The sequence below is a fragment of the Equus caballus genome, chromosome 6 (genome assembly GCF_041296265.1).
Source record: "Equus caballus isolate H_3958 breed thoroughbred chromosome 6, TB-T2T, whole genome shotgun sequence".
NCBI lineage: Eukaryota > Metazoa > Chordata > Mammalia > Perissodactyla > Equidae > Equus > Equus caballus.
In genome coordinates this window covers 79,760,521-79,822,998 of record NC_091689.1, presented here as the reverse complement: position 1 = coordinate 79,822,998, position 62,478 = coordinate 79,760,521, and the positions used below count along the sequence as shown (strand labels likewise).

Sequence of the window (62,478 nt, the reverse complement as noted above, 5' to 3'; positions counted from 1 at the left end):
CGGCCCTCCATCCTTTCCAGCTTGGTGATTGGATATGCCTGAAAACGTGGAAAACTGGGAACCCACAGGACCAGCTCACTCCTAAGTGGAATGGGCCTTATCTGGTGATTCTAACTACTCACACTGCCCTAAAATTACAGGAAGTCACCCCCCGGGTGAACCATACTGAAGTCAAGAGAGGCCCTGAACTGGAAGACTTGGAAACTCCAAGCCATCTTGACTTCTCCTACGAGCCCCTCTCAGACATGAAGCTCTTATTCTGGAGACATAAAGATAAGTCCTTGGTGAGCTGACATCCCCCTCCTGTGGAGGTGCTGGGACTCCTTCTGTCATCTCTCGTAGCTATACTTATCCTCACCCTGACCTGTGCTCCCCCTGGAGTGCCTATGCCTACAGCACCACTAGGCTGCAAAAAAAGGCTAGTTGGTTAAATGAAAAAGGCCTACCAGACCTCATAAAACAGATCGGGAATGGGGTTGTACACGCTTTTCCCAGCCTGACTTGGTTTCTACCACTTTTTTTAGGCCTCTGGTGGTGGCTATTCTGCTTCTTCTACTCTTTGGACCTTGCATTCTAAACTGTCTTATTTCCTTTGTTAACAAAAGACTAATTAGATTCCAAATGGTATTAACCAGGGATACAAGAGGTTGGGAGTCCAACCCGGTGACAACTAAACATATCTAAAAGTTGTTAGGGATAAGTTCTGCTCCTCTATGGGCCCCTATATCGATGCCCCTGGTCAGCTGGAAGTAGTTACAGAAGACAGACCTTCATCCATTGCCCCTCAGGAATGAGGAGCAGGAAATAGTTAGAAAAGGGATTTTTGTCACCCAGAGAAGTCCCTAAAAACTCTTTCCACGTGTAATGCTTTGTTTTTAAGTTGTGCTTGCTTATAGGAACAAGGCAGAACAATGGCAGGTGGAAAAACGGCAGAACCAGCCCAAACCAGAAAGGTCCAAGATGGCGATGGGGTGCCATGCACGAAAGGAAATGTGTGCAAAAGGTGCCATGTGCAAGAAGTGAAGATCTGCACATGCCCCAAATGCCCCCGCCCTGAGTGAGTATGCAGGGACCCCTCCCCTTTCACAACCCAAAAGAACCCAGCTCACCTTCTCTTCGAGGAGAAGGTGTTTTAGAGCATGAGCTCTGCCTCCTCCATTCATTGATCAATAAATAATGTTTCTGCTCTGCTATTCTGAACCTGGTCTCCTTCTATTGGCATGGGAGGCTCCAGGCAAAAGGGCCCACTTGTGGGTCACCAGTCCCTTGGGGCTCGGTAACAACCGCTCCTGCATCTTTCAAGTCCTTGATGATGGCACTAATTTCTGAAATCCCTCTAAGAATGTGATACTGCTTTTGGCTTACTATTTTTCTAGATAGAGGCAGTTCTAGTGGCTTCTCAGTTGGCCTTTCCCACCATAATAGCCCTTGCTCTACAGGTCAGGGAACCAATATGGGGATTCTGGCAGCTGCTGAATATATCTATTCCAATTATGCATTCCAGAAATAGGAAAATAACCACGGGATGGGTTCGGGGACTCACTGGCTCACTGGGAGACAGACCTGAGCTGAAACTCCATTGATCATCTGATCCCCATGAACCCCTACTGTGACTGGTGGGCTACAGTGGTATTTTGGGTATCTTGGAATTTGTGTCAGTTCAGAGCTGGTATCCAGTAGTCCCTGAAAAGTCTGCTTATTTCCTTTTCCCCAATGCATAGTTACCCTGGTAAAGGTATAGGTCCTCTTGGGGAAGGCTAGGAGAAAGACTAATAGTATAAATTTTGGGTAGTGTACTGGGGTCCTTCCTCAAGAGTACCCAACCTTCCCTTCATTCAAGGGGTTCTGGTCCATAAAGTGGCTCGAATCTGAGAATTCCTGGAGGGGCCACGACTATCTCTCTTTTTATGATTCAGGTTAGAATTTTGTTCACTTGACCTAGAACTTTCCTGCTTATACAAATCAAGTAAGAATTTAGCAGGCTACCTATCTATTTTACTTCTAGGAACACCCTGATCAACTAGCCAATGCCATAGGTCTATGTGAGTCAGACTATTCTGAATTCTGCTTTAACGGTCCATTATGGTAACCACTCCCACCCTGCCTTTGGTTCCCTCATTACTTGGCCCCTGCCACTCTGGGATCCAATTACTCCTATTGCACTTGGGTTTACCAATTCAGTGACTGCAGTTCCTACTAAAAGGTCTGGCCTACAGAGGAGAGCAATCCAGAGCTCTTCAAGGAAGCTGAGGCTCCTCTGACAAATTTATTTCTCACAGTCATGGTGGAAGATATGTCTTCTGGACCTTTCCAGTGTGTGTGAATAGATCTTAAATGATAAATACACTCTAATATTCCAATCTCTCTAAGCCTTTGAATTCTTCCCTGTACATTAAACCAAGGCAGGTCTGGCATTTCCAGCTTGATCACTGTGGATCACCTTTTGGTCCATGTTTTAGCCAACCAACCAAATGGTTAGAACTCTTTCTAACTTTCTGAGCTGCAACATTAAATGCAGAATCTGCTTAATGAACCCATGTCAATAAATTCAGCCTGACCCAACTTTATGTTCTTTCCACCATTATCCCACATTCTTTTTGTTTTGTTTTGTTTTGTTTTTTGCAGAGGAAGATTTCCCCTGAGCTAAAATCTCTGCCAATCTCCCTCTATTTTTCATGTGGGTTGCCACCGCAGCATGCCCGCTGATGAGTGGTTAGGTCCATGCCTGGGAACTGAACCCAGGCTGCCGAAGTGGAGTGCGCTGGACTTAACCACTAGGCCACGGGGTGGACCTATCCTACATTCTTAATATCTATTCCCAGACATGTTCTCTAGATTTCTGTCTGTATAAATTAGAAAACTCAAGTACTTCTTTTGCAGTGTAATGCACCTCGTCAAGGTCACACTTAGGGGTAGCTCACCTTTAGGTGTCTGCTGGGACTTGAATCTAGTTATAGGTCTAAAGCAGAGAGGGGTAGCGAGGGTGGGTCCTGAGGAGACTCAGCATTGTCTTGTACGGCAACTGCCGTGGGGGTGGCCATTACTGTTTCTTCAGGCAACACAAGACTAATCCCCTCAGATGAGGGTGGGAAGGCCTTTTCTGCTGGCAAAGAAGACTCATCAGAATTTAGGGGCTCAATGTCCTCAGCTTCAGGGTCTTCCCACACATTCCCCATTCCAACTTTCAAGATCTCATTCCTTCCAAGCCAATGCCCTCATTTTAACGGTAGACACCCTATGAGGCTGGGAGTTCAATTTGCTTTGTAATTCAGCCAGTCAGCAGGATGAGATTCTGCCTTCTGATTTTCAGCAATCTCAGCCCTGAAGCTACAGGTGATCAGGGTCTCCTTGAAGGCACACATAGAAGCTTTCAGGTCATTTATGTGGCACTTGGGCTGGGAATTTGAATCTCTAAGCTCTTTCTTTTCTTTCCTTATTTTGTCTAGTAACAATAGGAGGAACCAGGTAATCTCAATGTCTTTGTTAGTTCGCCAAAAATGTTAGAAGTATCACATACATAGTCACCCAGATCCTTGCTTCTCATAAGTGGTTGATTAAGAGTATCCAATGGTGATATGTTGCATTTCTCTATGGCCAGATCAGTGTTGTCTTTACCACTGGAAATAGAGTTATTAGCATCTTTAAATCTAATCAGAATTAGAGAGCCAATTCCAAAACCCCAGCACCAATTCAGAAGACTCGTTTTTAAAATTCTGTTCATCTAGAACCACTCCCAGTACCAACCAAAATCTGTATTACTCGAGGTTCTCCAGAGAACAGAGCCAATAGGAGATATGTACATATGCATATATACACACACACACACACACGCTCATATGATTATGGAGGCTGAGAAATCCCAATATCTGCAGTCAACAAACTGTAGTTTGCTGTGGCCTTTTTTTTGAACTATATAAAAATGAAATCATAAGCATGTATTACTTGTATATTACTTCTACTGTCAGTGGACATGTGGGTTGTTTCTGGTTTAGAGCTTTTATGAATAATGAGGCGGTGAATATTCTTGCATATGCTCCTTGGGGGCACCTATGCATGCATTTCTCTGGATGTGTACAGGTACTGGTTCACAGGGTTTGTAGATAATTAAACTTTATCTGAATAGACTGAGCTGTTTTCCAAAGTGATTGTGTCAAGTTACACTCCCACCAACAGTGTATGAGAGTTCTTGTTGCTCCACTCCTCCTCAACACTTGGTATTTTCAGTCTTTTCAGTTTGAGTGTGTATTTTCTTGATGACTAATGAAGTCAAAAACCCTTGCCAGTGTTTAATTCCCATTTGGACATCCTCTTTTGTGGTGCATCTATTCAAATTTCTTGCCCACTTTGATACTAAGTTGTGTATCTCTCTTTTATTGATTTGTGGTAGTTCATTTTATATTCTAGACATAAGTCCTTTATCAGTATATACGTTCTAAATTCATTCTCCTAGTTTGTGGCTTACCTTTTCACTTTTAAAAAATTTAATTCACATACCATAATATTCATCCTTTTCCATTTCATCTTTTTACAGAATATTTAAAAAATTTAACATGATCAAATGTATCAGTCTTTTTCTTTAGGCTTACTATTTCTTTTTTGTATACTGTTTAAGAAGTCTTTCCCTACCCTAAAGTCATGAAGAGAGGGTCCTACCTTATTTTCTAGAGGTTTTATTGTTCTGCCTTTTACGTTTATGTCTATAATTCACCTGGAATTGATTTTTTTTCCTTTTTCTCCCCAAAGCTCCCCAGTACATAGTTGTATATTTTTAGTTCTGGGTCCTTCTAGTTGTGGTATGTAGGATGCCTCCTCAGCATGGCCTGATGAGCGGTGCCATGTCCGTGCCCAGGATCCAAACGGGCAAAACCCTGGGCCGCCGAAGCAGAGTGTGGTGCCATGTCCGGGCCCAGGATCTGAACAGGCGAAACCGTGGGCCACTGAAGTGGAGCGAGCGAGCGAACCTAACCACTCAGCCACGGGGCAGCCCCTTGTTCTTCTTGAAGAGTGTCATGGTTATTCTTGGCCCATTGAATTTCTATATAAATTTGTAAGTCAGCTTGTCAGTTGCCATCAAAAAACTCTACTGGGGGCCCACCCGGTGGCGTGGCATACTGGTTAAGTTTGTGCTCCACTTCGGCAGCCCAGGATACGCAGGTTCAGATTCCAGGTGCAGACCTACTCACTGCTCATCAAGCCACACTGTGGTGGCATCCCAGATGCAAAATAGAGGAAGATTGGCACAGATGTTAGCTCAGGGCCAATCTTCCTCACCAAAAAAATAAAACCTCTATTGGGATTGCATGGGGGATTGCAGGGAATCTCTGGATGAGTTTGCAGAGAATTGCCAACCTTACAATATTGAGTCTTCTAATTCATGGACATGATATATCCCTCTATTTATTTACATCTTCTTTAATTTCTTTTAATATTGTTATATAGTTTTCCTTTTAGGGGTCTTGAACATATTTTGTTAGAATTACTCATAGATATTTGATATTTTTTACTCAAATATAAATGCTATCTTTTAAAACTTACTTTTTCTGTTGCTGATATATTGATTTATATGAAATATTGATTTTTGAAAATTGATCATGTATTCAGCAATATTGCTAAACTCACTTCTTAATTTTTATAATTTATTTGTAAACTTCTGTATATTTTGTGTATCACAAATATGTCATTTGTGAATAATGACAAATTTTTCTCTTTTCCTCAAATCTTTTTCCCCCAAAGCCCCCCAGTACATAGTTGTATATTCTTCATTGTGGGTCCTTCTAGTTGTGGCATGTGGGACACTACCTCAGCATGGTTTGATGAGCAGTGCCATGTCCGTGCCCAGGATTCGAACCAACGAAACACTGGGCCGCCTGCAGCGGAGCGCGCAAACTTAACCACTCGGCCACGGGGCCAGCCCCTCCTCAAATCTTTTATTCCTTTTTCTTACCTTCCTGTACTGGTTAAGACTTCTGGGACAATATTAAACAATATTGAATAGAAAAATTATAGGAGGCATTTTGTCGTTGGAAAACTTTCAACATTTCACTGCTAAGGGTGGTATTTGATTATGGGGATTTTGAAGTTATTCTTTATCAAATTAAGAAAGTTTTTGTTTATTCCTTACCTTATTAGATTTGATTGTTTTGAATCATGAATGGATGTTGAATTTTACCAAGTACTTTTCTGCATCTATTGCTCTGTACTACCCCCTTTGTCATAAATCAAGCGCCCATATATGTGGACAAAATCATCTGATTTTTCTTGCATGTTTGGTTCGTATAGTAAATTACATTGATTTTCAAATGTTCGAACAACTTTTCATTTCTAGACTAAGGAGAACATAATCATGATATCCTTTTATGTATGGCTAGATACTATTTGCTTATAGTAAAGCAAATGACTTTGCTTATAGGACTTTGCATTTGTGATCACGAGCATAATTTTCCTTTCTCGTAATATCTTTTTTTTTAAAGGAAGATTTCTAATTTATTTATTTATTTATTTATTTATTTATTTATTTTGAGGAAGATTAACCCTGAGCTAACTGCTGCCAATCCTCCTCTTTTTGCTGAGGAAGACTGGCCTTGAGCTAACATCCGTGCCCATCTTCCTCCACTTTATATGTGAGACGCCTACCACAGCATGGCATGCCAAGCGGTGCTATGTCCACACCCGGGATCTGAACCGGCGAACCCTGGGCTGCTGAAGCGGAGAGTGCGCACTTAGCCGCTGTGCCACTGGGCCGGCCCCAGATTTCTAATTTTTAAAAAACTTTTCCTTCTTCTCCCCAAAGCCCCCTAATACATAGTTGTATATTTTAGTTGTGGGTCCTTCTAGCTGTGACATGTGGGTCGCTGCCTCAGCATGGCTTGATGAGCGGTACTAGGACCTTGCCCAGGATCCAAACCGGCGAAATCCTGGGCCCCCGAAGCAGAGCGTGCGAACTTAACCACTCGGCCATGGGGCCGGCCCCTCTTGTATTATCTTTATCAGGTTTGGATCAAAGTTATGCTTGCCTAATAAAATGAGTTGAGGAGAGTAGACTTTCTTTCCATTATTTGGAAGAATCTGTGTCCAACTGGCATTATGTCTTCCTTAAATGTTTGGTAGAATTCAGGTGACACATCTGGGCCTGGTATTTGATCAGTCGGAATTTTTTAAATAAGAGATTTATTGAGATAAAATCCACATCCCATATAATTCACCCACTTAAAATGTACAATTCATTGTTTTTTAGTATATTCACAGAGTTGAGCAACCATCCCCACAATCAATTTTAAAACATTTCCACCACCCCCAAAAGAAACCCTAAACCATTACCTGTCACTTTCCTTTTATGGGAATATTTTTAATTATAAATTGAATTGAGAGCTTTCAGCTTCCTTCACAGTCAAACCCAATACCCACACTTCAGGATGAGCTCTTCCCCAAGACTCCCTCTCCAGGATCAACGGCAACAAACAATGAGGCACTGACAGTCTGTGGCACCATGCTGGGCACAGGGACACACAGAAAGGAGTGACTGAATGGAGCAATGAACCCAGGCTCTACAGAACACTGAATTTTAGCACCAGGTTAGAGCTGAGCCTTTGAACAAGCTTAAACTCTGAATCTGCATCTTTGTCTGCCAAGTGGGAAGAGTAATCCCTTCTCTATTTTTCAGGATTGGGGTGAGACAAATGAGAGAATGTGTGTAAAAGCACTTTGAAAATTGTAAAGTATTAAGGTGTTATTGAAGGGCTGGCAATTTGGCTAAGGAGATGCAAATAATAAATATAGACACATAAGCATGTGTAACAATAACTACATTTTTGAACATTCAGTGTGTGCTACGCACTATATTAAGTGCTGTATATGCATTACTTCATTGGACTCTTGTGAAGTAAGTGCTGCTATTATTTTTATTTTACAGATGAGAAAAGTGATGCTAGAGGGGTTAACTCACTCAAGGTTATACAGCTACAAAACAGCCGGTGGGGAGGGGGTGGTCAGTTTGGACCAACCTGTGGCCCAGGAGAGGTCTGTCAAGGGAGTTGCCTCTCTTCACCCCCCGCCCCCCCCATCTTCCATAGTTTCGGTGAATGTTTTCTCTTTTGCCCTTCCTATGCACCCACCCTGAAGTCCGGACTCTTCTCGTAGGTTCACAAATCAGCTCTGGAAGGGATGCAGAGACTCTTGTTTCCATGGTGATGAGGGGAGGCTGGTACACCACACGCCAAGTGTAGGCGATGCAGAGAATTGGCTCAGGATCCAAAGGTGTCGGCAGTGGCCAGGCCCCGGGAAAAAAGATCGATGAGAAAGCCAAGTCTGAGTGACTGAACCTCCCTTGAGCTCCAGAAGGACCTCCACCCCCACCACGCCCCGCGCCCTCCCCAAACTCCTAATTCGGGAGTAGAAGATAGGAAGGGAAGGGAAGTGGTGGAGGCGCCAAAGCAGAAGCTACCGCGCCTGACTTGTTTGAAGACAAAGCTTAACCTTGATGGGAAAGACTGCCAAGTCGGGGGCAGCCCCTTCCCCTGGCCCCCTACCTTGCCTCGCTCTCCGGTTCCGGCTCTGACCTCCTTTGAGCCGCCTGGCTCTCGGCCGCGGCGCTGAAGGGGAGCAGGGCAGCCAGCAGGGGGCAGAGTCTCCCTCCTTCAAGCCGCTGTGGGGCTCCTTCCCCTGCTCCCGCCACCCCTGCTCGCACCAGGATTATTTTCAGCTGACAGGCTGCAAAGGCGCAGTGGGTGGATTTCAGGACAGGAGGTAGGGTTCTGGCAGGGGCTGTGAGCCTCTGAAGCTTTCGTCTTAAGCCCACTCGGGTATTGAGCGTCCGGGAGTCAGGGGTGAAGCAAGGGACGCTTTAACTTTTACTGGCAAAGGTACCCTCAGATGTTTTTCTTGATCCGTTGAAAACATTAAAATCACCCTAACCCTGAGGAGGAGGCTTAGTCATCCATTCAATAACTGTTTATCGACTATCAGCGATTATATTCACGGATGGATGCATCCAATCAAAAGCAAGTGTTTGCCGAATACCTACACAGTCGTTCTGACCCTGTTTTGCAGGGGAGGGGTGTTACATATCCTTTGAGATTACGATAAAAAAAAAAACAGACTCTCTCCCATAAAGAATGCACTACAAATCTACAAACATTTTCGTATGATTTTTGGGAACCTCCTTGAAGCCCTGGAAGCTCGTCCATGGGCCCCAGGGCATAAATCCTGGTCTATTATGGGCCCTGTGCTGGGCACCGGGGATATGATAACAAATAAGATCAACATGATCTCTGCCCTACCTGAGCTTGACAGGCTCGTGCGAGACACAGATGAGTAGACAGATGCTTGAGATACAGTGGGGAAATCCAGGCACTGGGAGACCCACCTCCCTAGACCAGGGCCTTACAGAAGGCTTCCTGGAGGAAGTGACGGTAAGCTGCGACCTGAAGAAGAAGTAGGAGCTGGCCTGGCAAAGACCTGAAGAAGAACACTCCTGGCAAGGAGAAAAGCACATGTAAGGACCCCGAGGAGAGAGGAACAGCAAACCTGAGCAGCTGACAGCCAGCCTGTGTGGCTGGCTCAGAGATGCCAGGAGGAGGACTGGTGAGAAATGAGGCTGGAGGGATAAGTGCCATATGTAGGCCCTGGGATGCAACAGAGAACAGGGAGACAGCTGCTGCCCTCAAGGACAAAGACAAGAAAGCCGGCGGTTATAATAAGAAGCGTAAGCTCGACATTGAGAAGGAGCACAGGGTGGTAGGGGAATATGTGGGAGGAGCTTCAAACTCAGTCTTGAGGATGAGGCCCGGGGCTCAGGAAGTGGGGCTCGATGATACATTCAGTGTGTCCAGAATACCCTTAGCCTCTGAAACAGCTGGAGTGGGAGAAGGGAGGGTGTACCTTGATCTGACTGCAGCCTACCATTAGGAAGATCTTTTATTCTGGGGATGAAGAGGTTTGGTCTGGAGTGTGCTCAGCTCTGCCTACTTTCTTAAGTACTAGAGTTGCGGCCAGAGGCAGCCTTGGCTAGAAAAGTGGGTGAGGAAAGAGCAGTAAGCTTGGCTCCTGGCTCCTTGCTGTAGGCCTAGGGGTAGACCTGGGAAAGCGTAGGATGAGACAGGGAAGTAGGAGATGTCACAATGATTTATCACCAGTGATTTATTTGACTTACCAAACACTCATATAGCACTTACTATATGCCAGGTGCTGTCTTAAAGACTTAACAGACGTTAACTCATAACACTCCTAGGAGATAGGCATGATCATTATCGTTTTACACATGGAGAAACTAAGGCACAGAGCAGTTAAGTAACTTGGCAAGGTCAAACAGCAAGTAAGTGACAGAACCAGCATCTGAACCCAGGCAGGCTGGCTCCAGAGTCTGTGTTCTTCGTTCAACTATGCTGCCTCTTGGGAGGAGAGGCAGGTGCAAGGGTTAAGAATTGAACCTGGGTGTCCCACAGAAGGTAGATGAGAATTCTACCATTCCACCTCCTAGGACGCTGATAGAGTACCAGCAGCAGCTGCTCTGTGGGAGTCCCGGGGAAGTGGGAGGAGCCACAGGGAATGGCGAGGCATTGCAAAACGATGGGGGGAATTGGGGTGCGGGGGGCTGCCAGAGACCAAGGCCTAGGGATCCAGGACTGGAGAGGGCCAACTAGTTAAGAGATAAGGTCAGGGGATGGGGTGAAATGGAAACTCCCACTGTGGCCTCTGAGACCCAGCCCCTTCCTCCCTTGTCAGAGTCATCTCTTGCCATTCTCCCCTCACTCACAATTTCTAGTTACGCCGTTTCTTCCTGCCCCAGGGACTTCTTACTTGCTGTTGCCTCTGCCCTGAACACCCTCCCCCACCCCAGCCTGCACATACACACACACCCTTACCTTTTCCTAGGCTGACCTCCACTCATCTTTTAGATCTCAGCCTCACTGTGGGTTCTTTAGAGAGACCCTCTTGGCTCCAATCTCTGAATTAGATCCCTTCTGTTATTCTCTCACAGGAGTACCCTATATTATAATTAGAAATTATATATTCAGTTGTGGTTATTTATATAATGCCTGACTCTCCCATTAGACTCTAAGCTTCCAGAGGGCAAGGACCCCATCTTACTCCCCACCGTAAATCCTGTCTTTGGCATAGTGCTGGGCACACAGAGATACTCCATAACATTTTGCTAAGTGAGTATATGAATTTAGAGGGATCTCAGAGGTCTAGTTGTCCAATGTTTCTTGCCCAACAGGCAGTCATCTACCTCCTCCTTGACTATTCCCCCTGGCAGAGAGCTCACTACTTCTCCAAGAGGCCCATTTCACTTTTGAAGAGATTTAATAGTTAGAAAGTTCTTCCTTATTTTCCTTAGAAAAATCTGACTTCCTGTTGCTTGTTGGTCCTAGTTTGGCCCTCTGGAGCTGTATGCGATCAAGATAACCCTTTAAACAGTTGCGCACAGCCATCATGCTCGCCCCCTCCACCCTCAAGGCTTCTCTGTGCCACCTAAACATTTTAGCTTTGAAAGGCTTGGTTTCTTAACTCTTCTCTACCCTGGTCCCCTTTCTCAAGGAATACTCCCTTTGGTCAGCACCCAGAGTGTAGTCTGATTTATGAATTGTTCTCATCCCCTCCAGCCGCTCCAGCTACTGGAATACAGGTCCAGCAGGGTGAGGGAGGAGAGAGAGGAGAAAGCGGGAAAATAAAAGGCTGTTTCTTTCTCACCAATGTAACTCGGGATGTATTTCTCCAGGAAACAATGTTATTAACGATGGTTAGGGCCCCGGGCTAGTCCTGAACCAGATGTACCATTGTCATTGTCAGCTGCATTATGGGTCAAGTGGCCTTTATGGACCCATTTAATGCCTTTTCTCTGGGAAAAATGTCTTTGGTTTCCAAATAACCAAGTTATATATAAACCCTTTAGATAACCAGCTTACAAATTGGGAACTGCTCCTATAGAAGTATTTAGGTAACACCGAGTGGGAGAGTAAAGGGACGAGAACAGAGTGGGCTTGCTCAGAAAAGTTTCCAAGAGGTTTGTGAAGCAAAGGTGGGGAATGAGGAAAGGCACACAGGTTTTAGAGTCAGACAAACCTGGGTTCAAATCCCAGCTCTGCCTCTTACTGGCTGTGACACCTGCTGGCTTTACCTAACTTCCCCTCATTTCCTCTCTCCAGGAAACAAAGACAATCATTTTTGCCTCGAGAGTTAGAGGGGGCCTTAAAGAAAGATTGTTTGTATTGCCTTCAGCACAGTGCCCGGCACAGAAGTGGCAATGAATGGTAGGTGTTGTAATGTTGTCAAAATGGGGTCTTTCCCCTCCACGTGAGGTAACAGGATCTGTGACCTGCTGAGGTCTCTGAACCCGATATGCAGCTCTCCCACATGCAGGAGGGAGCCCAAGCTGGTCACAGAGAGGACTGCCTTCTGCCTTCCCTAAAGAGACGGTTCCAAAGGATGCGGATGGAAAGGGGACTCCAGAGGAGGGTTGGGGGGGGAGGGGGAGGACAAAGGAGTAGGGGGTCTGAGTGCCCCAAAGACAGGGTGCTTCAGTGCACATTGTTTCTGTGGAGGTGTGTGTCTGTGGGGTCCTGTGCGGCTCTGGTGACTGCGTGTGTGAGCGTGACAATGTGTGCAAATGTTCTGCCTGTCAGCTGGACTCAGGAGATCCCCCTTCTTCTCTCAGGCCCCATTACTCAGCTCTTTGCGGTCCTAAGCCTTATCGCTTAGCTGTCTGCCCTCTGGCCTCTTCCCTTTGTTTACCAGCTTGGCTGGCTTTCTCCTCTGGGAACAAAGGAGGTGTTCAGTTCTGGGCAGTGCCTGGCTCCCGCTGCCCCACCCCCACTCCCTTCCCCTTTCTGGAGCATTGCCCCTCCTGGCTCAGGCAGACCCCTTGGTTCTGAGAGGTCCTTTTCCACAGTTCCAGGGAGAGGGGAGGCTGAGCTCCTCAGTTGGCACCCCGTTTTTCTCATCCTCTGGCTCCCATTCCTGTCCCCATCGAGGCCCCTGAAGCTTCACTTGTCTGGGCCAGAGGCAGCTCCTCTCCCCATTGTCTGGCCAGGATTTGGAAGCTCTGGTTTCCATAGCAACCCCTGGGCATTTAATTAAGGGAGGAGGCCTTCATCTCTTCTAGTCTGGGCAGTTCCAAATCTCTACCCGAAAAGGATACCCTGAGGGGGTGAGGGAAAAGCATTGTCCTCCAATATAGCACAATTCTGGCTTCTCCACAGAGCCCATTATAGCCTTCCCAGCCCACCCCCCTCCCACCTGCCACCCCTACACCCACCTCCCACCAGAGCAGCTGGGGGTGGGAGCCTCCAGACCACATAGGGCCAACCTCAGGTCCCAGGATAGCAGGGGTTTCCAGGGGGGGCAGGCAATTGTAAGCCCCTTCCTCCCCCAAGTACACTGTCACTTTGTTTACTGGACTCTGGGGCTGGGGGTGGGGTGGGAGGGAATTCAACACTGGCCCTACTATCCAATTGCTTTACCATGGAATGGGTTTATGGGTGCTTTGAACCCCCTGTAGTTAAATGTAAAATGTTGTATATACGTTCATTATAAGCTTTTCCTGGGTAGTGGGTACACAGCTTTCATCAGATCCTCAAAAGAGATCTGTTTTCTCAAAAAGGTCCCTATCTCTGCCATTTGTCAGCTGTGGGACCTTAGACAATTTACTTAACCTCTCTGTGCTTCTGAGTCCTCATATGTGAAGTGGGGATAATGATACTTACTTCACGAGATGGTTGGTATCGGGTGAGCACTTGGTCAGGGGTTGCTGTTAAAGGTATTATGACTATGAGACAGGGCTAAATGGAGGACCCCACACCTTATCCGTTCCACACTCCCTCAAGACAACAGGTCTGCCCTCTCAGTGGGAGGCACTCACCTCCTCCCCGCTCATTCCTTTCCCTCTCTGCCCCACCCCAGCCTGCTGGAAAGTGCTCCAAACTCTGATCGGAAGCCAGCCGCTTTCAAGAACCTCGTCATGGAATGGAATTTCCGAGTTATCCCAGTTCCTGAAATTCCTGTCTCTGATTTTTCAGCTGTTGCCATGACCACTTTTCCCCACTTCTGGTTAGGTTACTTTGTGTGTGTTTCCTTTTCATTGTATTTTTAGACTTTGGAAAAAGTAAACATAGTTCACACAGTAGCACCTTCCTGATCTTTTGGTTCTCCACGGGCGCAGGGGCAGGGGCACTCCTTTCCCCTGACCATTCTTCAACCCTGCCTGCCTGCCCCCAAACATCCTTACCTTCTTTTAAAAATTCCCAGACTTACACCACCCATCTCTCATCACTCTGCCTATCCCATCCTCTCCGCACTGAAACATGCAGATTGTAACACAATTCTGAACTGCATGTAACTCTGGGTCTTTTATCATTTTTATATTTTTATCATGTTTCCCTCCTGGAAACATCCCCCACTGTGGTATTTTTTCCTCCCTTCAGAAGACACAACTCTGTCCCTGTAGGTCTTTGCTTGTCACACTGTGATCGCACCCTGATTCAAAGGAGGAGCTGGGAAGTCAGATGAACCCAGGACCCTGCACCCCATCAATTATGTTTAGGCTTCATCATCAATAAAATAGTATTTAACTAGTAGAGTTGTAAGAGGTTTAAGTGAAATAATGCAAGGAGAGCACTGAGCGCAGGGCCCTGCAGGTGGCCAAGGCCTCAATAACAGAGCTGTCATTCTACGGACCTGAGGCTTTCCAGGATGCAGCGTTATTTCTCAGCCTTCTTTCAACTCAGTTCACACCCCAGCCAGAGTCATGGAGCTGGACTGGGCGCTGCCAGTGTCAGAAGACACGGGTGCTACAGGGAGGTGGCGAAGGAGAGAGGTGGGAAGGACTGAGCATTAGACATGTGAGGGCAAGAGAATGGGATCTGGATTATTCAGTCTGGAGAAAACCAGAAGAGGGAAGGACTCAATAATAACAGAGTTCAGGGCTCTCTCTGGCAATTATATTTTCTCTCCCTCGGAGAAGAGGAAGCGTTGGGGTTGAAGAGACCGAGGGTGGTCGTCAGAAGAATGTCCCCGCTGTGGATAAAACCCTGGCTCAGGAAATCTATGATCCTTGCTGAGGAAACTGAGGCTCACAGAGGTCATGGCTTATCTAAGGTCACAAGTCAGTAAGTGCTGGGCCCTGGGCTCAGACCTCAATCTGCTGAGTGCAGAGCCAAGGCTTTCTAGTGGCATCTGTTCCCCAGAGGCCAGGAGCCCTGTGGGGTCAGGTGGGATGACAGGCCGAGTGGAGACTCCTAGTTTGCTTCAGATTCCCACTCCCCAGGAAGCGCTGGAAAGAACATGAGGTGATGCAATTAATGCCATCCCCATTTGAGACATAAGAAAGCTCAGTGAGAGGTTGAGTAATTTGCCCAAGGTCACACAACTGGTAACTGCTGAGCCAGGAGTCAAAGCCAGGCCGTGTGGCTTGAGTCTGCGCTCTCCACCTGTGCTGCCTCTGGAAGCTTCAGGAGTCAGGTTTTGAGTCTCTTCCGGCTGACTCCTGAGCCAGAATGCTAATGCTGTTCTGTACCACCTCTCTCACCCTCAGAGGCCAGAGGACTGAGTGAGAGAGTGCGGGGAGAGCTGTCTTCCTTATGCGTGGCTGGCTCTGGTTCTGCCTTTTTTTTCCAGTGTTTGCTCTGTGCCTGGGTTTATACCTGGGCCATCACCAGCCTGGAAGCCAGGCCCTCCCTCAGCATTTTCCTCAGTCTGTACCCAGGATTGCGGGTAAACAGGTGACTGCCTGACCCTCTCTGTCCCACTCGCCGCAGGACTCCTGTTGTGTGGAGCACATCCTCTAGTGTGTCCTGGAAAACCTGGCTGTAGGTAGAGCAGGAAGTGAGTCCAGGCTTGCATTTTGTAGCTGAGAATGCAGAGGCCCAAAGAGAGAAAGAGTTGATTAGGGTCATTCCCTCGGTCTAGACATTTACCGAGTGCCTGCTGTGCTCCAGGCTCTGTCGGGTGTTGGGGACATGGCAGGAACAACACTGATAAGGCCCTGCCCCCTGGAGTCCACCTTATCAGAGTGGAGGAGAAAGACAATCAACAAAAGAATAGGTAAATGAATAACATAAACCAGAACACTATCATATACCAGAGAACATGAAAGAGGACGATCAGGTGGCTACTTTAGTCCAGGTGACCTCTCTGGGCAGATGACATTAAACCTGAGATCTAAGGGATGGAAAAGTGCCAATTGGGACAGTCAAGGAGAAAGACATTCCTGGCAGAGGGAAGGCAGTGAAAAGGCCCTGAGCACAATCAGAGTATATTATCCTTAGCCAAGATACGTGTTTCGGGAAACTTTAATTTCAGTATAAATATATGCGTGTGTGTGTATATACTGTACATACGTATATATACGTGTGTAAAGCATGAGTATGTACAGGCGTTGAGTTGTGATATAACATGTATTTCTAACAGGTATTTCTGAGATGTAATATGTATTTCTGACACAAATCTGCATGACTTGTGGACAGAAAAGTTTGAAAGCCATCATTGGAGGGATCAAAACAAGTTCAAAGTGGCTGGAGCACAGTGTGGGAGAGGAAGAAGGTAGGCGATGAGGTCAACCAGGGGGAAAGGGCAGATCATGTAGGATGCTATGAGCCAGGATAAGAAATTGGATTCCGGGGGCTGGTCCTGTGGCTGAGTGGTTAAGTTCCTGCGCTCTGCTTTGGTGGCCCAGGGTTTCGTTGGTTCGGATCCTGGGCATTGACCTAACACCGCTCATCAAGCCACGCTGAATTGGCATCCCACATAGCAGAACTAGGACTTACAACTAGAATATACAACTATGTACTGGGGGGCTTTGGGGAGAAGAAGAAAAGAGAAGAAGAAGAAGAAAAGATTGGCAACAAATGTTAGCTCAGTGCCAATCTTTAAAAAAAGAAATTAGATTTTACTCAAAGTGGACTTGACCCCATAGGAAGGCTTAAGCAGAGGATGGACATGATCTACTGATCTATTAGTTTCTTGGTTTTATTTTTAATCCAACCATTTAGAAATAAAGAAACTAAGTCCCCTTACAGTCATTTCCCTACCAAAGCAGGTTTGCCTCACTTTTGCAGGCAAGAAATCTAGGGGCAGATGGGGAGAGTTATACTTATGTCTGTCTTGGCCAGCTCAGGAGGGACCTCCCGCAGGGCCCCAGGGGAGTGCAAGCACAAAGATCCCCAGGGAGGCTGTGATGAAGGGTGAGCAGAAGGAGGACCAGTCAGGGTATAGAGGGTGAGGGACTTGCTATGCGGGAGGATGAGGAAGTGGCTGGACTTGGGAAACTGAAGAGGGAGTAGGTCTGGCTTAGGGGCCATATCATTTCCCAGCTCACTCCCATGTTCCTGAGGTGCTTTCCTCCCTTAGAATTCCCCTTGGCAAGAGGACTTCCTGCCACTAACCCAGCAAGTGGCCACCTTGGTCTTGACCAAGCCTGGGGTGGTGGCAAGAGAAGGCCTTCATGCTGTGGTCTCGCCAGTCTCCTGTACTCCAAGTGCCTGCCCCACATATGGCTGCTGTGAACTCCCTTCAGCTACATTCTGCTCCTCTGTTCCCCTCACTCCTACTCCCCAACTCAGCCCGAACCAGATAGAACACAGGCTTCTTCAGGACCACTCTCTTTCCTGCCTCTCTGTGTTTCCCCTCCTGCCCCATCCTCAGCTGAGCCATCTCCATCCTTCCCTCCTCGTTCTTAGTCCGGCTCAGGTAGCTTTTTCTTTTTCTGTCTTTTCTCCTCCTAGCTATACCTTTACTACCACAGACATATACATTCATTCGCTGGTCCTCTTCCCAGGTCTCCATCTCTTGCTTCCAAGCCATCCTATTCCCCTAGAACATTCCCAACGTCCTGCCATCCCATTCCCCTAGAACATTCCCTATACCCTGCCCCACTTCTCAGCATCATATTCTTATTTTACATCATGGCTCAGTGCTACTTCCTCCAGGAAATTTTCCTGGAAAATTCTTTCTTTTTGTTTCTCCTTCCAATCTTTCATCAGACTCATGTAAAAACACTCAGCTCCCAGGAAGGGGAGCAGCAGAGCATGGGAAGGAGAAAAGCCCCAGGAATGGGCCTGGAATTCATAGCCAGGCCTTAGTTTTCTCCTGTGGAACAGAGACAATTTCACAGAATACCAACCCCAAGCAAGGCCACTCTAGGACCATGATTGGTCAAACACAAGACCTCTCGTAGTCACATCTGAACAGACAACAACAAGAACATTGTCCAAGCCACAAAAATGACCAAACATCCCCCATCTGGCTAATGTGTGTGGCTGCTTCCTCTTTCCCAATCACAGCTTTTGTTCTGCTTCATTCCTCCCACCTTCTAGAGAAGATTTGTTAAGGTATCCAATCGTAGAATTCTCCAGCTTTCTGACATCATCCAACACAGAGTGAATCCTTGCTTCCTTGACCTCTCCCCAAATCAGCAAATACAAGTCCAAATCCCAAGTCCTTTCTAACCCCCTTTTCCTGGATGCCTCACAGTTCTGCCACAGTGTGTGTTCTCCTTGTTGAAATGAGCCCATAAGCCCAATTTTGTTCAACTGAAAGTGTCTGCTGGTGGTCTTTGGCTGGAGGGCACTGACACTCAAGAACAACATATAGGCATACTTGTTTGTATTTTTTTAAAACTATAAACTCCTGGGGCCAGCACGGTGATGCAGCAGTTAAGTTCCCACGTTCTGCTTTGGGGGTCCGGGGTTCACTGGTTCGGATCCCGGGTGTGGACATGGCGCCACTTGGCAAGCCATGCTGTGGCAGGCGTCCCACATATAAAGTGGAGGAAGATGGGCACGGATGTTAGCTCAGGGCCAGGCTTCCTTGGCAAAAAGAGGAGGATTGGCAGCAGATGTTAGCTCAGGGCTAATCTTCCTCAAAAAACAAAACAAAACAAAACTATAAACTCCTGTATTTTGGATTTTAAGTGAATTTTATGATATTTTAGCATCGGATTTCCTTTCCTAATTATGTTCTCAGTCAAACTGCCCCACTCCCCACTCTGAATCATCTGTTCCACTTGAGTGGATTGATTCTTCAGTCTCTGGGCATGTTTAGCATTTTCCTGCATCCATATCTTGTTTCAGAATTAAGCCCAGGCAAAACCATCATCTTCCTAAGCCTTCCACATCACCTAACCAGATCTGACCCCTCCCTCCTCAGCACTTCTAGTGCACTTGGTTTTAATTACCCGCAGGCCTCGGCTTTATCTCCCCTTGTAGCTGTAAACTCCCTGAAGGCAGGGACTGAGTCTTAAAACTTGGTTAGCACTGTAGTGGCTGCTCCAGCTAAAATGCCCCGTCAAAAGGTCAGGTGTTCCCAAGTGCCAGGGGCCAGAGGTCCCTGAGATCATGAGAAGTTATGGCTTAGGACCGAGGAGTGGAGCACCTGAGTCATATTGAGTGGGGAGAATGGGCCTTGCCCTGCCAGACTCCTGGGGGTTGCAGGTGGCCGGGTGCTTGGGAGCTCTTTGTAAGGAGCCCCAGGGCAGAGAAAGTACTTGGCTTGTGTACCCTGCTAAGAGTCAGAGTGAATTTGAATTTGCATCACCCTGAACATCTTTGTGTATTATGTCGCTGTCCCAGATAATGAACTTATCAGAGAAATCAGAGCCAAAAAAATGATACTGCAGCCCTGAGCTTTGCATATGTGGTACACACACACACGCACACACACACTATCTAGGCTAGTGGTTTTTAAACTGTATTCCCTGGGGTTTGTCTGTGGAGTTACCCCAGGAGAGGAGGGGAGGCTGAGTGAGTCCCACTCCGAGTCCCTCATTCTTTTTTTTCCTGAGGAAGATTCACCCTGAGCTAACATCTGTGCCAATCTTCCTCTATTTTGTATGTGGGTTGCCACCACAGCATGGCCGCCAACAAGTGGTGTAGGTCCCTGCAGGGGGGAACCGAACCCAGGGACCAAACTTGGGCCACCAAAGCAGAGCGTGCTGAACTTAACCCATGGGCCATGGGGCTGGCCCCAAGTCCCTCATTCTGATTCAGCCAGAGCAGTTTTGTCTTTTTGGAATTCTGCATAAGATTTAATTTTTAAAGGAGTTTACTATATGTAAACAACACTATGGAGATGCAATCAGCAAAATCCAGAACATGGAAGACGCTGAAGAATAAACAACCTGGTTTCTTCAACAAATAAATTGCACGGAAAAAAAAGGGAGGTGGAACCTATGAAACAAAAGACACCTAAGAGCCACGTCAGCCAAATTCAACGTGTGGACCTTGTTTTGATTCTGATTTGAATAAATCAATGTATGACACAGTTGGGGAAATTTTAACAGTGATTGGCTTTTGGGTGATATTAAGGAGTTACTTGTTTATTTTTAGTTGTAACAATGGTACTGTGGTTATATTAACAGAGTCCTTTTCTTTTAGAGATGAGTACTGAAATATCTCTGGATTAAATGATACGATGTCTAAAACTTGCTTTAACATCCCCCAGTACAGGAGGCGCGGGGGAGATGTGAGGGGTCTACATGAGGCAAGGCTGTGCTGGTAATGGTTGAAGTTGGTGATGGGTACATAGGGCTTCATTGTATTATTCTTTTGACCTTTTTAAATGTTTGAGATTTTCCACACACAAGAAAGGCTTTTTAAATAAACAAGTTAAAGGAGACTCTATAGAGAAGATTTGGAAATATAACCTTATTTTTTTTAAAGAAACAGCTTTATCAAGATATAATTCATACGCCATACAATTCACCAATTTAAACTCTACAATTCAGTGGTTTTTAGTGTATTCACAGAGTTGTACAACAATCACCACAATCAAATGAGAAGATCTTCCTCATCCCAAAAGAAACCCCATACCCATTAGTGGTCATTCTCCATTGCCCCCCAGCTCCTACGGCCCCAGGCCACCACTAATCTACTTTCAGTTTCATTGGATTTGCCTACTCTGGACATTTCATACAAAGGGAATTGTACAATATGCTGTTTTTTTGTGACAGGCTTCTTTTTAATGTTTTCAAGCATAACCTTGTTTTAAACTTGGTCTTGATAGGAAACAGCCACTTTGTAAATTTGTTATTCTTCTATGGATTTTTAGATAAATAATACATTTAAAAGTATTTATTTTTAAATAAAGACACTTGGAAGAGGTTTAAACAAACTTGAGGGAGGGAGTCTAACTACTGAAAAAAAAGGCTAAAAGCTCCTTCTCCAGTCCAAACCCCTCACATTACATTCAAGGAAACAGGGGCCCAGAGAGGGAAGTGACTTTCCCAAATGCACACAGCTTGTTAAAGGCAGAGCTGGGTCCAACACTCAGGCCTGCTGGACTTTGGCTCCATCCTCTTTTTGTGTTGTCATGCTGCCTTCTGACCTAACACAAAGACACACGCACACACACCACTTTTCCCACCACAATGCATAAATATGTGACCCACAAAATATCTTCAGTGACACATCTTGAGAATCAGCCCTGATGGAGGCTGCTCTGTCTCACAGCTCAGGCTTTCTGCTGCCCTTCCCTGAAATAAGCCACCCAGGGAAGAATCAGTGTTAGCACCAGCTCCTAGAATTTCTATCTCAGAGGAGCTCAGGAATGGCAATCGTGTTAGAAGCCAGAGGAAGCTGTTTGCATAGCAGGAGGAAGCTGTTTGCATAGCAGGAACAGTTTTTACTTATATTGACTATTTATTTGGAGTGGCTGGTGGAGGGGGTGGGTGGAGGGGGAGGCTGTGGAGAACATGCGGGAGAGAGAGGGCTAAAGCCTTTGGGGCTGCCATTGGAGGGAACCCAGTTATGAGTTAAGAGAACGTATGGGAACCCTACTGATGCTTCCAGAACTGAGTCCAGATGAGACTGAGGGTGGGGAACGGGGGGAAAAGGTCAGGCTGAGGGAAAAGGACTCGAGGTTGAGGAAATCTATGATCTTACAGCTGTTTCTGGAACTCTCCCAAACCATACTTACAGACAGTTCAGAAAAAGGGCAAGAAGAGGACAAATTCTATATACAGAACATTATCTGAGGGCTGAGGATGGGGCCTGGGGAAGGGAGAGGGAAAAAACTTCCAGAGAGCCTGGGAGAGGAGGGCAACCAGCTAATGGTAGCACCTGGAAAACTCTCTTTCTAGTCTAGAGGTTCCTGTAGGTGATCCCTAATCCCTGGAAGGGGGACCTGAAGAGGTGGGTAGAGGACAGTCAAGGCCTTAGCCCCAAAGCCCTCACACAAACATGGATGGTGGACTTGGACTTGATGGAAGACATGCTGGCTGGGTTACGTTCTCAGAATACCCTCCATTCTCCTGTCTATAGTGGACATTGGAAATCTCACTCTCAGAGAGCTTTCCCTTCGGGTCTGGAGAAGGCTTTTAAACATCCTGTAGAAGAGGGAAAATAACCCTGAGTGGGGCAGCAATGATGGTGAATTAGGAGTAAAGCTCAGATGGAACGAGGCCTGCTCCAGAGGCGCTGGGCTTGACAAGGGGACAGGACCTAAGGATGAACTCTGGAGTGCTCTCACTTTTGCCCAAGGTCAGTCTAATCTGGTCCCTGATCCCCAGGAGGCCTTATTTAGGCTGCCTTTGTTCCTGAATAACCAGTGGGTTATCCAAGCTATGTACATCCCATGGTTCTGCTAGCGGAGAGCTGCCTTAAGATGCATGGGCTCTGAGGGGCAGGGCTGGCAGGCAGTTAGGTAGCTCATTTCAACCTTAGGTTGCCCTCCAGCTTTCTAATCCTAGAGCCCCAGTCTTCCAGTCTGGACTTTCACCAGGTGACACACGCAGCGCGTCGGCATCGGCAGGTGTCAGCCTGAAACTGGACCTATGCCTGATTCATCCAGGAAGCTGAACCCAGGCAGCAGAACAAACACCCCTAAGCAGCTCCTGCCAGGCATGGGTAAGAGGTTGTCCAGCAAAACAGACAGTGGCTTTGTGTGCTTTGTTCTCCTCCTCTCTCCCATCCCCACTTACCAGAGTCCCCCATTCCTTTCTCTCTGCCCATCTGTGGGTCAGAAGCTGTGTAGCTTTTTTCCAAATGATGAAAGAAGGCTTGTTGATTTATTTACTTTTTTAGTGAAGGTGATTCCTAAGGAAGAGACTTGGGTGTTGAAAGGGGTACAGCTGGAGCTAATAAAGGGGTACAGAGGGAGCTTCTGGGAGGGGAAGCCAGAAATGGGAACCGGTTTGGATGGAGATCAGATGGAACAAAGAGGTGGGAGATCCCTGGGGCTAGGCCCCGCACACATCCGGGGTGCCACCCGTCTATAGTTTAGGCAGGTCCTGCTCTTCTCTTGGGGCAATTCCAGCTTAACCTCACTTTCTGCGTTGATGGCTAGTTTATTGTTTTTGGCACTAATTGGTGGACACTCAAGACCATTTAATTTTGCTTCAAGTTCCCTCCCTCTTCCCAAATACAAATGGAAAACAGCGTGGGAATCCCCTTTCGGAGGAAGCAATGGTGCAGCTTTAAGAAAAAGGGAAGGGAGGAAGAGGGCACTGACTCAGATCCTCCTACCATTGGCTGCTGGAGGGGATCCCACCTCAGGGATTGGCCTGGACAGAGACCGCCTCCTCTTGTGATTGGCTCGGCCAGGGAGATATAAAGGGGCTGTGCTGGCCTCATTTTCAGTAGGAGGGAGGCAGGGAACCCGGCTGAGTTTGTGTGCTGAGACGCACCTGGCGCAACCCTCCTCTCTGAATCGGAGTCCAGGTCCCGCGGAGCCCGCAGCCATGAAGGAGAGACGGGCCCCCCAGCCGGTCGTGGCCAGATGTAAGCTCGTTCTGGTGGGGGATGTGCAGTGTGGGAAGACAGCGATGTTACAGGTGTTAGCGAAGGACTGCTATCCCGAGGTGAGCTGCCCGGCCGCCCGCTGGCCGGCTTTTCTCCTTGCGTACCTGTTCCGGGGTAGATTCCTAGCTGCCCAGGGGATCTGTCTCCCCCGCCCCGCCCCATCCTTAGCCGCCTTCTAGCGGAGGACCGCGCTGCCTTAGCCTCCCCTGAGACCTGTTCCACTTCTGCCGCCCTGCTGGCTCCTCCTCACCTCTTCACCCATAGGCCCCAATCAAATCCCCTCCCACCTCCCTTCATTCTGGAGTCTGCTCTCAGGAGAGGGAACTGGAGGCATTTGAGAGTCTGGGGTTTCTTCTTGACGTAATACCTGCCTGTCTTGTCACCCCATCCTCAAAGGGTCTATGAGCACGTCCCCAGGGAGGCTGCTGCTGCCTCTTTCTGCTGTTCTGCTGGACCAAGGGGCTTGTGGGGAGAAGATAAAGAGCTAGAATTGGCTTGTGGCTCTGAAATTGGGAGACAGGCAAATCTGGGGATGAGAGGAATCTGTGTGTGTGTGTGTCTCCCTGGCCATCTAGGATATGGGGGGCTTGCCCCTGGCTGGAAGTCATTCACATTTCTTACTTCCCAGTGTACCAAGTGCCTGTGCATCTACACTCCCCTCCTTCCTGTCCTATGTGGTTTCTCCTGCCCCAGGCATCCCCTCCCCTGGCCCCTTATCTTCTGCCACTTTAGTGTCTCACCAGGGTGAGTGGCTTCTTGTGTAGCCAGCAGTAATGGGGAGGATTATGGGGTAGGGGTGCCCAGAGTGTGACCAGTTCTTTTCTTTTTCACAGACTTATGTGCCCACCGTGTTTGAGAATTACACAGCCTGCTTGGAGACAGAGGAACAGCGAGTGGAGCTCAGTCTCTGGGACACGTCAGGTAAGACTGCTGGCCCCAAATCCCCGCTTCCCACCTCCACGGGGCTGCTGAGGCTGCTGCCGTTTAGAAATTGTTTCCCTCTTGGGTGAGGAGAAGGAGTATGGTGCCATCTTCAGAAGGGGACCTGAAGATTCCTTGGTTGGGGATGGGAGAGGGGTTTGGTCAACTCACTTGGCTGGTCTAGGGGTGCAGAGTGGATGCAACCCCAGAAGCTACTCATTTCTTTGAGTATAGCTCCACCCTTCAGAGGTCTGGGAGGGTAAGGTGAGTGGACCTCTGAAGACTACTGGGGGACAGTCAGATAGGGTTTCTTCATTTCCACTCCCAACACATACACACACACACACACACAGAGCTTTTACTGCCCCAGAGCAAAGCCAATTAGCAGGCAGGTGGCAGTGCTGCTGCTGGAGGCAGTTGTGGTCGAGGCAGGGAGACAAGCCTGCTTTTGGGGAAATATTGCTCCTGACTCAGTTTTCTCTCCTGCATTCCATCGTGGGCCACTGCTGTTCGCCTGCCGCAGCTCGGCTCTACTCGTCATGCCGCTGCGGCTCAGGGATGAAGCGATGCATCATCGCTGTTTTGGCGGGTGGGGGAGATGGCTTAAGGTGGGGCATAGTCACACTGTGGACAGTGGCAGGAGGTGGGGGTGTTGGCTTTGACCATTTCCCCCCATTCTGGGCTGAGGTAGAAGATGTTGTGTCCTTCTAGAATGTAGAAAGCAATATTTTTCCAGGCTCTCAGCCCTAAACCCTCAGTGCTAGGTTGATCTTTGCTTTGATTGTGACCCCTTCCCATTATCTCTTTCCTCTAGTCCTTTTTTAATAGCCTGGGGTCAGAGTCATAATTAAGGACTAAAAGCCAGGAATAGGAGAAAGAAAATCAAATCGACTCCTCTCCAAAAATGCATATTCAGGCTGAGTTTAAAGAGGAACTATAAAGCACTCAGGATTTCCTGTTACAGATAATAAATATGCTGGCCCTACTCCTCCTAAGAGCTCTTGTTCCTATGATCTGATTTTGAGATTTGAAAAGATTGGGGGTAGGGGATGCGTGAAAAGAAAAGGAGACTTCCCCTTGCTCCACCCTCCCCAAAACCAAACCAAACCCAAATTCCTCAACCTGGTGTGCTTTTCTCTGTTACAGCTCCAGGGCTTGGGAGGCAGGGTCTGGTTATCCTGGACTGTGCTATGCTGGCGAGATCAGACTGGAATGCAGCTTGGCTGCATGATATATGGTTTTTCATCTGCTGTACCCTGCCCACCTCTCACTCTTCCCAGAATCTTACTGCAGCTCATCTCTTTTTACTACCACCGCCTCAAAGCTCCCCCACCCCTGCTGCTTCCCCCCTCCTCCCACAGCCAGAAGGCAGCCCTTGAATCCCAATCCAGATAATAGAAAATCAGCAAGGTGGTCTGTATTCCCCGTGTCGCATCCCCACCCCTCAATTTCCCAAAGGATGCAGGCTCAAACTCCCTCTTTCAAATTAGGTGCCCACAAAAAAGGAGGAAGTGGCAGGGGTGTGTGGGCTGGGGCTTCCCAACACTGGGGCCAGGGTCGAACCTGTTCCCATTATTCACTTGCTCTCTTAGGGGAGGGGGATCGCTTGGAGCCAGATGGAGGCCTCCTCCTCTCCCCCTCCCCGCCCCGTGCTGCAGTGCTCTCTTTGCTCACTGCTGCCAGGATGAGACCCCACCTCAGAGAGGGGATGGGGTTGGATTGCTGAAGGAGCAGGCAGATATCCCAGGTCTCCTTTACTCCTTTTTTTTTTTATGACCAACCCCCCCCCCCCAGCTTGGATACCCCCCAGTTTCCATGGCAATTGCGGTGCAGGGAGAGGGGCTGCTTGCTATTCTGAGCACGAATTGTCTGGGTTCCAAATCTGCTACTGTTCCTTCCCCAGGGTGGAGGGGGCAGACTCAGCCCCTAGCATCCTACCATATTGGACCACCTGGGTCTGCAATGCCTACTCCCCTCCCAGTGAAGGACCCTCACTCAAGCCTCTAAATCCCCAGCTCTTGGTGGTGTTGTCTTTGAGACTGCCTCCCTGTGATCTTTGGGGGGTGGGGGGGGGGGTGGTGGGTAGGGCTCTAGCTTTCCTTTTGCTTTTTTCAGTGTAAGCTGATTTGGGTGGGAGGAGGAGTGGGACAATGAATCCTTGATGCTCTCTCTGCTCTACCAGCCTCCTAGAGTTCTGACCCCATGGCAAAGAAGCAGGTCAGACAGTTACATAACAGGCAGGTTTGTTTCTTCACTAGGGGGACCCTGGAGCAGAGGAAGGGAGCAGAGGTTGGGCAGAAGGCAGGCAGACTCTAGAAAAGAGACATTAAACAGCCCTGGTCCCTCTGCAGGGGTGGGCGCATCTTCCTCTATGACTCAGAAAACTGGCAGACCTTAAATTCAGCCCACTGTAAGACCCAGACAGGGTCAAATTATACTCCACCCCTTTTATTTTGCCCCCTTTCCCCTTTTCAGGACTAAGAAAGATGATACTCTTGCACTGCCTTTTGCAGGTAGTCAGGTCACAAGCTTCTAGGCTGCAGCACATTTCCCTGGGAGATGGGTGGGGCCAACAAACCTAAGGGACTGAGAATGATATTCTTAGGATTCTTTGGGTGTAGGCCTGTGGGAGAGGGAAAATGCCATGGCTCACCATCAGCTCTTTCTCTCCTGTACCAGGATCTCCCTACTATGACAATGTCCGTCCACTCTGCTACAGCGACTCAGATGCAGTATTATTATGCTTTGATATCAGCCGTCCGGAGACAGTGGACAGTGCACTCAAGAAGGTAAGGCTGGATAAACTCTACAATCTCAAGCTCAGCTTGAGAACAAAAAGGATTCCTGGGGACCTTGTCACTTAATCCCCATTGGTGTAAAAGGAAGAAACTGAGGCCAAGGAGAGAAGAGATTTGCCCAAGGCCACACCATTAGCTACAGCTCTGGGACTAGGACCAGATCTCCTGTCCCCTTGCCACTCTCCTATACTGCTCTGCCAGAGGCCTAGAAGGGGGATGGTGTGGAAGACTCAGGAAGCAAAGGATTGAGAGTCAGAGAACCTTTCGGTGATATGGTTTGGGAGTTGGGGATGGGGCCTTTTGGAGGCAGCTTCTATAGGCCTTGATCCCAGGCCCACTGGGACTGGGCAAGGCAGGCAGGCCTGAGCCGAACTGCTGGTAGGAAATGTCTTGGTCCGGGTGGCAAGGTCTGCCCATACTGAGGAGTCCCAAGATACCTTGTGGAACTAGCCTAGTTTTCCAGAAGACTCTAGGATTATCTCCTTCCCTTGGAAAGAAACTGTTTGTCTTCCCGCTGGCTTTCTGGACTTGTGAAGCCATTTGACTGGGTAGAAGGGGCTGATCCATGCCCTGTCTGCTTGGCAGAAGTGGGAGGAGATTTGCCTCTGTGCTTTCTCTGGTGACTCGGCTGTTGAATGAGGGCCCAGGCTCTTGGGTCAGCACTCCTGTGGCCCCAAAGGGCTCATGGGCAGGAAGATGATGTAATTAGTGCAGTGGCGATGCTGTGACTCAGAGAGAGGGCTGGGCTGGTGATAAGCTGGATGCTGTGTGTGACGTTGCCAACTGGGCTTCTCTGGGTATCTGTCAGCTACTGACTCCTTCCTTCCTCCTTCCCCTTCCCTTTGTCATGCATGGCTCTTCAGTGGAGGACAGAAATCCTAGATTATTGTCCCAGCACCCGTGTTTTGCTTATTGGCTGCAAGACAGACCTGCGAACAGACCTGAGCACTCTGATGGAGCTGTCCCACCAGAAGCAGGCACCCATCTCCTATGAGCAGGTGTGTGTGTGTGTGTGTGTGTGTGTGTGTGTGTGTGTGTTGAGGGGTGGGGTGGGGAAGGCCACAGGTAGAAGGCTTGAAATGTAGCCCTTGCTCAAATTATTTCACTATGCAAGAGAACTGGTATTCCAGGGGGCCATCTATAAGGAGCAAACTAGTCACCTAGATAGAGGTGGGGGGTTCCTGTTTACCCAGATTTATGCTATAGGTTGGCAGGTGAGACATTCCTGTGTGTGCCAGTGGTTCTCAGATTGCTCTTCTGGAGCCACGTGCGTTTACTCACTAGAAGTGCTTGTTAGAATTCCTGACTCCATACCTAGAGAGTCACTCTGGGAGAAAGATATGGGAACTGCATTTTTATTGAAATCTCTGGATAATTTCTTATGCACATAGAAGTGTGAAGATCATTTCTTTTATTTTTCTTTTCTTTTCTTAGGAAGATTGGCCTGAGCTAACATCTGTTGCCAATCTTCCTCTTTTTTTTCCCTCCTGAAAGACCCCAGTACATAGTTGTATATCCTAGTTGTAGGTCTTTCTAGTTCCTTGATGTGGGACGCTGCCTCAGCATGGCTTGATGAGTAATGCTAGGTCCGTGCCCAGAATGTGAACTGGTGAACCCTGGGCCACCGAATTGGAGCACACGAACTTAACCACTAGGCCACGGGGCCAGCCCAGATCATTTCTTTTAAACCAGTGTTTCACGTTAGAATCATCCGTGGAGCTCTTAAAAAGACTAATGCCTGGGCCCTACCCCAAGAAATTCTGATTTACTTGCTCTAGCATCAGTATGGTTTTAAAAGTGTTCCAGGTGAATCTAAGGTACAGTGAGGCTTCACCTTCAGAAAAGTCAGCAGAGGGTGGTAGTAGGGGACTGGCAGTTGGGTCCCATCCAGAGTAGTCCTGGGGAGTACCACTAACCACAGAAGGTGGTGTTTCAGAGCCATTTTGGACCACTGCATTGATGACTCCCTCCCACCCCCCACCCCCCACAGGGCTGCGCAATAGCCAAGCAGCTGGGTGCAGAAATCTACCTGGAAGGCTCGGCTTTCACCTCGGAAAAGAGTATCCACAGCATCTTCCGGACAGCGTCCATGGTGTGTCTGAACAAGTCCAGCACAATGCCCCCGAAGAGCCCCGTCCGAAGCCTCTCCAAGCGACTGCTCCACCTGCCCAGTCGTTCTGAACTCATCTCTTCCACCTTCAAGAAGGAAAAGGCCAAAAGCTGTTCCATCATGTGAAATGGGGGTTGGAGAGGGGAGACAACCTCCCACTTCCTCCCTTGGGTTGCAGAGGCACGGGGAGAGGGAGGATGAGACAATTTAGGACTCTGGACACGAGTTTTTCAGATGGCCACGGTGAGGGCTTGGAAGGAGACAGGAATGGGATGAGGAAAGAGCCAGGCCCGGCTTGAGGACCTGACACTTAAGAAAGAACCATCACACCCCAAGCCAGGCACTAGGTGGTGGAGGGGGCAGCTGCCCCAGTGCCCCCCACTCCAGAGGAAGGAAAGGTGTGGGGGTATGGGGCATGCTGGCCTCAGGGGCTCGGGGGCCTACAGGAGCCTCACCTTCAGCATCATGCCTCTTCCACACAGCGTTTCCATGCAGGCCAGGGGATGAGAGGGGTCTCTGAGCCCTTCCCTTCCCCTCTGAGGAGGCCACAGAGGAGTGGAGAGTGGGGAAGCCAAGAGGCAGCTCCCTTGGGAGCTGAGCCCGGGTGCTTCAAAACTGAAGGGCAGGAGCTGGTCAGAGCTGATGAGAAGGAAACCTCATCTTTGCATAGCCCATGCCTCATGGAGAGGTGACATCATACATTCACATGCTTCTCACCTAAGTCCCCACGGTCCAAGGGAGAAGCCCCAGACCCCCTTCTCTCACAGTGTGGGGGTGGTGGTGCTGCAGGGGGCAGGGCTGGGTGGGGGTCACCAGACTCTTTCTGCCTTTAGGGCAGTACAGCTGGCATTTGTTTTATAGACTCTTGTCTTTGGAATCGGGGGGAGGGGGGAATGTTTCAATCTGTTATATGTTCTGTGTTTAAAGAAGAAAACCTATTTATTAATGAAAAATATAACATATATAAAGAAGTTGGCTCCATTTCTTTAGTTTCTTTCTGTTGCCTTTCGTCTTGATAGTGAAGAAAAAGCTGTCCCGGAGCCCTGTCTGTAGGTTGCAGAGGGCTGCGTCCACTGTTCCCTAGCACCTCCAACAAGATCTCCTCCCTTTCCCTCCACCCCGTCTCGTCCCTAACCCCACCTAAGTCCTACTAAGCCAGTGAAGAGCTCCTGAGCTGTCGAGCTGAGTTTTTCAACCTTGGGACTAATGAATTTTGGAGTAGATAATGCTTTATTGTGGGGGCTGTCTTGTGCATTGGAAGATGTTTAGCATCATCCCTGGCCTCTACCTTCTAGATGTCAGTAGCACCTCCCAGTTGTCACAACCAAAAACATCTCCAGATATTGCTAAATGTCCCCTGGGGCAAAATCACTCCTGGGTGAGAACCACTGCCCTAGAGAGCCTAGAGGAGAAAGACAAGGTTTAGTGACATCATTGATAGGGGATCCAAGCTGCTGAGATCCGAACCCCTGCAGAGGGTGGACAGGCTGAAGCTAAGGTTGAGGGTAGGTTCCTGGGGTTCTGGTCTCCTGAATTCACATCTTTTGCTTTCTTGACCTTCCAATTCCATTGCTTGTTGATGGCAGCACAGGGGATGTAACGTCCCTTCTCTTCAGTGACTTATAGCTCTTTTTCCTAAGTTTCATAGTGCGCTAAACATAAAAAGCTGCTATGTCTTGAGTACCATGTGCTCAGCACTGTGCTGAGAGCTTTACCCACATTATCACATTTAACCTCATAAAGGATAATAGCTAACATTTGTTAAATGTCTGCTATGGGTCAAGGGTACCCATGAGTTTTTCATGTTATTTATTCTGTGATAACCCTGTGGGGTACTACCTACCTCATTTTACAGGCAAGGAAACTGAGGTTCAGAGAGATTAGTTAATGTGTCCAAGGTCACACAGCCAGAAAGTGGTAGAATCTGGATACAGATCCAGGTAACCTGGTTCCAGAACATGCACTTTTCACTGCTCTGCTATCCTATCCTGTGAGGCAAGTGGCATTATTATCCCTATTTTATAAATGAGGAAATAGGAAAGCCAGTGATGCCATATAACTTGCATGAGACCATTCTGCTAGTAAGTAATGGAGTCAGGATTCAAACTGGTTCTCAATGTTAAGTATAATCCCACGGGCCCCTTATTGCTGGCTATGTGGTACCTAAATAGAAGACTCTACATATGGTCCTTACTAGAATATAGTCCCACTGTCTCCATCTCCAAACACGCATGTTTGTGAAAGAATTATCAGGGTAAGACAAAGAACGAGTATCCTTAAAGCTCAGTGTCTTCACGTGTCATGAGAGAGGCATGCACAAGTACTAGGGGAACTTTGCAACTATGAACTTGGACAAGCTTCAGCACCTTTCTGGGTCTCAGTTTACTTATCTTTAAAGATGGCCAAGAGTGGTAACCTGGAAATAGGGAAACAGCATGGGCTCTGAGATTAAACGAACCTGGAGTTGAGTCCTTGCTCCACCCTTTTTTTGTTTTTTTGAGGCAGATTACCCCCGAGCTAACATCTGCCACCAATCCTCCTCTTTTTGCTGGGGAAGACTGGCCCTGAGCTAAAATCTGAGCCCATCTTCCTCTATTTTGTATGGGATGCCTACCACAGGACGGCTTGACAAGCAGTGCGTACATCTGCACCCAGGATCTGAAGCGGTGAACCCCGGGCCACCGAAGCGGAATGTGTGAACTTTAACTGCTGCACCACCGGGCTGGCCCCTAGCTCTACTCTTTTAACGCACTTTGAAGGCATAATTAATCTTTCCGGGCCACAATTTCTGTATCAGTAAGGTGGAGATAATACTTATCTCATACTGTTATGAGAACTAAGTAAAATAAGTAAGCTAAGTGTCCGGCACAGAGTTGGGCACTTAGAAGATTCTCAGTAAATAGTGGCTGCAGCTCTTAAGGATTCCAGCCTACACTTTTGTCCGCTTGTTCCTTGAGGTTCCATTCTGTGAGTGGAGAGCCCTCCAGTGTTCACTGGGTGACTTACACCTAGCAGATTTCAGACATCCTTTCCCTTCAGTTCTGTCTCGGGAGTAGAAGTGGGCAGGCCAAAGGCTGCAGAGTTTTAAGAGCTGAAGGGTGCCTCTCCCAGGGCTACTCTGGGTCATTATGCGTGATGCTCAGGGCTTTAGGATTATTTGGGTCTATCCCGAGGAGTTGCTTGAGGAGAACTGAACACATATTCGGAGAGAAAAGCCAGACCTACAGCCCTGTGACACTGAAACCAAAAAGCTGATGATGGGAAAATGAGAAGGAAGGAGGCATTAGATACTTCCTAGTATCTATCTAAACCATCTTAGAAATGCCAAGGTTTTGGGGGTTCTTTGGGGTTTTGGGGGAGGAGGGGAGAATGATGAACTGTAAGACTAAAGAGAAACAAAGTGAACATACAATTTGGGGTAAAAGAGCTCAGTGGAGGCCTGAAGAGGGGGGGACTAGGAGGAAGAAAGAAGCCAAAATATGGAGATAGCACAACTGGCCAGATTCCAAAGGGCATGAAAATGAAGAAGCCAGGGTTCTATGTGGACACCAGGGGACACCATCCCTCACAGAGGCCTTTGAAAGAATCCATCGTTTGGGCTCATTTTGAGTTGTCACAATAACTGAGTTCGTTGAGTTGTTACTGCGGGGCCAGGGTTGCTAAAATATCCTCCTAAACCTGGGATAGTCCCGCACAATGAACTGTCCCACGCTCACTGTGAAATACTTGGCTACTCCCGTATCCTAACCTTTAGTTTTTCCACCTGTAAAATGGGGCTAATAATCCATCTCACAGACTTTTTGTAAAAAACGCTTTTCCACAAACGGTAAAGTATTTGTTGCTGTTACTGCAGCTGCTAGTTTATAATTACGTGCTATTGATAGCTAAGGAAGCCCTTAAATTCCTCCGTTGTAAGCCACAGGCTATGATAGTCGTTAACTGCAGTTTCCAAGAAACTGATCCACGCTGAGAGAACCTTTTGAGAGAACCTTTTGAGGGAGTCGGAACCACGGAAAACTCTTCCGCCTGCATAGACTCAAACGTTTGGCGAACCACAGTGCCCAGCAGACCCCGCGGCCTGGGGCCGGCGCTCGCGCCATGCATTCTGGGATTGGTAGTTCTCAGGCCCTCATTGTCAGACTGCCCCGACCAACACCAGGAACTCACCTTCCCAGCTTGCCGCGCGCCCAGGGGTGCAGCTCGGCGACCAGGAAACGGGAAAAATGGCGACTGGTCGGCGACGTTGAGGCCGCGTTGGGCGGTTCAGACTCAGAGTGGTGAGTCCCGGGCGGTGGAAGCGGTTCCCACGAGCTTGCAGAGAGGGCGAGAGTGGGGCCACTTGCGATGGCCCTTGCCTCCAGCACGAGGCGGGGAAGAACGCTTTAGGGAAGGGGCACAATCTCGGAAAGCTTTGGCAGGCAGGAGCGAAGGGGTGCGGGCCCCAGGGGGGTAACATTGGCTCCTGGGAGCACAGTCCAGGTGCCAGGACAATGTTACGTGCCAGACCTTTGCCCATGGGCACAGCACCTGTGATACCCCCAGTTTGACCTTATTCCTTCATGTTTCAAGTAACCCTTGCGGCAGCCAAACTGGAACTCTGGCTTTTCTCCCAGAACCAGTCATGCTTTCCCGCCTCTGCGCCTCTTATATTATTTCTTTTGCCGGGAATGACTCCTTTTCTACACCCGCAATTACACGTCTTCAAATTCTACCTGTACTTAAATGTTCAAGAGCCAGTTCCTCTACAGATCTTTCCAAATCCCCTTTTACAAATGAAAGGACACTTCTTTTTTGAACTCATAGTGAACTTCATCTGAGCCTTCATCCTGGTATGTGTCTCATACCTTCTCTTGTTCTGTAATATTCCTTTGGACAGGATCTTCCTTTTGTAAATCACATAGCACCTAGCACGGTTCCTTGTATATAGTGGATGCTTGGTAAATACTTCACTGAATGAAAAAAAGAATCTGCTCTCGCCCTACAAGAACTGAAGAACTCAAAGTTCTGGAGATTTGCAAGGAAGGCTGCTGGGAAGCAATGGCCAGAGTGGGCCATTGTGATAAGTAGAACCTATAATAAAAGTTGCCTATATTTACTGTCTTCTTATTCTCACTTCTCTCTTCTTAAGTTATTCCAGTCAGGCTTCTATTCCCACCATGCTATGGAAACAGCTCTTGTCAAGGTCACCAACCATCTCCATTTTTCCAAATGCAAGGGTCACTCCTCTATCTGTTAGTCTTTCTCCACTTGACACAGTTAACCACTCCCTCCTTGAAATACGTTGTTGCCTTCTGAGATGCCAGACTTTACTTTTTTTCCTCCTGTCTCACTGGCTTTTGCTTCTTTCCCATCTTTTTCTCTGGCTCCTCCTGTGCCTGACCTCTAAATGTTATAGTGTTCCGGAGCTCAATCCTGGGTCTTCTTCTCTTCTATTTTCTTTTTTTAACTATCCTGCCTACTTAGGTAATATCATTTAGTGTCTAACGGCTTTAAAAGCCATGTATATAATCATGACTCAAATTTTTGTCTCCAGGCTCTCTCTCCTGAGTTCCAGAATTGTGTTTTCAGCTGCCTTCTTGAAATCTCTGCTTAGCTTTCTTATTGACATCTTACAAACTTGGGCAAAATGAAACTTTTGATTTCCTCCTAAATCTGTTCCTTCCCCAGTCTTCTCTGGTCGCTAATGGCACCATGAACCATAGGTTGGTCAAACCATAAATTTAGGAGCTTTGTGTCCGCCCTTTCCCTTCTCCCTTCGTCAGTCCTCTCAGCTTTGCCTCCAAAGTATACCCTGAAGCTGTCTACTTCTTTTCATCTCTGTTGCCACTTTCCTAGAACAAGCCACTGTCACCTCTTGGCTAGACTTCTTTTTTTTTTTAAAGATTTTATTTTTTTCCTTTTTCTCCCCAAAGCACTACCCCGCCCCGTACATAGTTGTATATTCTTCATTGTGGGTTCTTCTAGTTCTGGCATGTGGGACGCCGCCTCAGCGTGGCTTGATGAGCAGTGCCATGTCTGTACCCAGGATTCGAACCAACGAAACACTGGGCTGCCTGCAGCGGAGCACGCTAACTCAACCACTCGGCCACAGGGCCAGCCCCTAGACTTCTGTAATAGCATTCTCAGTGGTTCTGTTTCCACTCTTGCCTCCCCGCTGTAAATTTTCTCAAGTCACCAAAGTAACTCTTTAAAAACATAAAATTAGATCATATCACTTCCCGTTTCACACCTTTTTTTCTAAGGTTCCCGTTTCAGTTAGATAAAAATCCAAGTTCCTTTACCGTAGCTTAAAACACATTTCCATGATCTGACTCCTGCTTACCTCCCTGAACTCATCTTGAATCAGTCTTCCCCCTCAGCCACACAAGTCTGTTTTTAATTGGCAAACATACTAAGCTAGTTCCTGCCCCAGTGCCTTAACTCTTGCTGTACCTTCTATCCAGTAAGTTCTTTTCTCTGATCTTTGCAGGCTCTCTCTCTCACCATTCAAGTCTCAGCTTACATGTCATCTAAGAAATTCTTTCCTGAGCCCTCTATCCCTCTACCCCTCCCCATCATATCACCCAGTTTTATTCTTTTCATTAGCGCTCAATACTGTTTGAAATTCTCTTATTTTTCTGCCTGTTATCTGCTTCACTGGAATCTAAACATTATGAGATCAGAGACTTTGTTTTGTTTACTGCTATATCTCTAGTATGTAGAACAGTTTCTGGCATCTACCAGGTGCTGATTGAATATTTGTTGAAAGAATGAATGATGTCCAGGATGCTTTATAGAGAAGATGGCCTTTCTTCAGGATTGTTTTCTTAGGGCTATAAGTGGAAGAGACTTAAGTATAATTTCCACGTGTTATTCGTGATGTACTGACACAGAACATTCAGTCATTTCTCAGGCAGTTGTGAGATAAAATGGATTGTCTCTACCTTTTGAAAGTGCTACTTGTTCATTTTTCTTTTCTTTATACATTCTCCTGTCTCAAAGATATATGGCAGGAAATTACATGGGAAAGGGGGATTGTAAGCTAAGGCTTAGGGAACAGATATTCCAGCTGAACCATTTGGGGATAAAATGAGTTGTGTGAAATGTATCCCAAATCTTAGGGGTGGTAATGATGATGCTGCTGCTGCTGCTGATGGCTGGGGGAGGGCCCAGAGGCAGATTCAGACTTGCTGTCATTTTAGATTCTGGCTGAAGGAGATTTTTATAGTCTGAAGGACAATTGACAGTGTGGCATAGTGTTCAGTGTCCCAGGCAGGTGGGGAACAGAACAAATTCCTGCTCAAACCTTTTATGGGACTAGGTGTTGATCAAGGCTGTGAAAACCTGAGTAGGGAAAGTCAATCAGAATGTGTATGACCTCTAGTTTTTGTTGCATTTCTTTCTTTCTTTTTATTCTGAAATAATTATATATTCAGAGGAAGTTGCAAAAAAGTACATGGAAGTCCTTTGTATCCTTCACCAGGTTTTTCCCATTGCATAACTAGAAGTACATTTTTTTCCGATGATTGGAAGTAAATTAATAATACTAGAACACAGGTATTTTTATTTATTTATTTATTTTTGCTGGGAAAGATTTGCCCTGAGCTAACATCTGTTGCCAATCTTCTCTCTCTCTCTTTTTTTCCTTCCCCAAAGCTCCAAAGTAGAATATACAACTTAAAATAGTTACATATTCTACTTGTAAGTCCTTCTAGTTCTTCTGTGTGAGCTGCCACCACAGCATGGCTACTCACAGATGAGTGGTGTGGTTCTGCACCCGGGAACTGAACTCGGGCCACTGAAGCAGAGAGTGCCAAACTTTAACCACTGGGCCATCAGGGCTGACTCCATTTTCTTTTTAATCTGAGCAGTAAAAGTGAATTTGTTTTTCCATTTAAATTTGGCTTTTCCTCAGGGTGCTGATTATAATCCCAAATCTCGAAGTTAAACTTTTTTTCCTCTCTTTTAAGCTCTGTTTATGAGCTCAAGACAACTTTTCTTCCTGAGATGTATATGTATTGACTTAGCCTGGTGGGCTGGCAGACCTAATAGACTCCTAAGATAAGCAATACAGGATGTTTCTAGAGCTAGCTAGTACACTATTCGTTCGCTAACATTGCTTTTATAGTCTAATTATAAAAATGAGGTGTATTCATTGTATACTTATAGAAATGAATATATACAAAAAGGAATCACAGAGAGAGTGTAGTATAGTGAGCAGGAGTGGGCCTCTGGTGCTGGACTGCCTGGGACCCTGCCACTTAGCACTTGTTTGCCCTTAGGCAAGTAACTTTATATACTTGAGCTTCAGTTTCCTTGTCTATAACGTAGGCATACCACTATATCTACCTCAGAGGGTTGTTTTGAGATTAATTGAATTATATATAAACAGTTTAGAGCACTAACTAGTACATAGTAAGTACTTCTCTTACCCATGACAGATGGCAGGAGAGCTGGCTGACAAGAAGGACCGTGATGTATCACCTTCCAAGGAGGAAAGGAAGCGATCTCGAACTCCTGACAGAGAGCGGGATAGAGACCGGGACCGGAAGTCTTCCCCATCTAAAGATAGGAAGCGGCATCGTTCGAGGGATAGGCGTAGAGGAGGCAGCCGTTCTCGCTCCCGTTCCCGTTCCAAGTCTACAGAAAGGTAAAGTAACTTTGTATGTCTTTCACAGGGGAAGGGAGAGTACGTTTCAGACGTCTTCATTCCTGGTTCCGCTGATGTCTTCAGTATTAGGACATTAGACTTCCATACATTTCTCTACACCTAGTAACCCAGTGACTCTTAAAGCTTAAGAGGGAACTTGTAAGCTGAAGGTCCAGATGATCGAGGAAGACACTTCATCTGTTCATATAGCCCATGGTCTATCATTGCCGTTAACATTTAGCAGTATAACTCTGAGCTGATGACCTTCTTAGAATTCCCTCATAACTTCCCCAGGAAACGCATTCCCCAATTTGTAAAATATTACTTGGGGGAGAAAAGAACATGAGAACCTTCTTAGGGCAGCAGTGAAACAGGGTATTCTGGAAACATCAAGTGATTTCTTAAATGTGCTGTCTTCAGAGACCGACGGCACAAAGAACGAGAACGAGATAAGGAGCGAGATCGGAATAAGAAGGACCGAGATCGGGATAAGGATGGGCACAGACGGGACAAGGACCGGAAACGATCCAGGTACCTGAGGGAATGGGAATGGACTTTAGGGGAATGTTCCATCTCTTCCTCTCTGCATCTGAGCTGGCTCAGCTTTGTAGCAAAGTAAATTTTTCTTAGTGGAGCCTATTGGTAGTTACTGCAGAGCTGTCTTTTTTAGAAAGCACGTGTCTCCTTTAGAAAGTACAGCCAGTTAATAAAGTCACAACCCTTTGGGGGTCAACTTGTTCTTAGAATTTAGAAATTAGTTTGAAAAGGTTACCAGCCTACAAAACGTTCCTTTACCTCCATCAGACCATTTAGTTTTCTACCCAGGATATACAATATATATTTGTTGGGATAGCTTAATACCTCTGTCTCTTGATCTCTTTCTTCTGGAAACTTTCTATGCAAAGTTTTTATTAGGCCTTGAATGTGTAGGTTAGAATTCAGGGCAAAGGACAGAATTCTCCTAACACACGCAGTGGGTTGTTTGAGATCTCTTGTAGATTAAGCTTATAGCAGATGTGGGGAAAGGATTGCTGCAACTGGTAGGAGGGAAAATGAGGGGGGGTGGCATACATAGCAGTATCTGGGAAGGGTGTGTGTGGGTGGCCTGTAGGCTAAAATCATTGTGTGTTACAAAGTTACGCAGGATTTTTTTCAACGTGCAACTGCTATTTGGAGGAAATTTCTTTTTTTTTTAAAGATTATATTTTTCCTTTTTCTCCCCAAAGCCCTCCGATACATAGTTGTGTATCTTTAGTTGTGGGTCCTTCTAGTTGTGGCATGTGGGACGCTGCCTCAGCATGGCCTGATGAGCAGTGCCATGTCTGTGCCCAGGATTCGAACCCTGGGCTGCCGAAGTGGAGCGCGCAAACTCAACCACTTGGCCACAGGGCCAACCCCTGGAGGAAATATTTTTGATGGCAGTAGTGAAGACCCACTTCCCAGAAGAGATAAGTCTCAGAAAAAGAGATTCAGATAGAATGGGGCCAAGACAAGTCCATCATTAGATTTCAGAGTAGGCAGAGTGATCATGTCTGCAAAGGGAGCTTCAGGACATGATGGATGACTAGGGGCCAGTCTTGTTGAGGCACGGGAAAACTTCCATCCTCTTTTTTGGGGCTCAGCCTGAACCTCATCAAGGGCTTGGGTAAGACGGTGATATGGACTCTTCTTGTTCCTTTGCTAAAAGTTTATCTCCTGGCCGAGGAAAAGACTTTAAATCTCGGAAAGACAGAGACTCTAAGAAGGATGAAGAGGATGAACATGGTGATAAGAAGCCTAAGGTAAAGGAGAGGAACGATTTTCTCGTCTTCCTCTTCAATTCAAGCCCAGTGTTGTTGATCTTCAAAGGAAGAGAGCCTTTATGGACTGTGGTTTATCTTCAGGCCCAGCCGTTGTCTCTGGAGGAACTTCTGGCTAAGAAAAAGGCTGAAGAAGAAGCTGAAGCTAAGGTAAGAACTTGAGGGTCTGTATTAATTAGTTGGCTATGGCTCCCAGAACAGAACACCACAGACTGAGTGACTTAGCCAACAGAAAATAATTTTCTCACCATTCTGGAGGCTAGAATCTGAGATCAGTGTCAGTAGGGTTGTTTCTTCCGAGGCCTTTCTCCTTGGCTAGTAGATGGATGTCTTCTCTCTCTTCACATGGTCTTCCCTGTGTGTGTGCATCCCTGATGTCTCTCTGTGTGTCCAAATTCTCTTCTTATAAGGACACCAGTGAGATTGGATTAGGGCCCACCCTAAGAGCTTTATTTTACCTTAATCATCTCTTTAAAGGCTCTGTCTCCAAATAGTCATGTTCTGAGGTACTGGAGGTTAGGGTTTCAACATATTTTGAGGGGGAGGGAGACCCATAACAGAGTCCAAGGCCTATTGGTGTTTTTCCTTAGCAGGTTTAATGCCTGAGCAAATATGTTTGGACTCCCTGCCATCTCCCCATCAGTGACGTGATTATACCATGCTCCCAGATCCTTTGTTTACATTTGTAATCTATTTTGTAGCCCAAGTTCCTCTCCAAAGCAGAACGAGAGGCCGAAGCCCTAAAGCGACGGCAGCAGGAGGTCGAGGAGCGGCAGAGGATGCTTGAAGAAGAGAGAAAGAAAAGAAAACAATTCCAGGACTTGGGCAGGAAAATGTTGGGTTCGTTTTCCTACCCAGGGTAGCCCCTCAATGGGGTCAGAAAAAGCGAGATGGGATTGTAGTGTCATTCAGGAGAGCTAGAAACCTGTTTGCTCTGGAATTTGGAAGAGGGAAGGAAGGGGGAAGTATATGAGAAAAATACCTTTCTGTTAGGTCTTCATTTGCCTTGTATCATAAACCTCCCCATTTTTTTCTTATTTGGTGTCCATTGTCTGGATCCCCCTGGGTCCTCTTTTTTCTTCCACTGAGCTCTTCTGCAGCTTTGCTTTCTTTGGTCTGCAGAAGACCCTCAGGAACGGGAGCGTCGGGAACGCAGGGAGAGGATGGAGCGGGAGACCAATGGAAATGAGGATGAGGAAGGGCGGCAGAAGATCCGGGAGGAGAAGGACAAGAGCAAGGAGCTGCATGCCATTAAGGTGCAGGCCTTGGCTCTCTTCACTTCCCCCGACACACAACAATGAGGCTTAGTTATTTGGCCATTCTGATCTCTGTATGTGGGGTTTGGGTCTTGAGCTTGATGGGTTTCGTATTCTCTCCCTGGGCAGGAGCGTTACCTGGGCGGCATCAAGAAGCGGCGCCGAACGAGGCATCTCAATGATCGCAAGTTTGTCTTTGAGTGGGATGCATCTGAGGACACATCCATCGACTACAACCCACTGTGAGTGGCTTCGGGCCTTAACTAGAGAGAACCAGTGACTACAGAGATGGTAGTGAGATAAGCTGAGATGAGGGAAACTAGTAAACCAGTAGTCTGCCAGCCCTCTGGGTGAGGAAGGACCCTGGCCAGGAAGGGGAACTGGTACATATTGGCAGTCTGCCCTTCCCTCCTGCTGTAACAACTCCTTTCTTTTTTTCTTCCTCTGTCTCAATCCCAGGTACAAAGAACGGCACCAAGTGCAGCTGTTGGGGCGAGGCTTCATTGCAGGCATTGACCTAAAGCAGCAGAAACGAGAGCAGTCACGTTTCTATGGAGACCTGATGGAGAAGAGGCGGACACTGGAAGAAAAGGAGCAAGAGGAGTACGTGCTCAGGGCTAGGGGTGATTGGGCAGAGCCTAGAGTCTATAGGAAGGAGATGGGGGAGACCGATCCCACTTATTCCTCCTGTTCTGCTCCAGGGCGAGACTCCGCAAACTTCGTAAGAAGGAAGCCAAGCAGCGCTGGGATGATCGACATTGGTCCCAGAAGAAATTAGATGAGATGACAGACAGGGACTGGCGCATCTTCCGCGAGGACTACAGCATCACCACCAAAGGTGGCAAGATCCCCAATCCCATCCGATCCTGGAAAGACTCTTCCCTCCCCCCACACATCTTGGAGGTCATTGATAAATGTGGCTACAAGGTAAGGAGGGGCAGATTGGTCCAGAAGACTTGACGTATTCCTACGTCCTAGGGGGTACAAACTTAACTTGGGAACAGAGAACTTTGTTCCTTGCCTATTCGGTGCCTTCTCTGCCAGTGGGTACCAAGATGACATTGTCTATCACTTTCTGATGGAAGTATTGGCCTTTGGTGATTGTGTTTCTTCTTGGGTCCCCATTCCTGTTTGCTGTGCTTGATGTCCTCCTGTCGTCCTAGCATATGTGCCCACTCTGTCAGCAGTAGCCCAGGTAGTATAATTCTGCCTGGTCTCTTACTCTCTCTGCATCACTGCAGGAACCAACACCTATCCAGCGTCAGGCAATTCCCATTGGGCTACAGAATCGTGACATCATTGGTGTGGCTGAGACCGGCAGCGGCAAGACAGCAGCCTTCCTCATCCCGTTGCTGGTCTGGATCACCACTCTTCCCAAAATTGACAGGTGGGGTCAGTTGACACCAGTTGGAGTGGGTTTGACTGAATAGGAAAGGTGGAAGTGACCAATGAGTATTTGGTTTTCTTTTTAAGTCAATAATCAGAAGCCCCTTCTTTAGTTTGGGTCAGATATTAGGGAATGAGTGGATGATGATATCAACAAAGTGTGTCATTTTTATTGTTGGCAAGGACCACTCCCTGGAGAACTTGGGTGTTCTGGAGTCTCTGTTTTTTTTTTTTTTTTTTTTTTTGAGGAAGATTAGCCCTGAGCTAACATCTGCTGCCAATAAATCCTCCTCTTTTTGCTGAGGAAGACTGGCCTTGAGCTAACATCCGTGCCCATCTTCCTCTACTTTATATGTGGGACGCCTACCACAGCATGGCTTGCCAAGCGGTGCCATGTCCACACCCAGGATCTGAACTGGCGAATCCCGGGCTGCTGAAGCGGAATGTGCGCACTTAATCACTGTGCCATTGGGCCAGCCCCTGGAGTGTCTGATTTTTAAAGGAGATCATTGCATCCTTTTCCCACCACCCTCTTCGTTCATGTAGCTGCCCTTAATTTGTCTTTGCCTGTTTGTGGTTGGATGAGAACCAAAGCTCATGAAACTGTGGGATGCCCCATTTACCACAGGATCGAAGAGTCAGACCAGGGCCCTTATGCCATCATCCTGGCCCCCACCCGTGAATTGGCTCAGCAGATTGAGGAAGAGACCATCAAGTTTGGGAAGCCACTGGGCATCCGCACTGTGGCTGTCATTGGCGGCATCTCCAGAGAAGACCAGGGCTTCCGTTTGCGCATGGGTTGTGAGGTTTGTTCACCCAGCCAGTAGCAAACCCACCATTTGGGCAGGTGCTGTTCTGGGGCTCTGTTTCTAGTTTCTGCCATAGATGTACAGTCAAATGAGGAAAAGGGCTGGTTTAGATGTATCTGCTATTATTCTTGAGAACTTCTGCACCAGGGATTGTCCTGTGCACATCATTATTTCTCACAACAAGCATATGAGAGGAGGTGGTGGTATCTCCATTTTACAGATGAAGCTTAGGCTCAGGTTAGTAACTTATCAAAATCACACACAGCTAGTGGTGAGCAGAGCTGCATTTCATGACCAAAGCCTGTGCTCTTTTTTTTAAAGATTTTATTTTTCCTTTTTCTCCCCAAAGACCCTCGATACATAGTTGGGTATTTTTAGTTGTGGGTCCTTCCAGTTGTGGCATGTGGGATGCTGCCTCAGCATGGCTTGATGAGCGGTGCCACATCCACGCCCAGGATCTGAACTGGCGAAACCCTGGGCCGCCAAAGCGGAGCGCGTGAACTTAACCACTCGGCCGTGGGGCCGGCCCCCAGGGCCTGTGCTCTTAATCACTCTGCCAGACCATGTCATTGACTTTGTGTGCTGCCTTCTTCTCAGGAGAGGGGAGGAGAGCTTTTTACCAGAAGTCTGCTGTAGAAATTGAGTCTTCTTAGGGTAATCCTTTTATAAAACACCCTCCACAGTATCCCTTAGTCTCTCTTTCATCTAAGAAAATTCATTTTGATTTTGCCTCCTCTGTCTAACCCCTGGACCTTACTCAGAGACCGCATTCATTCCTGAAAAACTCCAAGGTAGCAACAAGTGACTTCACACCAGTTCTCAGGAACCTTCCTTGCCAAACATAACTAGAGGTTGGGATCCAAGTTCCTTAGCGTTGCCCAAGTAGGTGGGTGGTTCACAGGAGGGAGAAGAAAGGAGCAGTTGCTGGGGCCGCATATGATTCCACTGTACCCCCTAGATCGTGATTGCTACCCCGGGACGTCTGATTGATGTGCTGGAGAACCGCTACCTGGTGCTGAGCCGCTGTACCTATGTGGTTCTGGATGAGGCAGATAGGATGATTGACATGGGCTTTGAGCCAGATGTCCAGAAGATCCTGGAGCACATGCCTGTCAGCAACCAGAAGCCAGACACCGATGAAGCTGAGGACCCTGAGAAGATGTTGGCCAACTTTGAGTCAGGAAAACATAAATACCGCCAAGTAAGGCTGCTTTCCCTATACTGGGAAAAGTTGGGCAAGTTGCCAAACCATCTCTAGGGCCCTCCTTGTCCTAGGTGGGCCCAGAGTACATGTTTCCAGAATGGTGAGGCATGCCTAGGTGCATCCTTCTCACAGTCCTAGCAGTGTAGCCATTTAGCTTAGCCATGGAAAAATGATTCCAAAGAGTCATACTACTACCCACCATAGGTGCTAGAAAATGCTCTCAGCCCTCCTGTCATCGTAAGATGTAAAATATAAAGTATCTTGATGAACAGGTACTGAGGAGAGAAATGGGAAGGCAAAGGATACTATTTCTTAAGGTGATGGCTGTCAAAACTTACACCAAGGCTCATTTTAGATTCTTTAGCCTGGGCTGTGCTGCCTGTGGGATATGTGATGTGTCTGCCTGGGTCCAGGGCTGAGCCTCCTGTTTTCATAGACAGTCATGTTCACGGCCACCATGCCCCCAGCGGTGGAGCGTCTCGCCCGGAGCTATCTTCGGCGACCTGCTGTGGTGTACATTGGCTCGGCAGGCAAGCCCCATGAACGTGTGGAACAGAAGGTCTTCCTCATGTCAGAGTCAGAAAAGAGGTATGGGGGCAGCGGAGACGAGGGAAACGAGATGGAGAAGGACCTTTTTTCAATGGGGTGGTGGCTGGAGGGCGATTGTTCTGCTGTGTTGAAGAGCTTCTGTTTTCTCATTCAGGGTGCCATGGGCACTGAAGATCCTGGAATTGGTGTTCATAGGTCAGGGTTGGGCATTTCACTTGGAGTGGGAGGTGGTAGGCATCTCATTTTTATCCTCTTCCTCTTCTCCCCAGGAAAAAGCTGCTGGCAATCTTGGAGCAAGGCTTTGATCCGCCCATCATTATTTTTGTCAATCAGAAGAAGGGCTGCGACGTTTTGGCCAAATCCCTGGAGAAGATGGGGGTGTGTCTGGCAGGGGAGAGCGAAGTCTGGTCTCTTTGGTGCTGTTTCCTGAGACTAGAGTGGTCCCCTAGTCTCCTGCTTTGAATTCTCAACCATTCTTGAACCTCTCCAGTATTCCACAATTCAGGGCCTGAGGGAAAAGCGTGGTTTGATGGGGACAAGGAGGACTGGTCAATTGCTGAGACTCCCTGTCCATTCCAGCAGTGCCAGCCAGAGGTGGTTGTGTCTTCCTCCAAATAGGCTAGGGCCAAGGAGAGGTTTTGAGACATATCCTGGCAGGATCTGACTATGATGAATAGAGTGGGTCAGAGTTTTCGTGTCTATGTTTGGGAGAGGGGATGATGTGGTTAGGAGGAGATGCTGGTGGTCAGTGTCCTTGGCTCCTGATACTGGTGTTTGAGGGGAAGGGTGTGTCCTCTCCACTCAGTGCTTAAACTTCCTTACACTTCTGGCCCCTGCTTTCCACCCTCATCTCTCACCCTCACTCTCTGCTTCTCATCTATCTGGCTCCACATCTCACCCCTGATTGCTTTACCTTTGGCCTTGCCCAGTCTGTCCCTGCCTCACCATCCCCCACTATGTTCTCTCCTGTCCCTTTCTTCAGCTCACCTCTTCTCTCCTTACTTCCAGTTGCATCTTGCATTCATTCTTTCTCCTGCCTCCTCCCTGTCTCCTCCTCCCCTGTTGCTCTCTGCAACCCCTGCTCTCTGGCCCTACTCCCTCTTCACTTCTGTGTCTTCCCCGATCCCATTGCTCTGTCTTCACCTCACCATTCTTCCAACAGTACAATGCTTGTACACTGCATGGTGGAAAAGGCCAGGAGCAGCGAGAGTTTGCACTGTCCAACCTCAAGGCTGGGGCCAAGGATATTTTGGTGGCTACAGATGTGGCGGGTCGTGGTATCGACATCCAAGACGTGTCCATGGTTGTCAACTATGATATGGCCAAAAATATTGAAGGTAAGTCCAGGGGAAAGCAGTTTCAATCCAGCTAAAGAGAGACTTCTTGTCTCTTTCCACTTGAAGTTGTGGCACTGCACTGCACTGTTGCCGCCATGTCCCCGAGCTCCGAATCTAAGATTGCTTGTCCCAATGAGAAGAGCTTCTGCCCTTTATCTCACCTGGGTTTCTTATCCCAGCACCTGAGACAGCCCTCTGTCCTCAGGATGTGGAGAAGAATGGAGCCAGGCCACTCTCAGTCTTAGGGTCATAGGATGACCCCCATAAATGGTAGTAGTGGGTAGACAGACCCCAGTGGAGAGCATGTGGGCACTAGAGGTTCAGGCAGCACGAGCTCATATACTGCCCTTGGAGGTGTAGTGGGGAGGAGGATGCCTTAGAAAGCGGAGATTCCGACAGTGCCCACCAGGGCATCTGGCCTGGTGCCGTAAGTGACATTCCTTTCCCTCCCCAGATTATATCCACCGCATTGGCCGCACAGGACGAGCAGGCAAGAGTGGTGTGGCCATCACCTTCCTCACCAAAGAGGACTCTGCTGTATTCTATGAGCTGAAGCAAGCCATCCTGGAGAGCCCAGTGTCCTCCTGCCCCCCGGAGCTAGCCAACCACCCAGATGCCCAGCACAAGCCAGGCACCATCCTCACCAAGAAGCGCCGGGAAGAGACCATCTTTGCCTGACGCAGCACTCTCCCACAGGTTTAAGGACATGCTCTGAAGCCTATTCTTCAGGACCCTCACATCTCTCTTTCCAGGTCCTCACTCTTGGCTTATGGGGGCTTGGAAACAATCAGACTCCCTGGCCTAGACCCTCAGGTCTGATGGCCTGAGTGTGGGGCTGCAGACGGAGTGGAAGCTGCTATAGGAGGCAGGGAGAACAAATTACCACAGAGTTTGGCCCAGCTCTGCCTCTCTGGCGGGCTTTGGGATTGCATTGGGCCATCGGCTCTTGCCATTTAGGGGGGCAGCCAATTGGCATTGCCTCCCAGACTGAACAAAAACCCAGCAGCCGGATGGGACTTCTTCGGCAGACTTGACTGTGTAGCTGCAGCAAAGTCATTGCCCTAGATGACCCAGGGGATCTGGCACTGTGAGGATTACGGACCTTGGACTCTTATTGTCATTTTGACAGCTGTTTGCCCATTTGGATTATAAAACAAGTTGAAAGCCTTGTTTAGAGCTGTGCACGGCCCCTGTGCCAAGGGGTGCTGTGCACTCTAGGCATCCCTCACCCAGGGACTTTTTTTAGTAGATGTGGGGACAGGGTGAGCTGGCTGTGTCCATCTTTAAGTCACTGAGTGAAATTTCTGTTTTCTATTCTCTGAGAAGATGAGTTTGTATGTTCTGAGAATAAATACATGAATATTAAGGCTGTGTCTAGTTCTAGCTAAACTCATCTCCCAGATTCTCCCTGGTACCACAGAAGACAGGAGGACAGCATTGAGCACGCTGGGTTGACTTGGGAGATGCAAGAAAATCACATCAAGAGAAGAGCCTAGGATCTCAGCTGATAGTCTAAGTCTACAGGTGGCACCTGAGGGGAGATGGAAAAGCCATTGACAGCAGAGTCATAATGCATCTTCTCTCTCCTGCTCTAGCCTCCCATAACTTGTAGCTCTGGCCTGGACACCCTCTAGGGGGCTCTGCATGAGGAGCAGGAAGGAAAGCAGTTGTGGAACTTTGACAGGCGAGGCACAGTCAGAAGCACTCTCCCGCCCTGCTGCAGTGTGCCTGACACCGTCTTCACTACCTTTGCTTGTGGCTCCCTAAATGCTCATGGGAGGGGATGAAGATGGGCACCAGAGGCATCAAGGAATGATGAGCTGGGCCTGGCTGAGTTAGGTTGTGGGGAGAGGGCTGCAGGGCCTAAGTTCTCCCCCCAGTACCACTCTTATTCACATGCTCTTCCTTACTCTTCAAAGAGCTGGGCAGGAACATGGAGTTGAGGTTGCAACTACTTCTAGGGCCTTTTGGCCTGCAGCAGACTGTAAAGCTGTGACTAATTAGCCTCTTCTTCCCTACCTCCCAGAACAAGTCCCTTCTGTGCTGCCAAATGCTTGCCTCCAGGCACCTGGGCAGGAGCGGGTGGGGGAGGGGAGCCTGGAAGTATAGTGCTTCCCCCGTCTGTGTCCCTTTCTCTTCCCCCTCAAGGGACCCTTTGTGAAAGAAAGGCGGCCTGGATACTTCTTTACCTCCTCCAGACTTGGGCCATGCAGTGAGGAACTTAGCCACCTGAGGCAGCAGACATAGAACAGGAGCCTGAGGGACTGTGCATGGTGTTTATTAGTGATGACAGTGAAGTGGGGCAGGGTCTTGTGGAGCATGCTCTGTAGGTCACAAACTAGAGCCATAAGGCAAGGGTAGCCAGGTAGACAGGGCCTCTGGGGGCTGTCACTGCATCCTGTCTGTCCCCATCTAACCCTAACTTAACAAGCAGCAGCAATGAATCAGGGAATAAAGTCTGGGGCCCATACCCCCCAGGAGGCATGAGGGCCAAGAACAGAAATGTCAGGATGCAAGAGCAAAAGAATGAGGGGGGTGGGGAGGCCCCTGAAGCTGTTCCATACATCCTCTGCTACACACAATCTCCCTTCCCAAACCCCCAATCCAGGTTGGCTCCCGTCCACCATTGTGCTTGACCATGCTTCTGGTCTCTGGTCCTGTCAGATGTTAAGAAGCTTCCTGGCAGGGTGAGGAGAGCCCTTCCCTTCAAGAGCTTCAGCTGTGAGGCGTCTGGCCCCAGCTGAGCCTACCTGCTGCTCCAGAGCCTTGTGTGTGCATGCCCTACCCCAGCTGATGGGTGGGAGTGCCACCCTGTCGGGCTTTGATTGTCTCATTTCTAATGTGTGGCAGTGAGGTGAATGGAGGCCCTCAGACCCCAAAGCACAACCCCTGAGTCCCTTGACTGTTAGGACTTGTGCCTGCTCAGGGACCTTGTTTCTTCCTCATGCCATGCTGCCCACACCCCCACCCTCTTGTCACTTTGAGGGGGCATCTCTTCCCTGAGTCTGGTGGGAAGGCCCCTGCTAAGGGGATCCTGGCCTGAGGGCACTGCCCAGTGAGGCAGCTTCTTGTGCAGGAGAGGAAGGTGCCAGGGGTGCAGCATACACAACTAGTACCTGGAATGGGAGCCTAGCGGGGGTCACTGTGCCCAGGAGGTGAGGGGGCCCCCTGCTTCTCCCAGAACCTTGGGGACCACAGGCAGCCTTGGAGCTGGGGCTGGGCAGGGGGTTTTGGGGGCTGAGCCTAGGGACAGCCTAATGCCAGTCTAACTCCAGCCTGCCTGAAGGGACTGCCCCAGCCAACTGTGCCTGTGCCTGCCAGGGTAGGGCAAGAGGAGGCTGTCAGTAGCTATCCTTGGGCCAGGGCCGGTTGCGCTGCCAGTTCCGGTCATTGTGGTTGTGCTCCGAGTCCTGGGCTAGGAGCCGGTCTTGGGGGTCGTGCCCATTAGCACTAGGCAGCCCCGAGGTGTGTTGGCGGTGAGGCTGGTACAGGTCCTGGTAGGCGTCTGCATAGTCCTCCTCCAGGTGGCGGGAGCTACGCTGCGAAGATCCTGTCCAGGCTTGGCGGGAGCTCTCGCTGGCCTCATCTGAGGGCATCAAGCTGTCCCGCTCGAGGGGTGAATGCTCCTCGCCACGCTCCCCCAGCAGCTGCTGGTTCTGGGGGCAACAGAACAGCTCTAACTGAGGCAGTGCAGACCTTGCCTTAGCCTCCCTTCCACCTCTACTGGCTGGGAGTCTTCCCCGCTCCACTCTCAGTTCCTGGGTAGGAAATACCAGTGCAAAGAAGGGAAGCACACTGGAGCATTCCTCTACTTCAGACACAGAAAACTGGTGCTTTCGACTCCTGCAAAATTCAGGCCCTGCCTTCAAGACAGACTAGGAGAAAGGATTGGAGAGTGTGTTTCTTTTGAGCCTTAGAAAAGTGACCTCTTTTACCAATCTAAAGATTGAGTTCTCCAATCCTTTGGCCTTCGAGCTAGAGGCCAAGGTCAATCCTCTGGGTGGGGAGGGTGCAGTGCTTTGGCTGGCTTAGCCTGAGCATCTGTGCCTACTGGAAATGGTTACCTGAAGTCCAGGGATGGCACTGGGAGGGCCCAGAAGTCCAGGGCCAGGGGCTGGGTGGTGGGTGGCCCGCCAGTAAACCTCCAGGTACTCAGCCAGGTGCTCACAGGCATCCTCTAGCTGGTTCTCATCCAGAATCACATCAAATGACTCCTGGGGTGGGAAGGGAAAGGATGAATGTTAGCTTCCTCTCAGCAGCAGTCCCCCAACCATCTCCATTGCTCCCCCAGCCCTGGAAAAGTCAGAGAGGGCACAGGACCAGCTACCCCAGGCACTCACTGGTGGGCACTGAACCAGCTTGTCATATGCCATCATCTGTACTGTCAGGTGCTTCATCTGTGACTTTCCCCTGGAGCGGATGAGACGCTGGAGTACCTGATGGGAAGGGCAGAGCTGGGCCTAGAAAGAACTGGACATGTCCCCCACTTGCAATACAGCATCAGTAGCAGGCAAGGATGACTCAGAAGAGTGTTAAGGGGCAGTAGGAAAAGGGAACTCAGGAGCCCTTGGGCCGGGACCAAGCAGAGTGGTACTGCATTCTAGGAGGCAGCCTTCTGGGCCTCCATCACCACTGCCACTTACCTTTGGTGAAGATACTTTAACAAAGACGATGATGGGGGCCAATGAGGTCTTGGCTAGCTGTGCTGGGTGGTTGATGGTGTCAGCATCCAACACTACTAGCTGCAGGGACTTGGCCAACTCGAATATGCGCTCGATCTCACTTTGCACTTCAGCTATGGAGGGAACAAGGGAGCCGCAGTGCTCACAAGGGGCTCTACCCATTTCTTACTCCAACAGGGCTTTGGGGGGTTCCCAAATGGTGGACAGGAAGGAATTGGAGGGAGAGGGTGTTCATCAAGGCCTGGGCAGGCAGAGGAACGGAACTGAGGAGACTGGGGTAGGTTCTTGCCAGTCCCGGGGCAGACAGAGAAGGAGTTGGGCAGGAATGCAAGTTGTGGGGAAGGGAGAGGAGGAAGATTCTTATTCTGCTGGAGTGGGCAGAGAAGCAGGAGATGGGAACTTCTTACCAATGCTGGAGCGGGCGGAGGAACGCTCAATGATGGTCCTCTTGCCAGGATTGTTGAGCACAGATCTCTTTGCCAGTGAGAGGTCAGCTGTGACTCGGGTGATGGAGATCCTGGGGTGTGGGTGGAGAATCACAGCTCACCTCTAAATTTCAAGCCCTAGGCCCCTCCTTACCCAGCTCCTACTGACTTTCCCTTTAGAGAAGGAAGACCTTGCTATAGGCATCTGGAAGGAGGCAATGATCTCCTCGGTTCTCATGCTAGCCCAGGCCAGGGCAGCTTACCTGCCGTCAAACCTATGTTTGAGGAAGTCGAAGAGAGCCTTCTGCATCATGTCTGTGACCTAGGTGGGAGGGGTTGGGGGAAAGGCATGGAATTGACTGAGGGCCCTCTTGGAGAGTGGCTTGGCCCCCCAGGCATGGCCCTGGAGCCCACCCCCTCCACACACAGACCTTGGTGGGGAGAACACCCCCTCCCACAGTCCCTGGGGCCTTCCTGTGGCAGGACTGGTAGAGGTGACTCTTTGGGTTCAGGGACCTCCTCTCACCTCATAACCTTTCAGAGAGGGTCCCACCAGTACTACAGGCCGCATGGAGGGCACCACATCATACGGGGGAACATGTTCTGCCTGTGGAATTGACTTGAGGTCAGGCAAAGTCATGGCCCTGTGGCCTGCCCTCTGCCTGACTGGTGTGGGCAGAATCAGAAGTTCTGGGCTCCCTCCCCTCTGTGTTCTTCTGCCCCTCCAACAATGACTGCCCAGAAACCTCTCCCCACAGCCCTATGTCATGAGCCCCCCAGCCCAGGTCCCTTCCTTGACTCACCTGCTTTTGCTTCTGCTTGGCTTTTTGGAAAAGGAAATAAAAGATTAAAGTTGGTGAAGGGGGAAAAGCCCTGGGGGCATGGTGTTCCCTTCCCGTGGGAGACACTGGGCTTCTCCCAGCTCTTTGGATCCCTCCACCAACCCCTGCCCACACAGTTCACCTGGGGAGAATCTCCCTCCCCCTGTCTTAGTTATCCACCCACCCAAGGCTCGGGGTGGTGGTGGGGAGACTACCTAGAGATGGAGGAGGGGAGCGTCGGTTGCCAATGTCACTCAGGCTGGAGGGGTTCCCAGATCTCCTAAGAGCAGAAAGGGAGGTCAATAAATGTCTTTGTGTGTGTACGTTCTATACATTATTTAACAGTTATATACGTTTCCTTATTTTGTAGCTAGTGAGGGAGGTGTGCATGTGACATATGTACATTTGTGTGTGTATGCTTGTATATCTGTGCATGTAAATGTGTACAGCTGGGCATGACTGTGTATCTGTGGGGGGATATGTGTGCACGTGTGGTGACAGAGACTGTGGGTAAAGTGCACACGTTTGGGGTGTGTGTTTATTGAGTCACAGCCCTGCTCTCACCTGGCCTTCTGCTCCTGCTTGAGCCGGATGCTCTCCAGGCGCTGGGGGCTGGGGATGAAGGCGATGTCCCCGCCCTCTTTCACTAGCCGCCCGATCCACCAGTCGTTGCTGTACTTCTGGAGGTGGGTGGAGCAGAAAGGGGTGGTGAGAGGAGGTGGCGTAGCCCTCAGTCCTGGCTTTTCCATGTGAAGGAGCTAGGGAGGCATTCAGAAAGCTGGTCGAGGAAAGCAGCGCAAGGGGAGGGGGGCAAGAGAAGGCGCCAGAGAGAAGGGCAGCCAGAGTGGAGCCACCCAAGATTTCAGTGTGAGGCATCACAGCTGTCACGGGACCTAAGAGGCAGTTAAATCTAACTGCTCACTTTACAGATAAGGAGACTGAGGCCCAAGCCAAGTCTCAGAAGGATGGAGACCCTGGGGATTGGGTCTTGGATATGACGGGTGTACAGGTATGTGTTAAGGATAAGAGTTTAGGAGTCTGGGGACTTGTTTATAAATGAGGACTGAGGTAAGAGACATGGGAAATGGGGCAAGAGAAGGGAAGTTAAGTGGCTTCTACTTGGGGGGAGGGGCTGGTCACCTCTTTAATGTGCAGAAAATCTTTGGCCTCAAAGTTGACTCCAGAGCCCTGGACTGGGCACTCCTCGTCCAGTACACCACAGTAGCTGACATTGGTCCTCACAGCAAATGCCACGGGTTTGTGCTGGAGAATTTGGCCATTGGGGCAAATGAGGGGAGCCTCAGAGCACCCCTTCCAGCTGCAGTGCCCCATTAGCAGAGGGCGGAGGCCCCATCGGTCCGCCCATCACACACACTCTTTCACACTCACGTACATCATGCCCACTGACCCTCAGGACTTAGGACAGAGCACAAGCTTCCACCCTGCCTGGCCTGTCCTACTCCAAGCCCACAAGGCGGTACCTTGGCCCTTTCAAGCTGCTGCTGAGCCTGGCTCTCCACCTCACGCCGGGCACTCTCCCGGTCCTCCTCCAGGGAGACGTCTGAGTCCAGAGATGGGCGGCTGGTATAGGAGTCAGCTGAACCCTGGCAAGGGGGAGAGGCTGTGACCCCTGGGCTCAGGTGTCAAGGGCACTACAGAGGCACCCTCTGAAGCCTACAGCAATGCCTCTACTAACCCCAGCCTCTCCATGTCCACGGGGGTGGCTGGGTGCCAGTGGTCCCTCCTATCTCCCTGAGGAGGTCCCCAGTGCCTCTAGGGCTGCAGGAAACCCAGCCCAATCCATATGTGCTAAGATCTGGGCCCCTCCCCCCAGCCTATTAATACTGCAGCTTTGAATAGAGCCTTGACTTCCCTCCATCCTCCCTTTTCTCCCCTCTACCATGTCCTCCGCAGCAGAGGGAAGGGAGATGTACTGAAGATGATATATTGGAGATGACTCTGAATCCAGGAGACCCAGCCCTCTTGTTCCTATCAGCCTGCAAAGCAGCCTGGACAGTATCCCTTTAAAATGCCTGGCAGGAATAGAACCAGCAGGGAACATAGATGCTGGTTGGCATGGCACTGGTCCTGAGTGTCGGGATACAGCCATCCACCCCCTTAGAGCTCATCTCCCCAAGTCCCTACCTTTCCAGGGTGAAGAGGAGGACACAGAGCTGGCAACTCCTGGAAGTTACTTCCTCTCTACTCTCCCCACCCCCTACTTTCCTCTCACACCTGCTGGGGCAACTGGTCAGGTGTGGGCAGCAAACAAGACACAGACTGGGAAGGCAACACAAAGAACACAAAGCTATCTCTCTGGGCCCCGCTGAGGCTGGGCCATGCCTACCACCTGGCCTACATCTCCCAACCCCTTCCCCAAGGGGATATCAACCCTGGAGGAAAGCCATGTTGATGCCAGGCAACCCAGCCACGGAGCAGGAGCCTCGGGATGTAGGGAGGGGGTCTCTGGTAACCTGAGCCAGGAGAGTTTGTGCATAGGAAGGGTCTTCGGGCAATGAAGGTGCATTTGGAGGGTTGCAGAGGCCACCTTCAAGGCCATGAGGGAGATGCAGAAATGAGCAACAGAAGCTGATAGAAGTCAGGATGTCTGGGGAAAAGGGAATCTTCTGTTTTCTGCCTCAGTTTCCCCTCTTTACGATCAGAGGCCTGAAGTGGTACTTCCATCAATTCTGAGGAGCAGGTGGCAGGGATAAGGTAGGAGCCTAGACAAGGAGTCCATGTGGGAATATATATGTGTGTATGTGTGTTTGTGTGTATGTGTGTTTGTGTGTAGGGAGGGGGTTTTAGAATGTTCCCAGGCTGAGGAACATTCCTTCAAGCCCACTGTGCATGCCATCTACAGAAGGCAGCGGACACCAGGCTCTCAGTGGGGAAGACAAACTCACACACCTGTGTCCGCCATGCCCTCTGCGCCAACCCCACCTTGGGCAGGAGGGCTGGTCAGCTTGAAGTCAGCCCAGGCCCTGCAGCCTAAGCTAAAGACAATGTCTGTGGTGGACCGAAGGCATGAAGATAGCACAAGGGGGAAAAGTTTTTCATTTTAACGTAGGCTCTGCCTGCTTGAGGATAAAATCAGGCTGGCTTGGCAGCAGGATAAAGAGCAGCTGAGCCCCAGGAAGAACCTTTGCATTGGCAGTAGAGTGGGGGACCTCCTTCCAGGGGCCTTAGACACAGGAGATAACTCTGTGGGAGACGGCTGTCTGAAGTACACAGGGGCCACAGGCAGGGGACCAGGAGGCAAGGCAGGACGACCCCTCACTTTGATAAGTACACATCAGATGCCTCCTAGATTCCCAGACCTGGGAGGAGAGAGGAGTCTGACCTTTATTCTCTGCTCTCCGGGCTCTCAGCCTAATTTACTAATCTTAATGTCCCTGCCTGGGGCATCTGGGTTACCTGGCTTCTCACCATAGGATGGGAATGACAGGTTCTCTCCCTAAATGTTTAATGAGCCGTGCTTAGAATGGACCCCCCTCTCCATTATTCCCAAGTCCTCAGAACTTACCCATCTCTCACATGCTGGTATCACTCGGGGAGGCCAGGGCTGCCCTGCCAAGCACGCTCTGGGGTCCTGCCCCCCCCCCCCCCCCTTATGCCAAAACAGCCAGAGGCTCAGTACTTTGGAGATGCCAGGAGTTGGCACAGTGCCCTGGTGGTGCCCCCCTTGCCTGGTGAATGTGTGGGCAGGCTGCAGCTCCACTCTTGCCTGGCACGGGGGAAGGAGAGGAGGGAGATGAGCCGGTGGATTTATTTAGAGCCTGATCTCCCTCCTACTGTTTCAGAGGGGGCCTCAGGGAGAGCAAGGAGCCAGGCAAGAGAAAGAGAAGTGGGGGAGGGTGATCCAGGAGCCAGAGAGGTGGGGAGCAAGCAAGGGGTTAGCAGGCTGCCCCCCACACCATCCATATGTCAGTCTTTACCTTGCAATAGCCCTTGCCTTCTCACCAGGGATGGGAAGAACCTTCTAGGGCCCTCCAGCTCCACAGAGAGGTTCGTTCTCAAGCTCACCTTGGCACCCTGGGCCATGCCAGCTGTCCCTTCAACCGTCAGAAAGAGGTGTCCACCAGAGCCTTGAAAATCATCTGCTCTAGCTGCACTGTAATTAGCCCCAGAGGCCCAGGGGGGAATTGGGCCCAGCAGGAGCCCAGTCCCAGAAAAGGACTGACAGCTGCCTATTCTGAGCGCTACAACTCACCTATCCCAGGCAGCAAGAGATGGGAGAGGACTCAAACACTCCTCTTTTGACCCTGGAGTGCTCTACCCTCTACACCTATCAAGGAGCCCTTCTAAGCCATCTCGTGGTCCTCTCCTCAGGAGGCCTTCTTGCAGGATATTTGAGAGAAGGGACTGAGAAGCTGCTCCCCATCCTTGCCCCATCTTTCCAGGCTGAGCTCCGGGAATCACTGCCTAATGAGCTGATTTGTCTCAGTGGGTCAGGAGATAAAAGCAAAGAGGAGAATTAAATATTTATCGGTTGCCTGGTTCTCTGAGCAAAGAGCTTCCTCTCCATCCCCAGGCCCTCAGCTCCTCTGGCCTCACCTCCAGGCCCTTCATGCTGAGCAGCAGCTCAGGATGCCCCCTCAGCAGGAGGTGTTGAATGGATGGGGCTCAGTCAGCTGGCCCACACATGTGCTGGGTGCCCAGTTTCCAGCCTGGGAGAGAAGCTGGGCTGGAAGCAGGGTGAGGAGATAAGGGATGGACAGCGGAGGGAATAATGGAGGTCCTCAAGTTTACGATCCTTGTGTCTGAAGAGGCTGGTACTTGACTCTCTGATCTCTCCCAGGCTCCCTAAATTTGTCCCCTACTTGAGGCACAGGAGGTCTGGATTGTCCCCGTCCCCAAGAGCCCTTGCTTCCCCTGTAGCTGCTGTGTTCAGACCCCATAAATCTTCCCCTGGGAACTCCAGACGTTGCATGTGCCCTCTTTAAAGCCTCTGTGCTCTCAGTCTCCAGCCCTTCCTCTCTCTACCCTCTGTCCTGGGCTTGGAGCCACCTGCTTGAGCCTTTCCCCACGCTGCCCCCTCCTTACGTACACCGAATACCCCTTGGTCTAGGAATGGGGCACTGGGAGCCGTTGGCATGAAAATCCATCTCCCCACTTTCCTGGAGCGCCCACCTACACGCCCTGCCCCGCCACTGAGGCGTTTTCTAAAGTCCTGAACTGGGGGAAGGGTCCAAGGGAGAGGAGGTGTCACCCCAACTCCCCCACCCCCACCCTCACCGTGGACACTCACCGCCTCCGAGTCCTCAAACCCGGGCACGTAGGAGTCGTCATACATGGGGGAGTCCGGGTGGGGGGAAGCGAGCGGCGCCGGGGGCGGGAGCGGCCCGGAGGCAGGGGCGAGGACAGCGGGCCGCGCCCGAGAGATGCCACCAAGCCCCGCAGCCCTGCGGGAGGCGGCGGAGAGCGAGAGAGCGCGAAGGAGGGAGCGAGCCGCGAAGACCAGCTGCTCGGAGCTCAAATCACCGCTCCCCCCACCCCACCCCCCTAAACCCTGCCGGTCCCACCCCAAGCGCGGCTGAGGAATCTGGCGCCGGCTCCTACAACAATAGTGCCCGCCCACCTGACCCCCCCTCCCCGGGAAGCAGGCGGGGGTGGCGGCGGGGGGCGCCGGCCATCCGGGGAGCCCGCGACCGAGCCGGGAGAGGGTAGCTGACCGGAGCTGGGTAGAAGATGGGTCCCCAGGCACCTATGGGGATGAGGGGCGGCGGGGAGGAAGGGGAGGAGAGACTGCGGGCGGGGCGGATCCAGGCTTGGAGGAGGCGGGGCGAGGAGAGATGCAGAGACAGAGACGCTCAGCAACCCAGGAAATACTCCGCCGGGAAACAAAGGGCTCGAGCGGGGGAGGGGTGGGAGCGCGGAGAATGGGAGGGAGATGGGACCTGAGGAGAGAAAGGAGAGAGCGCAGGTTACAGGGAGGCAGGAGAAAGAGAAAGGAGGGCTAGAGGCAGAGGGAGGAAGAGGGGAGACAGGAAAATGGGGAGACTGGAGGAGACCGAGGAGGAGGAACGGGGGCGGGGGCCGCACGGTGGACGGGGGAGGGGCCCCAGGTGCGAGGGCGGCGTGACTGGGCCCTGGCGGTCTCGGGGACTCCACAAGGAAACCCCGACGCAGTGGTACGGGGGAGGGATGGGTTTGGCGACCCCAGGCCAATGCCATGAAAGTAGCCCTTACCCCGCCAGGTGCTCGCCCCCTTCAGTTTTTGGGACCCTGCAGCAATGGGCCCTGTCATCCAACCTGTGCAAAGGGGGAGTTTTTGGGTCTGGCCGCCCCACACCTGTTGCGCGGGCAGATTTCGTCCTAGTCTGGCCAGGATGGGGGTTCCCTTCCTCACTCCCTTGCCAAGGACTGTGCCAGGCGTTGCCAAAGCATCCGTGGGAACTCGGGCAGGGAGGGGCTGTTTTGGGTGAGCCTTAAGAGAGGGGGGTTGTTGCGGCTGGGACAGAAGGTGGGATCCTGGCCACACTGGGATTGAGGGGGGAAGGGTAAGTCTCCCCAGAGTCACTAGTGTAAAGCCAGATTCCCTCCTTAGCAAAAGGATGGGTATGAGGTGGTCTATCGGCATCTTGGTTGGAGCCACATGGAACACTCTGCATCACAGTCCTTCAAAGGAGCACAGATTTGAGGTTAGAGACAGAGCAGCAGCCGTTGTCTTGAGCAAACTTCCCCAAAGATCTATCCATCTGAGCTCCCTCCTTTTTCCCATCTCCTGAGCAAAATTATTCCTTTGAATTTTGATTGTCTACCTGCCTCCCCCACCTGCCACCCCATAAGATGTGAGATAGACAGAGGGTTATTATACTGGAAGAGTTTGGAGCTCAGTCCTTCTCCATTCCGTTACTCACACCCAGGAGGGTGAATCAGGAGTCTGCTCATCCCTTTACCTTCCCCGGCTACATGGGAATCAGAAAACCAGAACTCTCACAGGGTTTGACAAGATCTGTGGTAGGAAGCACCATGCATGGGAGAGAGAGGAGGACCACCCAAACCAACTGGCTTCTCACTTATGTCACCTGTTCATGTCCCCTCCACAAGAAAAAGAGAGAGAAGGGGCCTTATCTTAAGACTATCTTTTGTCTGCCTTTAGTCTGTCTACCCCTGTGAGTGGTCCAGCCCTGCCCAGCATCCTCCTGCTGCTGGATTTGGGCAACAACTTGGTTGGAGCCCCTGTGGCTGAGGGGGCCAGTCACTTCTGGGGGAGGCAGTCTGCTTTCACACTTCCCTCTCCTGGGTCCAGCACCATTTGGGGGTTGGTTATATGTTGGATTCTTCTGTATTGGAAGTTCCCAGACACTCTGTCTTCTCACTTTTGTGCCCTCTCCCAGTTCCTCAGTGTTCCTTTTATTCTCTGCCTCTTCAATTCCTTCTGAGGGGCAGAAAAGAGGCATGAGGTATGAAAGAATAAGACCCTCAAGGTGCTGTCTTTTGGGAGATGATTCTAATGAAGAAAACAGCTGCCCAGGCATCTGCTTCTCTCCCCATCCCTAATCTACTCTCCTGGCCTCTCCTTTTGGTACTCTCCTCACCGCCAGGGGGTCCTGGGGACTGTAGGTAACAATATATCTGCCGTCAGCCTCACTGTTTCCTCACAAACCTTGTTGATTTCATCCCCATCTGGGACAATGGTGTCTAAGTCTGCTTATGAAGCTGAGTTGCCATGCCAACCGCCCCCAGGAGATGGGTTCAAGTTCCTTATACCTGGGCCCATCCTCTGGGTCCTGCAGGAGCTTCAAAGCGTCTCTCCCTCCTTCTCTTATCTCTGAGTTGCCCCTTGCCATTCTCACCTCACCCACACCTGCCTGCTCCAGTTCTCATGCCAACCTAGTGACTTCCCATTCTGTAACAAGACAAGTGCTTGTCAGTATCCATGTGGCCCCCAACTCCTTTTCTTTTCCATGGCTGACCATAAGGGGAGAGAGCTGAGGACAAAAAAAGGATTTGAGGAGAGGATTCCTCCTGCCCTCCTCTTTCTAGAGCTGTTAGAGGGACAGCTGGCAGGTACCCAAAACATGGAAGCAGGACTTAGAGGGGAAAGCCTGAATAACCAGGTTTGGGAGTTGGAGTTCTTGGGGGCCTCCAGAATACATTCTAGCTTCTCCTATAGGTGCACCGGGAAGCTGGACAGATCCCAATCCCTGAGCAGTGAATGGGGAAACTGAGGCAGGAGCTTGGACCTCTGGGAAGTCCTCCTCCCCAGGAGTCTTTAAGATCTGGACCAGGCCAAAGCTCCTAGTATTCTAGCTCCTAGGCTGCCCCCAGGGAACCCAAGGAGCGGCAGTGGGGGAGCTCGGCAGAGTCCCCCTCTCTCCTGCCCCTTATGTAGCCCCTGTTCTGGCTCCCCTCCCATCCCAGTCCTAGTCCTTAGAAGCTGCCAGCTCTGGCCGCTCCCTTCTTTCTTACCGCGCCTCTTCTACCCTTAGCCTCACCTCTGGTCTCCATCCCTCCCCATCACTGGATCTCCCCCAAATGCCGGCTCTCTTCTTAGCTTGGAGTGGGGCTCTCCTCCCACCCACTGGGGAGGGGGCCCCCCGTCTTTACCTCATTCAGCAGGAAGGTTGCACTGGAATCAGAAAAAGACATAGACCAGGCTAGAGGCCTCTCCCCCTCCCCCGGGCCTGGGGCTCCGAGGCGGGAGCAGGACCCGGCCGCCGCTCTGCACACTGGCTCCCGCCTGCACGCCTGGCCTCGCCCCGCGCCCGCCCGGCTCCGCCGCCTGCTCCCTTCCCTCTCTCTGGGTTCCCTCCCCCTTTCCTCCTCCCTCCCTCCTCCCTCCCTCTCCCTTCCTTTCTCGCCGCCTCTGTCACTCTCCCTCTCCCGTCGCCTTTCAGTCCTCCTCTCTACATTTCCGTCTCTTCCTCCTCTACGGTCCCTGTTCTCTGTTTATCTGAGTGCCTCCCACTGTCCTTCCACGCCCATATCTCGCCCCCCTTCTCCGTTTTTCCCTCCCTCTCCCCTGCTTCTTCCTCAGCCCCTTCCCCAGAAAAGGTAGAGACTCTGGAGCTCCCACTGCCGCAGGCAGAAGGGCGGGAGTAGCTCAAGAGCTGCCTGGACTCCGGAGCTTTAGGCGGAAGGTTCTGCTCCCTCCCGGCCCCTGCTCCGTGCGCCCGGCGCCCAGCCTCCGGCGCCCGAGGGAGAAGGGCGCCGCTGTCCCAGGCGAGGAAAGGATCGCAGAGAAAGAGTGCTCGCGGACGGCTCGCTAGCCGCAGCGCCAAGGCGCCCCCTCTGGGTTCCGGGGAAGACGGGTCCACCCACCCGTCCCAGGCCCAGACGACGATGCGCCCCGCGCCTGGGTCTCTACTGTCACTCCTCTCTCCTGGGTTCTTGCGCCGCGGCACTCAGCCCGCCAAGGCGAAGGGGGAGGCGAGGCGGCTCCTCCCCGACCCGCTGCAGCGCCCCCTGGGCTCACTCTCCGGGCGGCCACACACGCCCTCCAGGTGGCGGCACCCGCCGGGGGTCCCGTCTGTTGGCTGGCAGGGGTCCGGCCCTGCCAGCAGGAGGCGCTGCCCTGGTCGGAGCAGAGGGGTCGCGACTCGGAGTCAGACCCCCGCCGAAGCCTGGGAGGAACCCCTTTCCCTCTCCTCTTTCCAGGAACTGCAGTACCACCGCCAGACCCCTAGAATGGGACTCCAGGCTGCATTCTATCCCCACCCCCATGGGGCTCCTTTGCGATACTTGGCCTTTCTGGGGCCCTAGACCGCTCCTACCTCCATCCTGGTCTCCAGGGCCGCCCCCGCCGGGCCCAGCAGCGTCTCAACAGGGCCTGGGCAGCAGGGAGTACAGAGTCGCGGGACCGCTCCGCCGGTCAGTACCCCCTCCCGCCCCCTTCGGCGGGCACGTCAAACAGGACAAGCCCAAGTTCTGGCGGGGGAAGGGGGGAGCAGGGGTGTAGCCCCAGCCAGCTCTCTCCCTGCACCCTTTTGAGCGGATCAGCCTCTCATTGGTTCCTCCACAACCCCGACAACCCTAGTCTGGACTCTTCTCATGACTGCGGCTGAGGGGGAGGAGGCG

At 50.0% G+C, this 62,478-nt stretch overlaps 3 protein-coding genes across 7 annotated transcripts; 2 read left to right on the top strand and 1 right to left on the bottom strand.

Moving 5' to 3' along the window:
• Window positions 1–23,552: 23,552 nt before the first annotated feature.
• On the top strand, window positions 23,553–30,526 carry RND1 (Rho family GTPase 1). The gene is made up of 5 exons (XM_001504129.6): window positions 23,553–23,785; window positions 24,560–24,647; window positions 27,327–27,436; window positions 28,309–28,443; window positions 29,436–30,526. Exons 1-5 carry the CDS (start codon window positions 23,666–23,668, stop codon window positions 29,679–29,681), a joined length of 699 nt encoding a protein of 232 aa, XP_001504179.1. The 5' UTR covers window positions 23,553–23,665; the 3' UTR covers window positions 29,682–30,526.
• A 3,127-nt stretch (window positions 30,527–33,653) lies between these two features.
• DDX23 (DEAD-box helicase 23) lies at window positions 33,654–47,890 on the top strand. Its single transcript, XM_001504119.6, has 17 exons — window positions 33,654–33,832; window positions 37,976–38,184; window positions 38,605–38,715; window positions 39,872–39,965; window positions 40,068–40,133; window positions 40,685–40,823; window positions 41,106–41,239; window positions 41,369–41,481; window positions 41,699–41,842; window positions 41,941–42,166; window positions 42,481–42,626; window positions 43,254–43,431; window positions 44,393–44,635; window positions 45,075–45,226; window positions 45,457–45,565; window positions 46,350–46,524; window positions 46,979–47,890. The coding sequence occupies exons 2-17, from the start codon at window positions 37,976–37,978 to the stop codon at window positions 47,200–47,202; spliced, it is 2,463 nt and encodes an 820-aa protein (XP_001504169.1). The 5' UTR covers window positions 33,654–33,832; the 3' UTR covers window positions 47,203–47,890.
• Window positions 47,891–48,786: 896 nt separating this feature from the next.
• CACNB3 (calcium voltage-gated channel auxiliary subunit beta 3) lies at window positions 48,787–62,241 on the bottom strand. 5 transcript variants are annotated; one of them, XM_070270217.1, is made up of 13 exons: window positions 62,175–62,241; window positions 53,934–54,056; window positions 53,593–53,715; window positions 53,017–53,132; window positions 52,668–52,732; window positions 52,435–52,454; window positions 52,158–52,238; window positions 51,895–51,953; window positions 51,614–51,723; window positions 51,168–51,319; window positions 50,865–50,984; window positions 50,589–50,738; window positions 48,787–50,180 (listed from the first exon to the last, which is right to left on the bottom strand). In XM_070270217.1, exons 1-13 carry the CDS (start codon window positions 62,178–62,180, stop codon window positions 49,866–49,868), a joined length of 1,440 nt encoding a protein of 479 aa, XP_070126318.1. In that variant the 5' UTR covers window positions 62,181–62,241; the 3' UTR covers window positions 48,787–49,865. The 5 variants fall into 5 exon arrangements, with proteins under 5 accessions (XP_070126318.1, XP_023499237.1, XP_001504155.2 ...); XM_023643469.2 differs by lacking the exon at window positions 62,175–62,241 and adding an exon at window positions 61,009–61,166; XM_001504105.7 differs by lacking the exon at window positions 62,175–62,241 and adding an exon at window positions 61,009–61,164 and having other exon boundaries at window positions 50,865–50,960.
• Between the last annotated feature and the right edge of the window lie 237 nt (window positions 62,242–62,478).

What these genes read in the sequence shown, in the direction of transcription:
- CACNB3 (XM_023643468.2), bottom strand. Translation starts at nt 57,748, where the DNA reads ATGTATGACGACTCCTACGTGCCCGGGTTTGAGGACTCGGAGGCG. An exon ending in GGTTTGAGGACTCGGAGGCG is followed by an intron (nt 54,057 to 57,703) that starts GTGAGTGTCCAC and finishes CCCCCTTGCCAG; the next exon opens with GGTTCAGCTGACTCCTATAC. An exon ending in ATTTTCTGCACATTAAAGAG is followed by an intron (nt 53,133 to 53,592) that starts GTGACCAGCCCC and finishes ACCCACCTCCAG; the next exon opens with AAGTACAGCAACGACTGGTG.
- RND1 (XM_001504129.6), top strand. Translation starts at nt 23,666, where the DNA reads ATGAAGGAGAGACGGGCCCCCCAGCCGGTCGTGGCCAGATGTAAGCTC. An exon ending in CAGTCTCTGGGACACGTCAG is followed by an intron (nt 24,648 to 27,326) that starts GTAAGACTGCTG and finishes CTCCTGTACCAG; the next exon opens with GATCTCCCTACTATGACAAT. An exon ending in CACCCATCTCCTATGAGCAG is followed by an intron (nt 28,444 to 29,435) that starts GTGTGTGTGTGT and finishes CACCCCCCACAG; the next exon opens with GGCTGCGCAATAGCCAAGCA.
- DDX23 (XM_001504119.6), top strand. Translation starts at nt 37,976, where the DNA reads ATGGCAGGAGAGCTGGCTGACAAGAAGGACCGTGATGTATCACCTTCC. An exon ending in GTTTGCGCATGGGTTGTGAG is followed by an intron (nt 43,432 to 44,392) that starts GTTTGTTCACCC and finishes TGTACCCCCTAG; the next exon opens with ATCGTGATTGCTACCCCGGG. An exon ending in TATGGCCAAAAATATTGAAG is followed by an intron (nt 46,525 to 46,978) that starts GTAAGTCCAGGG and finishes TTCCCTCCCCAG; the next exon opens with ATTATATCCACCGCATTGGC.